The sequence below is a fragment of the Pinus tabuliformis genome, chromosome 9, assembly GCF_031772625.1.
Source record: "Pinus tabuliformis cultivar Carrire ecotype Pingquan chromosome 9, CPIR1, whole genome shotgun sequence".
Lineage (NCBI taxonomy): Eukaryota > Viridiplantae > Streptophyta > Pinopsida > Pinales > Pinaceae > Pinus > Pinus tabuliformis.
Window position 1 is genome coordinate 1,132,145,827 of NC_142307.1, and position 72,089 is coordinate 1,132,217,915.

Sequence of the window (72,089 nt, forward strand, 5' to 3'; positions counted from 1 at the left end):
TTTTTACACCTACATCATCCATCTTGCTTACATAAATTAGATTTCTAGCCAATGAAAAATATGCAGAACATTCGGAAGTGTTATAATCCTTCCACCTTGCAACTTAAGCTTGACTTTTCTGCATCCAACAATTCTAGCCTTCCTATCATCCCTTAAGAAGACATCACCACCATCATATTTCTCATACTTGTAAACCCACTCCCTATGGGGAGTGAAGTGAAAAGATGCACTTGAGTCAATCAACCATGCCTCGTGATCTACATGTGTACTTGAAGAAGAAGCCAAGTACACATCCCCACCTTCATCTGAGGTGGTTTTTGCCTCTGCGGAAGGAGCACCATCAGATCCATTTCCTTTCTCAAGAGCTTTAGATATACAGTCATTTTTGTAGTGCCCTTCCTTTCCCAATTTCCAACATACCTTTACAAGTTTTCTTGGAGATTTAAATCTCCCTCTAGATTTAGATCTCCCACTCGAGGACTTATTTTCATTTCTTTTCTGGGACTGTACTCGTATAGACAAAGCATCTCCATTCTGGCTCGCCATATTTTTTTGTCTCATCTCCTTCGACAACAAGGATGAGACTATTTCATCAAACTTAAGGGTTGTTGTATTGCTACCTATTGTAACAACCAGATTATCCCACGAATCTGGTAGAGAACACAACAAACTAATGCACCCATATTCATCTGAAATTTTTATATCAACAGATAACAATTGACTTACCACAATATTAAAGGCTTTTAAATGCTCTATCACCGAGTCTCCATCCTTCATCCTCAGTGTATACAACTTTTTCCGCGGAAAAAAATTATTCACGAGAGACTTAGATTAGAACAAAGTCCCTAACTTGACACACAATCCTTTTTTGTAGTTTCCCTTGATACATTCAACAATACTGAATTTGAGATACACAACCATATTATGTTCTTTGCCTTGCAATCCAATTTTGCCCAGTTTTCTGCTGACAATGTCGTTTGTTTAGTACCTGGATCTACTGTGATCCACTAATGTTTATCCACCAACAAATCCTCCATCTTGAGTTTCCACAACTCAAAACACTAACCATTAAATTTCTTGATCTCTATCTTTTCACGACTCGTCATCTTCTTTCACCACAAGAATCGAACCCGTAGATCTCCCACTGAACAGGGTCTACCACAGGCCCGAGCAAAATCCCTCAACAGCAAAGGTGTTTCCTTAAAGCCGAAACAAATCTAAAACCAAATGTAGCTTTTAACCTTGTACATAAATTACTTGCAAATGAATTCTTAAAAAACAAAAAATATACAATGGTAAGAAACACAAAACAAATACATAGATATTTCCCGTGGATCCCAAAACCGGGACTACCGGATTGATTTTTCATTATGTTCCTTTCAATGTTACATATATATATATATATATATATATATATATATATATATATATGTCAAAACATTCATAAACTGCAATCCATTAACCCTTGATTAAAACATATCCATAGTTCCCTTGACCGAATCTACAAAATACCATTGGCAGAAAGCCATCATGCTCAAAACCATGTGTGAAACTCATTCACAAAAACATAGGTAGCTCTGCGCACCTAAAATAGGGTCCAAAAAAAACTTCCCTAAGCCTTGCCCTAGACCCCATATAGGGGGGCTACCACCCCGCTTATACCCCCCTCTGATCCCACTTTTGCACCTGGCGCAACGAACAAGGGAGGTTATCACCCCCTGTGCGTGTGCGACTAGTTGTGGAAGGAATATAACACATACTCAACAATTTATTTAGTTTATAATTGGCTCGCACTTGTTGAAACTTGTAAGTGACTCTTGGTTATGCCTAATATAAATAATCTACCATGGATTTTGGTTTCACTTTTATTTTTAATTTCCATCAAAGGTTGAATATCCACAATGACTTTGCCCGAAGCATACCAGGACCAAACTCTTCTAGGTAATGTCTAAAGTTAATGAGTATTGAACTCATGACCTTTCAGTGTTCTATAAAGGGGAGACGAGATGGACCTGGATGATTCACTGCACTATAAATGGGTTAGTGGCTCAAGATATAAGATCATAATCTAGTAAGGATTTTCTACTTTAATTAGACTACAGTGAGATGCAAAATCAGCTTTCTAAACACATGGGTAAAAATGAAAGCCATACTTCCGTAATAATTCTATTAAATTACATAAAGTGATTTGCAAAATAAATGAAAAGCAGTTCACAGTACAAAAATACTCGTGATCTCCTTTTCCTCTTTTTCTTCACACAACTTCATATATAAAGAACTTGAATTTATTTCCACTATGGCAAGAGACACCCATTAAAACTCTGTAATGGTGATTTAAGGATACTAACGGGGAGACTAACTAAATTATAATACAGTGAGGTTGCATTAGTCGAAAAACATGAAGAGTGGCAAACAAAATACATACCTATTGCACGCAAAAAGAATCTTCGATGCAGAAACTCGATGCTAACCGTGTCCACCACGCTTACAGTTTGGATGCAAAAATGAGATCACCACGCTTACTGTCTGGGTGCAGAAATGAGATCTCTCGATGCAAGAGTCCATCTTAACATTGGTTGAGTGCGCTAACTGTTTCGTATCATTCCAAAAGCCCAAAATTCAACAGACCCTACTTTACATGTCTTATTAAATAACAATCGCCTACAACTAACAACAAATCGTTAAAGTAAAACCGCCCCGCCCCGTAATTGGTTTATTTATACATTCGTGCTGGTGGTGAAAGCCTCTAATTGTTTATATTTTCATAAAGGGAAAAAAACCATTTTTCTGCCACTTTATCGCTTAAAAAAACACGCCAAAGGTGCATTATGTAATTTGTAACTAATTCACCTTAGAACACTTTCATTGTAAAAGAAAATTTATAAAAAAAACAAATTATTTATTAAAATGTTGCATTGTATGTCTCTGGAATTTGCACTTATGATTATAATTTGCAATAAGAAATAATTAGACATTGCAGATGAAACACGGTGCGTTGCATCTTCATCTTTATATTTGTATTATGTGGTTTCATGTTTCATTATAGATGTTACCTTTAACCAAATTTAGGATTTTTTTTATTCACGAGTATGTGTAGAATCTGAACATTTTCCATGCAATTTTTTTTTAAAAAGATATGCTTATCATTACGGGGTAAAATGATGCCATTTTATTGTTTAAATATGTTTTGTTGAAATATGTGTTAGGTTGAAAAATATTAACTATAAGATGATTTTAAAATTAACATGTTAAAATATGGTCTTCAAAAAACTATTATGCTAAAATGAAAGAATATAGTATTTATATAAATATGTTTAAAATTAAATAAAAAATATCTTTTAATTAACCTTTAGTGAAAGAAGATAGGCACTTCTTCCAAAGACATTCAAGTTAACAGAAACCCAGAAGATAACCATGTTTATGGACGTTATGAATTCAAAACTGTATTTTTATGTTTTTTTTTTAAACCAATAAATCAATTACGTACAACCGCATCCATAGACACATGTTAGAGTAATTGTGCACTCACAGATGCACGAGACAATGAATATAAATATAACTAGCATTTGCACCAAATGTTGCAAAGGAAACGCCGTAAGGCATAAATTGACAAAAGCAAATAGAGCAAAAAATACTTTGATAAAGAATAAAAATATATTAAACATTGAAATCAATGCCCCATTAACTGGAATCACTTGAGTATATTGCTGGTTTTACCCATAAATTGTAGGCTTCACAAGCTGAAGATCAGATTAAACTTTGGGGAGGTTCAGTAGATTCAATTAAAGACAGTTTAAGGAAGGTAGATAAAGCAAACCCTTTATAATTTACTATGTGATATATTGTATTATACAGAGATGTTTATTGTTCAGAAGATTAATCCTCTCATGTTATATAGAGATGTTTATTCACAAGATTAATCTTGTGGCAGGACACTGAAAGAGATGATAGAGAGCAGTTATCTTCTGAAGTATGAAATGAGGATTGCTACACTGTTACTCTGAAGTGATGCATGTACTCTAATCCATCCACATCACCAGTTTCGGCAGATAATAGGCATTTTTAAGTGTTTTGAAGAGGACAATGACTTCATGGTGAATTTGATTATGGTGTCTTCTTCCACAATCAAGGACAACAAAAGTCATTTTTTGAAGCTGCAATCAATTGTCTAGACAAATTTTTAATTCCCTCATTCGTTGTTTTCGTGGAATCACCCTGTTCTTTTATTGCAAGCTTTGACTTTTATAAATGCTGATTAATGGTACTCTATTTTCCATAACATCATGTGATTATCAGGTGATGTTGAAAAATATACAATCTTCTGCCACATTCAAGGGCATGGAGAGTCATTTTGTCAAGCTACACTGACTTGTCTAGGCAATTGTTTAGTTCCCTCATTCATTATCTTCATGGAACCACCATGTTCTTTTATTGGAGATTGACTTTTACAAATGCTGATTAATGGTTTTCTATTTTCCCTAGCATTACGGGACTATCAAGTGATGTTGAAAAATATACAAATAGAAGGAAAACTTCACCATGTTTATGTAAATTTAAAGCAGAGGACATATTTAACTGTGAAAATTATTTTTGTTTGTTTGTAGGGTTTAATCTTTATCAGGCTCTAGGTTTAAATTTCTTGGTGAAGGGTTGAGGATTGAAACTCTCCTATGGAACATCCAAACTCGATCAAACATTAAATACTTTTAATGACAACATCACACAATTGGATAGATTATTCTTCCATCCAACATAAAGCTAAACCGGACATGAAACTAGCCCAACCTAAACTCAACCTTCAACTTAATAAAAATATAAATAACAAAATTCAGATAGCTAAGAAGAAAAGGACTACTAAAGAGTGTATAAATAAAAAGGTATTAAAACTCTATAAACTCTATTCAAATAGTGTCTATATTCTAACTTCAAATAGCAAAGTAGCATAATTAATCTGTTCACGTACCTTGGTATCGTTTCTTGCCTCTTGGTTGATTCTTCGGCTTTTACGTTGTGTGGGGGCACATTCGTTGATGTTGTTCACCACATCTACTCTCCTTTCTACTTGACTCGAACCTATGTCTGATGAAATCTTCCTCTATTGGCGTTTTATCTTCTTGAAAGATCTTAGTTATCTTGTTTTTCCCCTAGGGCTTGAATTGTTGGACAGATCTTTTCCAAACGAATCCAATCTCATGTTTCTTCCCACATTGTTGGACAGATCTTCTCTAGATATAATCAATGTCATGTTTTTTTTGCTAAATTGTATTCTAATAGCGTCTTCGAGCCTTCCAATATCATGTTCTTGATTAATGGAAACATCTTTGGCAAATGATTTCATGGGTTTGCTTTTCATAAATCTCGGAATTTTATCTCTCTAAATCTTGTGAATAGTCATATGCTTGTCTAGAAGATTAATCCATGCACATCTACATATTAACCAATTCAGACTTTCAAACTCTAAAACTGTGGATGGCTAATAAGATCCAGTCTGATCACAATGCTTTGAATCTAATCAGATTTCCCTACAGACAAGCCACCTCTTCAGTCTTAAATAAGTGCCGAACATATCTTCTTTAGACAAATCCGATGTCATGTTTCTTTCTAGATTGCCTTACAGATCTTTTCTAGACAATCCAACGTCATGTTTCTTCATATTTCTTACCACACACAAGGCACCTCTATATATTTAAATAGATTCAGTGGGTAGTTATAAGTCAAGGAAAAGTGTGTTGAGCTCAGGATAAATAGTATTCAAACTGCCCTATTTTCCTGAGTAAATTTGACCTTAAATCTAGTTTGAATTATGACGGAAGTCAGAGTTCTGTTTATTGAAGGTGAACTTTCCCTGTGGAATTTATTTTTGGAGTTCTGGCTGATTATCTCTTTTCAAATAAACAATAATAAAGAGTGGAACTTTTGACTCGTGGAAAAACAAAACTCACCAAAAATGAGGCGATATGAGTGCTGGATATCAAACATGGATCTCAATATAATTTCATTGGATCGACCTAGTTGTTAAGTTACCAATGCTGTGATTCTATACACGTTTCTCGTTTATTGGTAAATAATACATTTCTCCACCAACCTCTTTTTGTTGTCAATGAAACCATAATGTTTCTTGGAGAAATAATCTCTGTTACCTACCTGAGATAAAAAAAAAAATTAAACCCAGATTTGGCCACTGCAACAAAGTAAGTCATTTTCCCTTAATGTTATTGTATTCTCTAATTATCATTTGTTTTTGGTTAATTTCTTTTCAGGTTGTTGCATTTGTCAACTAGGTTCATTTGTTGAGAGGATTAGAAATATATCATTTTTTTATCAGAGTATTGATTTAGGCTTGTTTCTTCATTAAATTTTATTTATTTCTAAGCTAATTGGATCACTCACTAGTTTTTTTTTTAATGAAGTTTAGATTTGCTTCCTTTGGAGTATACCTTCCCACCTAGATCTAGATTGGCACTCTCTCCTCAGTCTACCTATTTCAATTTTGAATTGATTTGGAACCCTTGTTTCAATAAAAAGACTTCATCGGATCTAATCCATGGATCTCGGCGTTCCCACTAAAAGGTTTCACTGAATTTCTTTCAGGTCAGTTGGTTTTGTATTAGTTCTATTTTTTAACATTCATTTGTCTCTTACCTCACAACTTTTTAGCTTTGTTATTCTCTTCCATTACTAGCTTGCTTGAACCCAACATACACTTTTCTCTACGATTTAGCCTATCACTGGCCACATTACCCCTCTATCGATGCTCTTGCAGATCAAGATCTTATGCTGTTCACGGTATCTAAAAGTACAGGTCATGCAGGAAGTCAGATTGGGTAAGTAATGTTGATTCTTTTACAATTATATGCAATTTGTTGTGCTACCTTTTCTTTCTCACTTTAACTTGAATGTTGGCAGACCTTGTACTCTGTTTCTTTGGGTCTGTATGTGTATGCTTGTTTTTGTGTGCATGTGTGTACTCAATGGCTTGGAGTTTGACTGGTACTTATGCATGTCATGTAAGGTATGTATATTTCAAATGGGTCTATCTGTCTGTTGAAGTAGAGACATCAATGAATGGTGGAACTGAGTTGATGTCTCTACTTTAAATGGTTGAAATGAAAATACTTGGCAAAATGGACTAATTACTCTTACTCTGGCCGTCTGTATCAATGCAACATTTGCAGGGCTAAAATGTGAAGGAAAGGAGGATGAAGATTGTGAGAAGTTATTGAAGAGAAATGGAATCATCACACACAATGGGATGCATTTTGGTGCACCTCAAACTTATGTGAGGTTGGGTATTATTGACAGAAACCAGACCTTCAATCTTCCGCTTGACAGGCTCTCAACTATTCATGGATGATTAGTTGAATCGCTCAATCATTGATGCGAGATCAACTATATTCCTTTTCAATGTTTACAACTACAAATACAGTAGTATCTTTAACTAGAAGGCCGAGCGACCATGGCAGGATGATACAAGGCTTTACAAAAGTTTATCCACCAATTCTATAAGCAAATTCCCAAATCAGCGTTATTTTCTCGGTTCTGTTCCAAATAATCTTTATAAGTATGTGCACCACCTGCTCATAAAAAATCATTCTCAAGATCATGGAGGGCCTTCCTCCTCTTTGTTGAACAAAGAATTAATGTCACTCACTATAGCAATTGAACTTGAAACCACTGCCAGAAAAATCATGAACAATGCAATAAATATGTCCTTCCTGGTTGAGATTCCATGGGTGTCTCTGCAATTAAAAAATAATTGAGGTTAGAAGTTACATACAAGCAAGGTGAAAGACGAAACTAGAAATGAAAAACAACTTTTTTCTACCTGAGAACAACGGGAGCTGGGAAGATGAACCCAATACAAACTGCTGCTGTGGCCCCTGTGAATTGAAATGCATCCCAGATACTTGGTATGAATGATGCCCCAAGGAAAACGATTCCAATTAACCCAGCAGTGATCAAAATGAACCTCTTATTATCCAAAACAAGATGCTTTTTCGCTGGAAAGACAAGCCCATCAAGATTAAGTCCCAGGGAAAAAAAAATGAGAGGAAAGACCAGCATCAGATGTACAACATAGGTCACACGAACAATGTCATTCAGCACAACACTGTACGGAACTCCCAAGTTGGTGTCAAAATTGGCCAGGACATCATCCATGGTCTGGTCTCCAAACAGAAGAAAGCCAAAAAAGCTTGTACTTATGTATACAATTGAGCACGATGCCAATGTTGTGTGAACAATGGGCTGCATTTCTGAAGGGTCCTCAAGTTCATTGTATATGGAATGAACTGCATGGCGCAAAGACATCACAATTCATTATAACATAATTTTAAATGCAAATTCAACTAATGAACTCTAAGATACTACACTGCAGGACCAGAGATGGAGGAAAATAATCCATACCATTGTAATGACAGATGTAAGCAGTCACAATAACTGGCACCACAGTGAAAAGCTTCAAGAACGAAGTAAAATCCACAATATCTCGTAACAATCTTGGTGCTTTGACGGTGCCACTGAACAACTTTACAATCACAATACCAGCCATAATCACAACAAATACAACAGCAAGTGCAACTGATAATGAAGAAGTGAATTTCAAAGAATCTGCAAATTCATGGAAATGAACACATCAATATAGGCATGAAGCAGAAACATCAAAACTTTCCACTTCAAAACCCCATAGCTTGCAGACTGCCTTCAAAGCCTTAATCTATACTGAACGAAGCCATTAGTGGGAAATGCTTTATGCTAAATAAGATGTAACTAATCTCTGACCAGAATATGAAGAGAAAAATTGACAGATTCAGTAGCTGTCGAATACAAGTGCCTATCTATCTGGTGAAACAACAATAGTAGCATCCATAATGCCCATCTTTTCTCTTGTCATACAAAATAAAATATCAAAACCCTAATTACTCTTATTATTGTGAGGCAGAAATATCAAAACTTCCCACTTCAAAAACCCAAAGCTTGCAATCTGTTTTCAAAGCCTTAATTTATATTGGAGGAGGGAGTGACCAATGTCTTTTTATTTGAATTTTTGTTATACACTAAAAGAACTACTAGTACCCTTTTATCCACAATTTCTCTATACAAGGAGCATAGATTTAAATTTCCCCAAAAAATAACATGTTACAATTTTACAAAATGTTAAAAGACACAACAACATGAATACAGGATATGCCAGCTTCCTTTTAAAAGCTTTGCACATGAAATGGAGCTCGAAATCCGATCTGCATAATCTTATGTAACGTGACCATGATCTTGCCACTGATGCATGAACTCCCTCTCCTGGGTAACAAATCTGGCTAGAGCAAACTTCCCAACACTTTTATAGGCATCTATAACTGCCTTGAACGTGAATTCGTTTGGCTGAAAACCCTTCTGTTTCATTTTGTAAAACATTCTCCTAACACCGTCTACCAATCCTAGCTTCCCATAGCTAATTATCATACTTGCATAAGTAATTGTATCTGGTTCAAGACCTTTGGCGTGCATGATCATGAACATCTTGTAAGCTTCATTAATCCTCCCAGCACTACCAAGTGCATATATAACAGCATTGTAAGAAGACACATCAAAATCCAACCCAGAAGCTCTCAGTTCATCACAAGCTTCCAAAGCTTCAGCATGCATCCCCACTGCAGAAAAGATTGTCATTCTCAAGGCCTGAATACCATGTGGAAGCCCACTTTTACGTGCAACATCGAGTTGCTCTACTGCCTCTCTTGGAATGCCTCCTCTCTTCAGAAGAATGCCCAGTGTTTTGTATGTATTCTCATTGGGTGAAGCCTTTAGTTTTAACATTTGATGAAAAACTTCAGCAGCCTCTCTCAATCTTCCATCTGCAATGAATAGGCTAATGACACTATTAAAAGAAAGAATGTTAGTAAGAAATCCTGATTCTAACATTTCCTTTGTAATTTCAGTGGCTTCATTAAGCCTTCCATTCTTTTTGTATAAGGACAACATCATGGAAAAAGAAAATTCATTTGCCTGCTGCTTTCCCTTCAAGACTTTGAACACTTCTTGTGCTTCAGTCACCATATCAGTGCGAGCATAAAGGTCAAGCATACAGCCTGATAAAAAGGCATCTGGCTCAACACCCAATTCCTGTATGCGTTTGTACGTTTCTTGTCCTTCCTTCAAAAGACCACGTTTACTATAAACCTTAATCAAAGAACTATACACCACAGAGTTCCCTGCAAAACCAACATTTTGCATTATTTGAAAGTAACGTACAGCTTCTTCCACACATCCAGCTTCAGCAAATGAATTTATCAAGGCACCATAAACAAAAACATCTGGCTCCACACCTGCTTTAACCATCTTTTCAAACGTCTTCTCTGCCTCTGCAGTGCGACCCAATCTTCCATAGGCGGCAATAACAGCACAAAATGATGAACAGTTAGGCACAAACCCTGCTTCCTGCATTTTGGTAATAAAGTGTTTTGATTCATCTAGAAGTCCTGAACTTGCAAGTGTCTGAATGACAGAAGCATATGTACATCTGTCAGGCAAAACCCCTTGAACTTCCATTCTTTCAAACAACTTCAGAACCTTGTCATGGACTTTTGCAATCCCATAGGCCTTAATCATGACATTAAATTCTAATACAGTTTGACCCTCGCCTCTTTCTTGACTGCGCTTAAACACCTTTTCAGCTTCTAACCAACAACCCTGTTCCCCATATGCATCAATATTGGCAGCATAGCATTCACAGCTCATTCCTCCAGCAAGATGGAACCTTTCAAACCATGCCCATGCTTTCTCAAGCATCCCCGGATCTATATACATCCTAATAACAGCTGATTCGGAGTACTCATCCACATGAATGCCCAATCCATCCATCTCCCTGACAACAGCTTCTACTTCACTGACCATGAACAGCTTCTACTTCACTGACCATGTGTTTAATACAAAATGCATATAAAATAGTTCGACAACCCACAGTATCAGGAACGAGTCCTGCTTCCTTCATCTTTGTGAAGTAACAAAATGCTTTATCAATATTGTCATTTTGAGCATGTAATGCTATAAGAGTGTTATACGTCCTTGTGTCAAGCAAGCAATGAAGCTATTCCATTTTCACCATAAGGGCATCTGCTTCGTCAAGATATCCATAAGATCCATAGATGTGAATCATGGTATTGAATGTTACAACATTTGGGCCTATTCCTTCTTTTAACATCTCAGAAAATAACTTGGAAGCTTCTTTTAGGCGGCCTGCCTTCCCATAAGTATCAATTAATGTATTATACATGTAAGAACTGCGTGGCCTCTGAACTTGATCATTCTCTCTGCAAGGATCCATGCACTTATCATCTAATAACCCTTTAATGAGCACTCCTTCAGGAAAATTATTTGGAGAGCAGTCCCTTTTACCCAGTGGGTCCTCAAAATGATTTTTTACTTCACACCGACGACTAATATAGAAGAAATCCTTCGGTTGCTGTCGATCAGGCTCTGATTTAGATGAACAAACATTTGTAGTATTTCCTAGAAAGATTTTCCCAGAAGACCAGTCCCTGAAGAACTGTTCAGCTTTCTCAAATTCCCTTGTCTTCAGTCCTGCCCTCGAACCATTTCCCAACCCTACCCACCACACCGGAACAGCACTTAAACCCCTGCAAAGCCCTTCCCTCCACCCCAAACTGTGCTGTGTCACTCTTCGAATCATCTGTGGTTCCTAATCCATCCTTATGTCGAACACCATCTGTTTGGGTTTCTGAAAGATTACTAAATTCCTCATATAACAAATCCTGGTTTTCGTCTAATTGGCCTGACACTAAGCACTCATTACTTCTATTCTCCATGACTTCTTCGTTTGAGGGTTTGCCACCATGATTCTGAAATGGATATGCGTCATTTTCGATGGAAGAGGAATGTAATCTCATGGGTTTGTACTCAGAATGAAATGTTGACGCCCCTTTACAACTGTCACAAGAAATAAAAAATGATCTGGGAGTTACAGTACCTGGAGAAACATGTACATATTGAAAATGTTGCTTGTATTTCTGTTTCGACATCCCTTCCATGCATTCAATGCCTCTGCAGACATGCGCATCAAAAAACTCTGCCACGCCAACAGGCTTCAAGAGGCGGTGGACACCTTCAAGCATTTGCCTTCAGTTGAATCTAAATACATCCCCTCTCTCATGACCTGCAACCTTTTGTTAAGTACCCTAGTCCGACAAAGTCGACATGAATCAGCGTTGTCCGTTTACAGACTTATGGGTGAAAAAGAGATTGTTCCAGATCTGATAACTTTGAACATTATCATCAATTCTCACTGTCAAACAGGTAGACTGGATCATGCATTCAAAGTGTTGAAGGAATAGAAACACATGGCTATATTCCAGATGTTATAACCTTCAGTACCCTCATCAAAGGGCTTTGCAGGAAGGGCAAGATGGAGGACGCTGTCAAACTTTTCAAAGAAATGGTGGGCAAACAACAGGTTCCCGATCTTTTTACATATAGTAGCCTAATAGACGGGCTCTGCAAGATCGGGAAAACCTACGAGGCGTTCGGGTTGTTAGCTGTGATGCTGCAGAAGGGTTATGAGCCGGACACAATCACATTTACTGCCCTCATGGATCGACTGTGTAAAGAAGGTAAGCTCCGAGAGGCCAAGAAACTGTTGTATTAGATGCTAAACGAAGGGTATAACCCTGATGTTATTGCATTTACTGCTCTGATGGACGGTCTTTGTAAAGAAGGGAAGTTGGACGAGGGTATGGAGCTCTTCTATAAAATGTCCAACAGAAACATATGCCCTGATGTGCATAACGAAAGTGTTCAGGTAGGGAATGACAGGGTTAGTGGGACGCATGTAGCACTAGAGCCCGGTTCAGCTGCCTGGATGAAACTATTCGATCCGATGCCAAATGAAACGCCCAAACCGTTTGGGCAACCCTTTTGAATCAACGATCAACGAATGAAATTGTTGCAATCGTCTAACATATAATCGTGTGGATTACAAGATGACAGGTAAGCAGAGAGGGGAGTTGCTTTCAGAGGGAAACGCCTTACGGTGTAATTACCTGGTAAGACTTTTGATATGCTCTAGGCAATGATCATGTCCATTGATATAGAGATCTACGTTATATTTCTGAGACAGAACAAATAGAGAGTATTTATTTTGAAAATTTAATAGATATATGAATGGTCATTTTAAAAAAATCAAAATTTTAACAAATACTTTTTAAAATTATACATTCTTAAAAAGAAAAATGGTAAAACATATAACTTGCTTCCAGGATCGGTAACAATTGTTGAACGAGTTCTTCTGTGTCACCATGATCACCAACACTTCTTAGTGTATGATGCCCAATTACTAATTTCCATGTTGCATTTGAACTCCTCAGACCTGTTTCCAAGTCCTGTTCAATTTCATAGGTTATATTTATCTATCTGGCTGCACATCTAATTATGACTTTCTATATTTATAACTTTACCTGCAACTGTTGTCGAAGATATGTATCTCGAGGAATAACACCCCGCCAATCATAGGTATCTTCATTGGTTATCTTCCAGTATTTATCGACAATGTATCCACAAAATACAGCTCCGCAGTTGAAGGACATTCTAGGTCTGCAACCCAAAAAGGGATATTTAGAAAAGACAAAAACAGAAAAAACAATTTTTCATTCTCATGAGAAACCTCTTCCTGTGCCAAACAACTATGGCTTGTTCTTGGTTGGATTAATTTTGGTAAAAATGCAAATACTACATAAATTAAGGATTTCGACACATTTAGATAATAATTATAGTTAATAATTACAATTTATAAATGGTAAACATAATTTCTAGATTGATATATGTGGATCATAATTACTGGAAACATAATTTCTAGATTGATTTTTCATAATTCTTAATAACAATTATACATGATATGGAAGCATTACTTCCAACATAGATAAAGTAGTGCAAACAAAAATATGAAATTTGGAATGGCAAGTTATGAATTTATAACATACCATTTGCAGAAGAAAAAGGTAATGTACTGAGGTTGTATTTGAGGGTGAATGATCTCTGACAAAGCCACCTGCTATCAATTTCTTTCAAAACTGGATCCAGCTGGGCCAAAACGTCCCCTCTGTAGTCATGGTTGCCTAAAACTGCAGAGGTATATGATTTCATGATTAATATAGAAAACACAGAAATATTAATATCAAACTGTGGTTTGAGTAGTTTATATCATTTGTTAAGTATTTTTTTGGTGTAGAAAATATTTTATTCTTTATATAAGGAATATACATGTTCTAGTCTTCAGAGAATATTTTATATGAGGAATATACATGTTCTAGTCCTCCAGAGTATTCATGTTCCTTGCCCTAATTGAATGCCGCAAAAAAGATTGACATCATTCCCCATCAGACAAGATAAACCTACTTAACAATATTAAGTCAAAAAAATTCTCCCATCATGTAGAAAAAGATTGACATCATTCCCCAATCAGACAAGATAAACGTAATTGACAACATTAAATCAAAAAAATTATTACATGTTGTAAGAAAAACAGAGTGATATCATTCCCCAATCACCCCAATCACAAGATAAACCCAATTAACCATATTAAATCAAAAAACATCTTAACTAAAAATATATATATAATACATATTGAACAAACATGTGAATGTAAATAAAATTATGCTGCATAGAGGTAATCAAACATACCAGCATACCAAGGTTTTTGTAGACTCTTTGCAGTGTACATTTGAGAAAATGATTGTAAAAAGGCTGGGTCTGATACACCTGTTAGCCCGTTCTCATAGAAGTTGTCACCAGTGGAGATGATGAAATCTACATCCAGATCCTCTGCTATTCTTCCCATCTATAATCCATTTACAAAACAATGAACTCATGCATATATACAGGGAAAAAAAATATGCCAGATATTATATATAAATGAAGGTCTGAAAATCATGCCTGATATGCCACTTGGGACTGGTTGTAGAGCCCTTTTCTTCCCCAATCTCCAACTACTAAGATATTGAGAGACCCATCAGCTTGTTTTGATACAAGCTGCCCACATGACAAGAAGAAGCACAGTAACAGGGCAATTACAGCGATCTGAGACTGAAACTTCATTGTTAATGTCGATGGCATCTACCCAAAAAAACATATTGAAATCTGAAACTTCAAAATATCTGATAAAACATTGATTTTCCTTGACACAAAAATTTCAGAAAGAATTTATCAATAACTACAAACAGAGATTCAAGAGGTGAGCAGACAAAGTACTTACCTTCATTCATGCCCTGTTTTTTTTGGTTGGATTCTCCCAGTTCCTGTACAACAAATACTCTAATTATTTAACTATGGGTTTGTACTCAGAATGAAATGTTGACGCCCCTTTACAACTGTCACAAGAAATAAAAAATGATCTGGGAGTTACAGTACCTGGAGAAACATGTACAGATTGAAAATGTTGCTTGTATTTCTGTTTCGACATCCCTTCCATGCATTCAATGCCTTTGCAGACATGCGCATCAAAAAACTCTGCCACGCCAACAGGCTTCAAGAGGCGGTGGACACCTTCAAGCATCTGCCTTCAGCTGAATCTAAATACATCCCCTCTCTCATGACCTGCAACCTTTTGTTAAGTACCCTAGTCCGACAAAGTCGACATGAATCAGCGCTGTCCGTTTACAGACTTATGGGCGAAAAAGAGATTGTTCCAGATCTAATAACATTGAACATTATCATCAATTCTCACTGTCAAACAGGTAGACTGGATCATGCATTCAAAGTGTTTGAAGGAATAGAAACACATGGCTATATTCCAGATGTTATAACCTTCAGTACCCTCATCAAAGGGCTTTGCAGGAAGGGCAAGATGGAGGACGCTGTCAAACTTTTCAAAGAAATGGTGGGCAAACAACAGGTTCCCGATCTTTTTACATATAGTAGCCTAATAGACGGGCTCTGCAAGATCGGGAAAACCTACGAGGCGTTCGGGTTGTTAGCTGTGATGCTGCAGAAGGGTTATGACCCGGACACAATCACATTTACTGCCCTCATGGATCGACTGTGTAAAGAAGGTAAGCTCCGAGAGGCCAAGAAACTGCTGTATCAGATGCTAAACGAAGGGCATAACCCTGATGTTATTGCATTTACTGCTCTGATGGATGGTCTTTGCAAAGAAGGGAAGTTGGACGAGGGTATGGAGCTCTTCTATAAAATGTCCAACAGAACATATGCCCTGATGTGCATAACGAAAGTGTTCAGGTAGGGAATGACAGGGTTAGTGGGACGCATGTAGCACTAGAGCCCGGTTCAGCTGCCTGGATGAAATTATTTGATCCGATGCCAAATGAAACGCCTAAACTGTTTGGGAAACCCTTTTGAATCAACGATCAACAGCTGAAATTGTTGCAATCGTCTAACATATAATCGTGTGGATTACAAGATGACAGGGAAGCAGAGAGGGGAGTTGCTTTCAGAGGGAAACGCCTTACAGCGTAAATATAAATATTTATATTTATTGGCGGGTGGTATGATAGCGAGAGCTTCCTTATTTGCTCAAACACTATTAGTTTTGGACATTGTCATATGATTTGGTTTCACTCATTCTCACTTGATAGGGTGGCATCAGCTTTAATTTTTATATTTTTATAAATATATATTTTATAATTGATTTTTTATTTCTAACAATTCAAATTTAAAGATTATAAAAAGTCATTTAAGAAATGAAAAAATATTTTAATTTTCAGAAAAATAACTTTAATATATTTTTTTTTGTAGATTTAAAAAAAAAAAAAAAAAAAAATCAATTTTTTTAATAAAATTAAAAATCAAAATTTTTTTTTATGAAAAATAAAAAACAATATAACTTGCCATTAACAGATATAATGATTTAATTAAGTGTCTAAATAAATTTTTACACGTATGTAGGACAAAATGAATGAATGAGCTATAAACGTTATGCAAAAGATATTGGTTTGATTTCTTATTCTAATTTTCATATATATATAATTTTGATATTTTTTAATATTTAATAAATTTGCTTTAATTAATTTATATTAATATTATATATAATTTTTTTTTTCTTTTTTTTTTTCCTTCTGATTTATTAAGTATTAAATCAAGTTAATTTTTTTTTAATGTAAACTATTTTCAGAATGTAAAATTTGAAAGATATAAACATTTCAAGGGATTTGATCTTTTTTGGTCCTTAATAAATCTCGGGTTAAGATGGATCTAGATGGCTTTAGTTATGGGTGGTCAAATAAAATTTGTAAATGATCAACTGTATGTATAGCATATGTTTGATCCAAATCGAATCATTTTAAATTTACTCAGTTTTTTTAGTTTGTTGAGAACATATAAAGTATTATTCAAAATTATAATTCAAGAGTTACATCAGAAATAATGTTGAATGATTGAAACAAACACTGAAATCAAAGATTTCATTTTAATGCACATAGCCAATTTTTTATTTTTGTTTTTATTTTTATAAGTCAAATTATATTCTATTTCTATGTCTATTTAATTTCTAACACATTGATCTCAATGTATAGGTTAATTTCTAAATGCATTGATTTCTTTTTTTTTTGCTTAAGCAAGTGTCGATCCTTCTATTTCATTAAGCCAAATTTAGTTTACAATATATATAAACGTCCACCCAACGCCGAGGAAATAGGAAAGATAAAAAACTAGCCACCTAAGGCAAAATCTCTGGCCTTACAATGAAAACCTCATAACCCAAGGAATACTAACCATGTTTGTATCCTGAGTTTGGAAGAAAAAGGAAAACCCTTGGAATCTTTCTCTCCCAAGCCCCACGATAAGCCCCTAAAATCTGAGCAGTCCATCACCGCACCCAAATTGACGACTGAGGAGTAGATCGTCCAGCAAGGATGAACAGTGTATAACATTCCCGCCCCACAAAACAGCACAAACAGTCTTGACCATTGATCCGCACTGTGAAATCCAACGGATGAGATTGATTTCGCATCGAACAAGATGACCAGATGATAGTGTCGATGGAGGGCGGTATACGAATCCACCTCCCTACCATGTGTTGGAAGCCGAATGGAATCGCTACAAAATCGCAAAAACCATTTTCCGCTTGAGAGCGGTGCGATCAGCCGAAAACCGCCAAGGAAGCAGTATTACTTCCTGGAACCCAAAATTCTATGTAATCCGACTGCCAGAAAGTTTGGAGTCATGTTTCGCATTCGGTTTGTCTTTGCCTAAACCTGGAACCAAGTAAATATGAGAGGCTCCCCACTGATTGACAATCCGATAAACAGTGATATCCGTTTTACTAACCCCGGGATTTTCAGCGTCCAACAGTGGTTTGCCCCCCACCCAAAAATAGATTTCCAGAAAATTTAGATGCATACGGAGGATAATCATTTCAAGCTCGCCTCCATGGCTTTGTTTCTAAACACGACCCTATCTTCTTCTGCTTGCTCGAAACAAAGAGCTCTCATTCTTCTTTGGCTCAGCTCCTACCCCTCAATCGAAACCCTGTCTTCTGTGCAGCTGACACCTTGGTTGGCAAGAGGATCTGCCAATTTATTGGCCTTTCTACGAACATGGTTGACACTGATAGTGCGAAGACCTTGGAGATGACCCTGAATTCTTTGGAAAACTCGGATTAGTTTCCAGTGTTTGGAGACTTTCTCCGGTGTTGTTCCACTACTAATTCTTTTCACTGAGTTGATGATTAACTCAAAGTCCGCTTCTATTATAACATTCGAACCGTTGTTTTGACTCAGCTATTCTAAGCAATGCTCCAAAGCCATTAGTTCGGCCATATTATTGGTGGCTATTCCTAAGTGACAGTGGAAGATGCAGATAATGCATCCCTCTTCATCCCTTAATACCCCTCCATACCCAACAATTCCCGAGTTACCTTTTGAAGCCCCATCAATGTTGTATTTCAAATATCCTTCCGGGGGAGGATGCCATAAATCCTTCTCCGTGTCCTTTGAGATAACCTTCCTGTCTAAGCCTTGAAGAGTGAGTCCTTGCATACCTAATTGCCTGAGAATTTTTAAATCTGCTTCTAAGGGAGGCTTTTTAGGGTAGTTACAAACAGTGGTTCCCACTGTCTCCTTCAGCTGTTTCAGGATCAACTCCAACAGTCGTTGTGGAGGATTCTTTTCATCCTTAAATATTCATCTATTCCTCTCTTTCCAAATGTTCCATATGATGAAGCTTGGTGTTAGGGCCCAAGATGAGTTGAGAAAATCATGATCTGAAAAAATTTTTCTCCAATTATTGAGGGTATTAGTGATACTTCCTTTATCCCTGTTGGTTTGTTGAAAGATAGTGTCAAATATGTCCCATAACCAGGAGATGAAAATGCAACTATTGAGTATATGCTCCATTGTTTCCTCTTGAGCTTCACAGAGCTGGCATCTTGAAGGCCCTAGAACACCCCTCTTCCTGATATTATCCCAAGTCAAGATTTTCTTGTGATGTACTAACCACAGGAAGAGTTTGATTTTCATCCACCCTTGATGCCTCCATAGATTCTGCCATTTTTTGTCCGGAACTTGGGGGTCCATCGCTTGGAGAATACCTTTTGCTTCCTTAAGATTGAAGGTTCCCTCTTTATTATTGCCCCATCTTAGTTGGTCTTGCACCCCTGATACTAAGATCTTCCTTTGTTCCACCATTTTCATGAGTTCCTCTACTTTTGTTTTCAGAGGATTGTTATTTCTGCAATCAATGTTTCTCCAGATTCTCCATTTTCAGTATGATGAGTATGATCCCAGAAGTCCTTTACCTTAATTAATTCTTGGGTATCTATCTCCTGCTTAAGGTCAAAGAAGCCCTCTTTTAACAGAATTGGTTCTTTTTGACACTTGTCTTCCTAGAAAAGAGCTAGATCTCCTTCTCTAATTTCCCAAAAACTATTTTCTTGAACTAGACTTCTATTCTCCGAGGCTTTGTTCCAGATGTGTGAACCCTTTATGTTTCTTGACATTCTTATGAGATCACTAGTTTGCTAGGAGCTAGCATATTTTTCTTTCCATATATTTGCCCATTGGGCCTTTGGATTCTGTACCCAACGCTACCAAAGTTTGGCTCCTAAAACATTACTGAGAATTTCCTGATCATCCAATCCTAACCATCTGTGGTTCTTATGTTTACAAATTTTATCCCAAGACACTAAGGCCCATTTTTCCCTTGTCTCTTCCCTACCCCAAAGAAATTTTCTTTGAATATTTCTGAATTGTTGTAAGACTCCTTTTTGGAGTTGGGAAGGCTGATAGCATAAATATAGGGATTACTTGCAAAACTACTTTTGTAAGCACCAACCTGCCAGCAAGATTTAAAGATTTGCTGGTCCATTTTTTGACCTTGTCCTGCAACTTATTGGTCAATGGTTCCCAAATGCTCTTGAGCATTGGTTTAGTAGTAAGAGGGACCCCCAAATATTCTGAGGGAAGAAAATCCCTTTGAAAGCATAGAATTCTGGAGATACTTTTCTGAATAGCAATATTGGTATTGAAGAAAAAGATTTTTGATTTGGAGAGATTAACTTCCATACCTGAAGCCAAGGCAAAGAGATTCAGGTTTTTTTTGTAGGTTGAAGCTTCTTTGACAGTAGGTATTCCTTGTAACATGGTTGCATCAACAAATTGTTGGTGAGTCAGGGCCTGACCATTATCAGTTAGTTGCAGGCCTTTGATCTTTCCTGTAACTTTAGCATGCTTGATAGACCGTCCCAGTCCTTCCATCATGAGGATGAAAAGAAAGGGAGAGAGTAGATATCCCTGTCTGAGGCCTCTTGAAGGATTAAAAATCTTAGAGGGGGAGCCATTTACTAAAATTAAAAAGCTAGGAGAAGTCACTAGTGCCATTACCCATCTGACCCAGTTATGATCAAATCCAAAAGCAATACGAATTCTTTTGATATAGAGCCAGTTCACCTTATCATAAGCTTTGGCTATATCCAATTGCATAATCATGCCCGCCTGCTTCTTGCTTGATAAAGAATGAACCACCTCTTGGGCTTGGATGATGTTGTCAAGAATTTGTCTGCCTTCCACATAACCGGTTTGTTCCCCTGAAACTAGAACAGGGAGTAGAGGTTTGAGTCTGTTGGCCACTACCTTGGATATTATCTTGTAAACCACATTGCATAAAGCTATGGGTCTATACTTCTCTGGTGTTTGAGCGTTATCTTGTTTAGGTATCAGGGCTATGAAGGAGGTATTTAGCACTCTCATGATGGTTTTGTTCAACTGGAATCCTCCACAACCTGCAAAATATCTTATTTAACAATATTCCAGCAAGATTTAAGAAAATCCACATTGAAACCATTCGGGCCTGGTGCTTTGCCATTCTGCATGTCTTTGAGGACTTCACTAATCTCCTCTTTCGTTACTGGCCTATTAAGGTTGAAATTATCCTCTCTAGATACCAGCTTCGGTATATGACTAGTTACCTCCCTGATGAAATGCTCTCTATCTGAATTGTTCTCCTGAGTTATACCTTGGAAGTGCTGAACTAACACCACTTCTATGGTTTCATGGGAGTTCTGAAGCTCCCCCTCCTCATTCTTTATTGAAGTGATTCTGTTGTGAGCTCTATTGCCAATGGTGGATCTGTGAAAAAAATTTGTATTACACTCTCCTTCTTTTAGCCATTGAACTCTAGACTTTTGTCTCCAAAAAATGTCCTCTTGTTTATAGATTTTCCCATTCTTGCTTATTCTTATCAACTTGATCACTTTTGACTTTATCAAAGCCTTACGTGATCAGAGCTTGGTTGAGAACCTGCATTTCGTTTTCAAGGGATTTTTTATCCTCAAAAATATTGCCAAAATCCTTATTTTTCCAATCTTTGAGCCAGAGCTTGATGTGCTTTAGTCTTTTATGAAGAAGGAACATGCTTGTCCCCTGAATCTGTGAATATTCTGACCACCATTTTTCAATATTACTTATGAAATCTGGGTGGGACAACCAGATGTTTTCAAATCTGAAAGGTCTATTCCTGGGAAGACCAATGCCCTTGATCTCCAATTGAAGCAGCCAGTGATCAGAGCCTCCAAATGGAAAAACTCTCGCTAATACTTCCTGATCTATTAGTATAAGATCGTTTGAGATAATAAATTTGTCTAACTTGGAGGCTACATGAGCCTCTCCTCCTCTTTTATTGTTCTAGGTGAAGAGGCCCTGATTCATGTTTGTATCCACTAGTTTCATATTATCTATAAAGGTTTGAAACTCTAAAGAGTCTTTACTAAGAGTTCTTGTTCCCCCTTTTTTCTCTGAAAGTGATTTGATCATGTTGAAGTCCCCTCCCATGATCCATGGAATTCCTGTGTGTCTGTCCCTGAGGTCCACAAGAGAATCTAGGAACCTGAGTTTATCATCCATTCTTTAAGGGCCATACACATTCATGACTAGATAGGTATCCCTTTCTCCTACAGGTTGAATAACTACTGATAAATAATTCCTTGATGCTTCCGCATCTATTATGGAAATTTTCAGGGGATTCCAAAGGGTGAGGATGCCTCCCGCTATGTTCTCTGCTTTGACTTCTAAAAACTCAAATCTACTGAGCCATTTGCTATGAATTTGTCTTAATTTCTAAATGGAACACTTCGTTTCTTGGATGAATATAATATCCGGCATTGCTTGTCTCATTCTATTACTAAGCAATCTTTGCTTTCTTTTACTTCCTAGACCCCCAATATTCCAAGATGTGAACTTCGTAATTAAAGATTTGTAAAGGAGTAGCTGGTTAGGTCTTTCATCTTACCTGAATCTATCATTAGCTTTCCACACTCCATCAAGAGTTCATTCTGCTTTTTTCTACCTCTTTCTTTCCTGAGTTTCTGGTAGCTAATCGAGGAGTTGTTTTCATCATTTTCACACCTCTGTTGTCCTGCTTGTCAATGTTTTTCCCTTTCTCCACACCTTTGGCCTGAGTTTTCCATAAGAACAGTTGTTGTATTCTGTTGAGCTCTTCTTGAGGCAACGATTCTACCACTATCGTGGTTCCATGAATCAAGAACGCTTCTAGATCTAGGTGTTATTTATCAAGAATCTCTTGTAGCTCATGATCCTCCTGTTCCATTTCACTCTGGTTCATTTCCTGATCTATCTCTAGTTCTATATCACATATCGTGGTCGCTTTTTGGAAATCAATATCCTCCATTTGTTCATTTAAAAGCATGTTAATGTGTATCACTTTTTCCCTTTTTGTGGCAAAGAAGTTTTATAAAAATAAATGGAGTTGGAATGTTTACTCTTAAATTTACAAAATCATCAAAAACTAGGTGGTGGTAAAAGAAGACAAAACATGTCAATTTAAATTCAATTTCATGTCATATTTTTTCTAAAATTTAATATATAATTTTTATCTAATTTATTCATTTTCTTTAAAAGGTATTATTAATACTTTACATAAATTTTCAAGTAGTGACAAAACCGTGACCCCCCATTTCTCTATTGATTTATGTTTTTTTATTCCAATTTATTTAAGAGATGTGTTGTAAACATTTTAAAGATTGCTAAACAAATTTAAAAATAAAAAGTAAGCATATTTTTTAATTATTATTAAAATACTAGTAAAAATGATCATATTTTCGTATATATAAAACCGCGACCCAAGAAACTACCCTTTCAAGTTTATAAAATCAATTTTCTTAATAGAAATTTGAAAATAACATATAACAAAATGTTAAAATTATTTTTTGAAAAATTTTAAAATATATTTTATATTTTTTACAATAAAATTTTTAATTATGATTATAATAACGTATTTTATATTATTCAAAATATAATATATAAAATTATTTGTTTAGAAATTCTACTTCTATTTTTATATATATTTTTAAAGAGTTTTAGCATTTCATTTAACTTTACATAAAGTTATTTATATTTTGTGAGTGATTAACCATAGTTTTTACCAATATTTACTATCAATTGACTTATTTGCAAATTTAGTATTTACTTTTTATAACATTATTTATATTTTCTAAACCCATTAAATAGGTTCACTATAGCTTTTACCAAAATTTATTGTGAGTTAGCTTTGTTACAAATTTAGCATTTATTTTTTATAATTAACAAATATGAAACTCAACTCATTTAATTGATATTTTTATATTATTTTTTTATCTTTTTTCATTTGAGTATTTTTTTGCTTTTTTCATATAATGAGACTCTTCTTCTTCTTCAAGAAGGTGGAATTTGTTCTGACTGACCTATTGCCCTTCATTTTGATGTAACTTTGTCCCTCTCTTGCCACCTTTTCCTCTGTTAACCACTTTGTGAAAGCTGTCAGTGTCCTTCATTGTGCTAGCTTTGCTTTTATTCACTGCTTTACTAAGAGGGCAGTCTCTGAAAAGGTGCCCATGTTCATGACATCTGTGGTATCTGAATGGAATATGCTCATAGTCTATTGTTTGTACCCATTCTTCATCAAAAACTTCCAGGACCACCTCATCCGAAAGAGCTCTTGATAGGTCCATTTCCACACAAATCCTAGCAAAGGACGTATATTTTCCTCTTCTGGTAGCTTCAGAAGCTTTGACAAAACGCCCTAATTTATTGCCTATGGCAGCTAGCGATTCAGTTTGCCAGTAATCAAGAGGTACAGAGTAGAGCCTTACCCATACCGGTACCGAGGTGAAAGTCTCCTGTTCTGGGACAAAATTCATCATCCATGGCCACATATAGAGGCCTGTTGTTGCATAAAAGTAAGGCCTTCCATCAAACACTCTGTCTTTGTCTTCAATATTAGTAAACACCATCGTGAAGAAACCCTTTGACCCAAGATGTAGGTCAATGCTCTCTTTAGGTTTCCAATGGTACTTGATCCATGACTGTAAAGCTTTTTTAGTGGGCCATACTCCCATGAATTTACATATGATAGCATAAGTCCACATGTGATCTCTGTGCGCCTGTAGAGCTGGATCATTTAAGACTACTCTGGGTGTGATCTCAGCTTTGGGTTTGCAGGGTCCCTTTTATTTTTTATCTTCAGATCCCTGTTTTTTGTCTTCTTCCTCCTTGTCCTCAGTGTTGATATTTTCCTTATTTTTGGTTCCTTCTTTCTCTTCTTCCACATTTCTTTTCCCTTCCGCAACAGTGCCTCTAGCATTCTTTAGAGGTTTCTTGCCTCTTCTTGCTACGGCCTCCTTATAGGAGGGAGTGGGGCTCCCTCCTCTATGGCTCGCCATGAAGATCAACCCCTGAAACTTATCTGAAACCCTAGTTGATCGCCTTGCGTTTCACTCCAACCTCCCCTTTTTTTTCCCCATAAAACCTTTTCACCACAAAGTCCTAAATGCATTGATTTCAATGTACATGTCAATTTCTAATACATTGATTTCAATGTAAATATTAATTTCTATTTCTATTTAATTTCTACTTCTATTTCTATTTATATTCAATTTATGACACATTAATTTTAATGTACATACTAATTTATATTTCTATTCAATTTACATATACACAGTTATTGGTTTTAGTGTATTTCTAATACATTGGTTTTATTATATATGTAAATTTATATTTCTATTACCTGTTAATCTCCATTTCATATTCATGTTTACATATGAAAATGAATTTCCATATAAATTTTAATTTAAGTTAAAGCAGAACAATGTCTTTCTTCTCTTCCCTTTTTTTAATAAATCTAATATTATTTTCAAATTTAACGATAAAAAAAAAAAATAGCATTTGTAAATAAAGCAATTTGTACTAAGGAAATTAAATTATGGTAAATTTTTGTTATATTCTTCTATAAAGTTCAAAATAGAGGGTTCAAAATATGTAAATTTGAATGGTGTAAAACTCATATTCACATTATAACGATGTAGAGCAATCTTTTCACCATTGTCTCATTGTTATCGTCTCATTGTTATCTTGTGGTGTATAATCTTTGGTTATTTTGCTAAATTGACCAAAATGGACTGGTTGTACGAATGTGAATTCAAAATGAATTGATTTATTCATTATTTTCATTTAATTGTGTTGTAAATTTTACCAATTATGTAAAACCAATTTGTAATTTTCCATTTTAAAGTAAACTTGTATTTTTTTTAATTTTAATGCAAGTTTTTTTTTTTAAATGTAATATTATGTATGTGACAACATCTCTCCTATACTAGATTGTAGAGAACCTCTCAACGTAATAAATAATAAACACGTAAATTTATAAATACTAATCTTTTGTAAACTACGGATTTATAGTAATCAAAATCAGCATTACATGGAGCTACAAATATTTTCAGAGTAACCATGGAGGATGCATCTCTCCTCAACAAACTCCATCATTCGATCAGACCAATAGAGTCCTGAATGCTGAATCCCACTAAAACCACATAATCCATAATCCATACTACATTAAAGCCAAGGCCAAAAATGGCCTATAACATTACCCAATAGACTCACACAAAGATAACAAACATATTTTCCAAAAACCATCAACGTCGACTGCCTATAAACCGCAAAGGATCTACCCAAAATACATATAACCAGATAGAATTTTTGTGAACCATTTACAAAATAACCAAACCAAGAAAACCAATCACGGCCAACCACCACAATTAACCATATAGCATACAACAAACAAACCAGAAGAGTTGACACTTGCCCAACAAATTGGGCTAGGAACCACTATGCAGACTGACTTGGAACAAGGAGGCCACAAGAAATGAGAGCGCACATCCTAACGAACTAGGAGCCTTCAAAAAAAACCATCAAACTGTACCTTAACCCACTAAGCTCTCTAGTGATTATTAGAAGAAGAAATATTTGTTGGAGCCCTTGTGCTAGAACCAGGAGGATCCATTAGTGGCCCCCCATCCAATTGACATGCTATGTGGCTTTCTACATGAGTCGGATGATAGTCAATTCTATCCAAACAAAAGTGTTGATTCCTGAGAATTCTCTTAATGTCCTCCAAGGATGCAAAAATATTATATGTCTCCACTTGTTTGTCCCTCGGTACTAGACCTAACAGGGTCTTCAATTTCCAATGGAGAGCCACATAATTTAGGTGTTGTTTCTTCCAATCCCTATTGTGCCCGGAGTCAAGAACCAAGCCTACATATCCTCCATGAGCTTTGAATCATAGAGGGATTGTGTTTTGACTCCCGCCTGTGTCTCAAGCTTGTGAATTTATCTCTAAGTTTCCTGCAGAACAATGTTGAAAATGGTGGTAGCCGAGTCATGAGAAAAAGGTTTGGCACCATGTTTCCCTTGCTAGACTCGACCACCACCTTGCCTGCTCCTCCTACTCTATGTTAATGGCATAACTAAATCAAAAGAAAACTTCCAACAACTTAAATACTATTTAAAATATAAAATAGCAATACTTGTATTTTAAATTTTTAGGTTAATATGCAAAATATTAAATAAAATTTAAATAATTAAAACAATATTCATAACATAAAAGTTAGTGGTCAGATAAATCACAAATGAGGGTTCACATTGTGACCCATGTACCAATACCATGGTGAAAGTTTCCAACCACTCATAAAAGTTTTTAAGCAAATAAGCCAAATACATGATGACAAGTTGTGTCAACTACTCTATCCCTAAGCAAACAAGGCATGCTGCTAAGCAATAAGTTTAAAGAAATTCAACATTAGCGCTCAACATGATCTGAGTATTAGCTGATAGGGACTTGGAGAAATATTGTATTGTGCATTTATGTGATCTTTCCCTTTATGATATCTTGACCTCAAAGTTCACCCAACAAATAAGATAATCAAAGCGTTTTTTTTTTACGAAAAAAACAAGATTTTGTATTAATATCGGATAAGTTACATACCACAGATGGTCTGTCTAAAAAAATGAACTTAAAACATAGACTCATAAATCTATAAGCAATCCTCATCATACAAAAACAAGATTTTGTATTAATATCGGATAAGTTACATACCACAGATAGTCTGTCTAAAAAAATGAACTTAAAACATAGACTCATAAGTCTATAAGCAATCCTCATCATAAACTTTATCTCCTGAAAGCATGCACGGAGGGAAGAGAAACAGAGATATGTGACTAAACATTGCACAATGTATGAAATGAAAAAAGATAATCAAGGCGTTACTTTCCCCATATATATATATGATAGCCTGAAATTCTAAGGAAATAAATCCATATGTTGTGTAACAACAAACGCGTGCATATACCAACATGATGAAGAACATAAAACACGGATACAAACATGATAGAAATAATATGAGTCCCAATTAATTAAAGGAGCACAAAAATGCTAACATAAAAGATTTAATGTGACTCCCGGTTAATGAAAATTTTGAAAAATTGAAACCTCTTTCTCAAAGAAGTAGAGCTGGAGCTATAATTCCCTTATAAAAGGTTTCAACTTTGAAGAATCTGAACTTATCACATATCGATAATTGAGTGCTCATTTAGTTTTACCTTGAAACTCTGTAATTTGAAAACAAACGAATCAGTTCTAAAATGCATCCTAACATATGTTATAATAGAATCAACATAATTCCTTAAAAGTGAAGGTTTAATGATAATTTATAGGAAGGTTTAATGATAATTTATAGAATTTGATAAAACCAAATGTTTATTTTTTATAATAGTAACAAAAACATTTATTATAAATATTTTCTTATAATAGTAACAAATTATTACATTTATGTTACAATTTCTTATTCCTCTTTTAAAGACTTCTCCTTCAAATGAGAGAGTGATTATTTGAGTACATTGGCCTGCATTATAAATATTTTATTTACATTTTCAATATTATAATATTATAAATGTGAATATTTTGAATTTTATAATGTAATAATAATGGTCATTTTGGTTGGTAAAATGTAATAATAATTTAAAAATAAATAAATAAATATATTATCTAAAATTATTTAATGTTCATATTATTTTAAAAAATAATACTATTGTTGATATGCTTTTATCTATTTGATTGTAGAAGTTATTAACTGGTATGTTTTAATCTATTTGATTGTAGCAGTTATTAACAAAGAGATTTAAAGGGAAAGTTGGGGCATAAGCCAATACTCAAGAGAGTTGTTACCCAATTTATCTCAACATCCATGCATGTGTGAGGTGCAACTTGTTTTAGCGACAACAGAGATGTATAGTATATAAGATTTCAACCATTGAAATTATCCTCGCTCCTAAACTTGCTAGACATCCCTTCCTTCAACTCATCACAACTAGTAGAACAATTTACTACCGATTTTAATATAGACACTTTTGTGTTGGTAGAGGCCCATCAAGAAGGAAGCTCATGAATAAATTTGCAACCTCATATAATCTCTCCATCAAGAATTGATCGATATTTCAATGGCTACTTGTCTCAATGTGTTGGAACTCTGTTAAGATTCAAACATCAAGGTTTAGAGGAATCCAATATGACGTTAAATGTTGTTGAAATCATCCTCTATCATCTAGTTTATCATGTATGGGTTGATGCTCTATCAAGGCTCAAACATTAAGTTTTGGAGGAATCAAATCCAATGTTAAATGTTAAATGTGATATTTGATGACATTTTCATTAAGGCGTGAATATTTTAATTAATAATATGGATGGTGGTGAAATTTTGGCAATAGCATTTCATTTATCAAAGAATCCATTAATGAATGATGTGGGAGAAAACTAGAAATCTATGTGTTATTATTTCTAGCTTGTGAAGTTAACAATAGAAGCAAATGCATAACCAATAGTTGAGAGAAGAGGGTTAACGAAGAAGAAGATAAGACAACAGACAAAACAAATGAGGAAAGACGTGGAATGGGAGATGTAGGAAAAATAGTGTGAAGGAGAAGAGTAGAGAAAAAGATGGATGAGATGCACAAGGCGTAGAAAAAAATAGAGGAAAGGAGAAGGAAAATAATGGAATAATAGGAAAAATGAAACATAGGAAGTGTCAACGAACAAAATAAAAATAAATATAAGCAGTAATTTTTAAAATTCATGCATAATGTTTGTATGCCTGGTTAATATAAGACCAACTTCCCTTTTATTATTAGATTTGGAGGGACTTTAAACCCTTCTGTAAATCCAAAGAATATGAAAACCATCTAAGGTCATAAATGCAAATTTCACAATTTTCTATGCTTTAAATAAGTTGAGATAACATAAATAAGGGCATATTTTGTTGATGTACAAGAGAAGCGAAGATCTCGAGGATTGTGGGGCTCCCTCCAATCCCACCAACCATGCTCTAGTGAGAGCCACTAGCTCTTAGAGATGAACAACATGCATAACACAAGGAGGGTACTTGCTACACTTTCCTACAATTACTTAGAGCATGTAGACCATTCTTGAGAATGACTAATAATGATGATACCTATCAAAGTTGTAATGATAAATGAAAATAATTCCCATATGTTTCAAATACTTCAATAATAAAAAGAAACTAGGCCTCACTTTGCAATTTCCTTGCTTAAAACCAAAGCAAATTTCAACACTTGTTTTAGAATAAATTGATCAAGATGAGCAACCACTTCAAAGGTTGATTCTTCCATATAGGTACTATTGACTAATTTCTTCTTTCATTGGAAAATAAATTATTGTATCACTCCATTGCAATAAAATATGAGAATACTAGTGAATCACATTGTTAAGGTAATATTATAATTTCCACTAGTCTAGTTGTGCTTGCTCCATGGTGTCTATTTTGAAAGGAATTTATGGAGGAATATGTTGTGAACTTTCATTGATTAGCAGGGGGTGTTAGCTTAAAGGAATTAATGAATCTTTATTAATAAATAGAGTGAACCAACCCTATTAATATGTTGTTACATAGGTTCAAGAAGCTAATCCCTCCATTGACCTGCTCTTCTAGGAAGACATGTTTTCTCTACATGAGCCCTATTGCTTTGTATATTCCATTCACCTTCCTTGTTTTTTTAATAGTTGGGTAAATTTTTTGAATATCTCTCTAGATAAAAAAAAATGAGGGAAAACGCCAACCCACCAAGAGTATGACATGAGAGATTTTTCCCTTGTTGGCTAGGAAGCCTAGTGGGAAGGTAGGAAGCATTGTCTGCACAACCATGTTAAAACTCCTATTTAGTTGGGTGGGATAATTATTATTGTTGAAACATCATTATTTTCCCTCCAAGCCTTTTGATAATTGGCAAGGAGTGTTTTAGTAATAAATATAGTCCATACAAGGTATGCATATATAGTCACTACTAACATTTAGTCATTAACCACTATTCAAATGAAAAGGTTGAAGAAGGTCTTGGTACCTTATTGAAGAATTTAGTGTAATTTCCCCTACCCACTTTCCATAAAGGTGTTGCGCACAATAAGAGGTCGGCATTAGTAAAGCTTTAAAAGTCACAAAGTGGCCTTATATAATCTTATAGATGAAATCCCTTTAGCATTAAAAACACATTAAAGCACGCTAATATTTTTCTATGTGTGTATGCCAAAATAATGAAGGTAAATTATTTATTTAAGGAATCTACAAATCTGGAATCTAATGTTTTTTTACATGTAATTCATACCATTCAAAGGAGTTTTTCTAAACACAAACAAGGGATTCAAATTGGAATCCATTGTTTGTAAATTTAACGTTGCACGCATCATATTGATCTATATCAATAGGAATTGGCACTATGAATGGTGTTTAACCAATGATGGTAGGATTACCTAAGGTGTTTCTTTCTCTCCTCTAGCTATCGTTACTTATGTGATCTCTGATGCTAGGAAAGAATTTGAAATGGGTCATGCCATTTCAATTTGAAGCACGTAAGTTTTTAAGTAGTATTCATAAAATTGATTACTAAGCCTATATAAAATACATAAGATTTATTACAAAGCCTTACTTGATATTTGATATCTTGTCCTTTCTATAAGGCTCTAGTTCCTTAATCCAAGATAAGGCTTCATGAAGTGAAACATTGAAGGGCTTGAAGGGGCAATACTTGCTCTCTAGTTTGCTTTCCTAAGGGAGGGGATGGAGAAACCAACCACCAGAGGGGAAAGCATTAGATAAAGGCCAATTCTTGATAAGGGAGTTTGGTCAAGCCATGATGCAACCCTAGGTATGGAATCACTAGAATTGTGTTTGGCATGCTATGTAAATAAGGTATTAATGACTAAGTTTTTATTATGATTCATAAAATTGAAAATATTTGAAATACATAAGATTGATTATATATCCTTACTTGTTGTTGGCTCTAGTTACATAATTTATTATAGTACTTCCTGAACTAAAGAATTGAAGGGGTCAAAATTGCTCTTTAATTTTCTTACCTGAGGAATAGGATATAGAATCCAACTACTAGAGGGGGAAGGTTACATAAAGGCTACTTCTAAATGAGGGAGGTCGTTTTACTATGATGCAACCCTAGTTACATAATTAGATGGAACCAATGATTATGTATGCTTGGCCTATAGTTCTGAGCTAATAATGTTGTTTTCACAATGGTGAGAACCATGGAAGATGGAAAACATGTCAATATCCATAGATATGCCATCATTGTAGGTTACAGTAACACAATACTATGAAAAATAAACCCAAAGTACATATTTCCATGAAATGACAAGAACATAAAATTGTATGTATTAATGCTAACCTCAAATCTAGAATTAATACATAATCTAGTACAAATATATCATTTCTTTACTAAGTTTATTTTGAAAAAGTGATTGCGTTTCTACATATGAGGCCAAATAGGACCTTAAAATTTATAATGAGTGAAAAGAAAATGTTATAAGAATTTGAGAGGGATAGAAATATTATTAACAATAATATGGGATTAAAATTCATTTAAATACTTTGAATGGAAAATCGTTTACAATAGTCTCTTCTACCTTTAGGAAAGGACTAAAAAATAAGAAGGAACACAAATGAGAAAGGGCAACATGATGGTTGTGAAATACAAATATAAACTAAGTAGTAAAAAGTTGTCTACTTTGCAAATCAAACTAGATTAATATGGAGTGGTTGGTATGAGAAAATGTAGGTTTTATAAATATTTATTAAGTTGATAAGGATTTTTTGACTCTATTTTAAAATTTGAATTTTTATTAATCATATTTTTGGGTTAAAATTATAATTATTTTATAAGTGTGTTCTTCAAATTTTATAATGTTGTGACTAAATGATTTAAAATCAATTTCCAATTGTAAAAGCAGTGCTACTTACTAGTAACTCATTTTTTTGGGTTAAAATTGTAACTTCTTTGAAATATAACCTTAACAATTAGTACCATTCCGACCAAAATATTAAAATCAACACCCAAATAAAAAAATAGTACTACCTATAGAACCCTTTTTTGGGGAATTGTTAAAATTATAACTTGTTTACTAATTTGTCTTAATGAGTAATTGCATTGCAACTAAAATCTTAAACTCAACCATTGAATCAAAAAGTAGCATTATCAATAGCTACATTTTTTTCATCCCTTTTTTCTAGTAAATATTAAAATTACAACCTTTTTAAAATTGTGACATTAACAATCAATAAGATTGCAACTGAAATCATAAAATCAAATTTCTCAGATCAAACGTGGTGTGAATAATAGCTTTACTTTTTTCAAGGTTAAATGTGCAACTTGATTGAAAGCATGTCCTTAACAACCAATATTGTTACAACGAAAATCCTGAAATAAATCCCCAACTTAAAAAAATATGTTATCAATAAAAAAAAATTAGGCTTAAAATTGTAACATTTTTGAAATTATTTCTTAAAAATATAGTGTTGTTACAAAGTAACTCATAAAAAAAGAAAAAATGAGGGAAAATTAGAGGAAGAAAAACAAAAGTACAAAGAAAACGCAAAACTAAGGGAAAACATATTTTATAAATTAAAAGAAAAATGATATTAAGAACCTAATTTGAATAATATTTTTTAAAAAGAATAAATATTAAAAATATCCTAGCTCATGTTTCCTTCATAATTAATTTTTTGACATAACCCATGTGTGTTTACATGGATAATGCATCTTGCTTATAGTGAAAATATTTTTTTGGGGAATCGTTTAAGGACACTTTCCCACATTTGCAAATGATGTTTACACTATTTTGATAGCGTGAACTAGCATAAATCACTCTTTGGGACTCCATAATAGAAATTTATCATCATTGTTGTGTGTTATTGAACTCATTGACTTGTATCAAAGGAATCAACCTTGGATTCACAATAAGATATCACATTACTTAAATTGGTTTAGCTACCCCTCAAGGCTTATGTTTACTTGAATATGTGTATGTATGTGTGTGTGGGTGGGTGTGTATTCAAGCACAACAAATCTAAATTAGATCCTCAAAGTCTTGGTATGTATTTTTGTCTCTAAGAAAAACTTATTTGAATTAGATCTTCAAAGACTTGGTATTGTAGAGGTTATTTCTTTGGTTGTTTTGTGCTAGACAACACTTGTTTTTCCCGCGCTTGGATCCTATTCTTCATTCCTTGAGAAAATATTACAAACACCTTGAAATTTGTTAAGTCAATGGAGGCCATGAAAAGTTTTATTCATGCAGAGGTATTGAAAGAAGGCACGTAAAGCTTGTTACTCCACACTTTACATTTAAATGGGAAAAAGGTTAGAAAAAGATTAAGTTAAAGGTCATGCAGTGGGTAGCACATGGTGCTAGGAAGTGCATGGAGTTATCAACATTTTTGAAAGCACACAAATCTAGGAAAGACATGGGACTGAGAGTAACCCTCATGCTCCATTCTCTACACACTGCAAAATAAATAATGCTAAACATTAAGTAATGATGTGATTGAGGGGAAATTCAAATCCATATGCATGCAAAGAAAATAAACTAATTGGAGGGGGATATTGCCACACTTTGCACTCCATGATGGCAAATGGTTATGCAGAGCAAAGCCTAAGATTTAAGCCATGTGGAGAAAAACATTTGTTTGCAATCTAGATAGAAGAAAGAATGAGTCCCCAAGCCAAAGATAGTTAACACCTAGCTACCATGCAACATGGACACGCAATATGCCCAACATGGTTAGGGAAATCAATATGAGGCCACCATGTGGCAAAAATTAAAATGCCAAAATGTTGTTTCATACATAGTTGGAAACAAAATCCTTGGGTAGTTGTAATAGTTTCTTATGTTGTTTTTCCTCCAAAGAGTTGGAAGATAGGTGCACAAAGCACTAAGTACATGGTTAGTTTGTGGTAACCATTTCTTAATTTTATCGGCCTCTATTTAATAGTGAAGGAGATAAAACCAAATGCGTTAGAAAATGAAAGGATCCAAAAAATGTATTTGAATAGGCTCCATGATGAGATTAAGAGATATCTATAAAGAAAGAATTGTCCAAAGCAAGAAGTTGTTGTTGGTATTCTCTTATTTTTTCAATAAACAAAGAAGAATCCAACACTAAAAAGGGTGGGATAGAGAGAGTAAATGAATTCAAGCTCTCATATCTATTAGAGAGATTTAAATATAGAATCACACATAATGGGTTCATTTAGGTATTAGAGGTTGAAATTGGAAGTAACCCACACTCTAGTACAGAAAAAGAAGACAATGTTCCAATTAATAGTGAAGGAAATTCAATATTCATGTAGAGAGGGAGAGTTCATCCCACTCTTTGTAGTTTTTTCCAAAGCCAAGATTCCAAAACAAAAGGATATAAGAACATACTTGTCATTGTGTTTACAAGAAGAGAGCACTTACAATTTGGATGGTGACTTCATCTTTTAAATAAAGAGTAATTGTTGATTTCTTAAACATAATCTAGAAAAAAAATAAAAATCTCTATTGTACGCTAGTGTCTACAATGTAACCAAGTGAATGAAGAATATATCATGAATTGCACTTTTTCCTTTAGTCTTGGTTCATTAGCATAGAAATAATAAAACTCTATTTGAGCTTGAATTGTAATCCACTCCCTTCTAAGATTCTCTAAAAATAAACAAAACTTATCTTCAAAATTGATTTTCCCTTTTAAATTTCCAATCTAAAACATTTCTTTTCTATCTAAAATATTTGCATTTTATAATATGTGATTGCACAACTTTATTATTTAAATGAACGAAAACAAATTGGAAAAAAAATAACAATATTATAAATTAATCACACCAGAACTAAGAATCAAGCAAACCAAATTAAAAAAAAAAAAGAGATGAATAGCAAAGTCAAAGTGAGAGAAGCACCCTCCCATTTGTATTCGAAAAAATATTGGCAATAAAATATAATAGTGAGAGAACTAAGAATCAACCAAACCAAATCAAAAAAATGAATAGCAAAATCAAAGTAAGAGAAGGCACCCTCCCATTTGTATTCCAAAAAATATTGGCAACAAAATATGATAGTGACAATAAAGAAATTTTTGGTAAAGCATGTGTTATGAATTTTCAAGAATATTCAAAATTATTTCAATATTTTTATTATTAAATAAATATTGCTTTTAAAAAAGGACACATTTCATGACATCGGTATGTTCAAATCAATAAACAATTTAAATAAAATGAAATTACGAAAAGTTAAGTAAACAACTTTACTTTCAGTATCAAATGTAATTTACTTTTAATGCAAACATATAGGACCCTTGTTGAAGTAATAATTTTGGTAAAGGTGAAAGCACTATTTTCATAGTGATAGAGTGAAATTCCAATGAGATGACACCTAAAATCCAAAGAGATGATCAAGATTAAGATCATATCATTTCTCAAATATAATCTTTAGTTTTATCAAAGGCTACTAAATTCATGATCTCACATTGATATCTATGAGTTCCCTGCTGTAGCGCCACCATAGTTGTTAGGCCCTCAAGATTTGGTAAGAGTAGTACACAAGAGTGTTTTACATGGGTGTCCTGAAATGATTGAAAATGAGGGTGGGCCCAGATGTGATCACGTAATCCAATTCAAAAATCCAACAAAAAATTTGTTAGCCACTTCACCCAACTTGCAAATTTGGCTTTTGGGATGTTATGGTGCAATCATCAATTATTGGGATGGTAATATACATGCTCTCAGTTGGCGGTTGCAAAAATTGGAGTACGTCGAAGAGTGGGGCATGCATTCATGATTAAAATTATGAGGTTGATGGGTGTTTGGTGGGAGTAAGAGAAACACCAGTTCCATTCCAATCATGGGGTGGCTGGGGTTGAACATTAGTGTTAGTTGTTCATGAGCATTTAGAGCAACCCGAAACACTCATGGGAAACATTTTCCACCATACAAAGAGTCATTGCTTGGAATGATGAAACTTTCACTATTTTCCGTGGGCCTACTTTACCAATGATTGTTTCAAGTTGAAAGTTAGGAGACTAACAAGTGGATAGCATTTGCTTTCTGTTCGCAGTTTCAACTAAAAAGATAGTAGGCAAGTGTTACAGGGAAAAGTGTCTATATAGAATTGCTCTATCCCACTAAGGTGTGACAGCTGCCTTAGAAACAAACAGAGAAAAGCTACTTTCGTTTTTCCTTTATGAATTATAGATAGAGAGGAACAGAAAGACCAACCTCTGTCTTGCGCTAATCTCCTGATTTGGTCCCTCTCTTCTTTGATAGTCTTCAGCTACCTGCTCCCTTGCATGCCCAGCTTCAAAAAGTACCTGTAAGATCACAGAAGCATAGCACTATACAAAGACATGGATTTATAATCATAAACAATCTAGGATCAGATGTAAATTGACCATACAAATGTAGCAAGCATCAATGACACAAAAGCATGGAGGAAAACTTGAATAGCTTTTATTGATAAACAAGAAAAGAGCCAAGAGGAGTTACAACCAGTTGTTCTGACCCAGCATCAGCCTCCCAGCAAAGAAGCCCCTCTTCACCTCAAACAAAGCTTAGATCACCCAACAATCTGATGTTTATCTCAAGAAACCAACAACAATTCCTTACAATATGCAAAATTCCAGCCTCTGGATCTCTGGGATGAGGGATCCATATATAGATGTTTGTAATGGAGATGAGTCAGCTCAAGATTTGATTAGTGTCTTCCCTCTGATAGTTCTTGCTTCCACTTGGAGATTGATGGTCTCTTACTCATCCTTGGTCGAATTCAGTGAGGCAAGTGTCACAGGAGAAGATTCTGGAAGCTTCCATTGCCTCTCCACCTCGCGGAATGACATTGCCATTTGTCATTTCTCGCCCATCGCACCCCACAGAAGGGATTTTTGAAAAGCAACGCACCCACATAGTGTATTTAGGTGAGATGCAACGCACTTAGCCAATGGAGCAGCTGAAATGATCCTGTTTTGACTAATTTTGAGCAGTTTTTCATGGAGAACTTCTGGGAGAAGCTGTAATCTGTTGACCTTGTTCTTTTAGGGGTTAGAACAACACTTTTAGGGACTTAGGAGCCCTTGGTTTATGGACATTTCATGCTTGGGGTTGTAGGGACCAAAAATGTCTATAACAGTTGCCCCCTAAAGCATGAGGTCGTTAATCTTCTGATGTCGAGTGAAATGCTTTATTATGAGGGTCCGAAGTTCTTTCAATGTTGGGAGGAGACCTATAATAAGATACAATACAATACATTATCTTCATAATATTTTCATGATCTAGCTGAGGCAGGCATTCCCATGCTCAGCTTTATAAATTCATTTTCATGTACATAGGACATACAATCGTCTGAGTGTAGACTGATGATTCTGATAGAGCCATCATCCTTTTGATTGGATGATTATCTGTGCAGCAATGATGTACATTTGATGTCTTTATTTTCCCTGAATATATATCGCAGCCCGGATGGATGAGACTAGATCCGGGGTCTTCAATCTCATTCGACCTTCACTCGGAGTACAAGTCGATCCATGTGAGAAATGTTTTGAAGTCGAACATGGAAAGAGATCGCTTGATTACCAGCCAATGATGTAAACTGTTAACAAGCGTGAGAGGAATCACCGATAATGATAATGACCCTCAAGGTACTACAGTACAATTTACGTGGTGTGAATAAAGGACTTGGCGTCGAACACCACGCAAAATCTTTCAGTCGAAGGCCATTGATGTAAACCTGTCGTCGAAAGTGAGAAACTTGCCATTGAGGCATGCAAGCTTCAAAGTACTAAATGGGGTGTTCCTAGATCAACTTCTTGGATAATGAGCTGATGTCGACAAGAAGTGATCCGTCACAGGAGGGCCTTAATGAATCCCACATCAGTGACATGGAACAGAGCAAATGATTTTAATGGAGGTGAAAACGAACTGGTGATATAAGGTTCAGGGTGGCGGTCATGAAAGAATGGAGTATAATGTATGGTAGTGGGTGAGACACAGGTGAATTCTCTGAATGACTTCTCTTGAACATATCGGCGACACTGTTGAGATTGATTGGTAGCATTAACCCCAAATGTGGATGGTATGATGGGACCATGGTGATGTGACCGGTGAATGAAACAACCCAACCCGACTCAGACACGGAGTGGAAGTGTCATGTTCAAGAGCGACTTGCTACCAACAAAGTTTCTTCAAGTTTTCTTCCCAATTTTCCCCAGTCATTGCTGACCAGTACCTATTTATTTTTGTCAAGCTTGAAGAGGATAACATATGCTTGTTCTATAATTTTCCCTTCGAGCAAACCCATCGCTATGTTTTAACGAGCCTAGCGATAGTGAAACTCGTTCTCGTCTATAGACAAGTTTTTCGCTATTACACTTTTAACGAGTTTAACGACAAAGATAACTCAGTCCTTTTCAATTTTAGAGAGTCTGAAAAGGAACGTAAAGGTAACTCCAAAATTCCTTTTTCGTCATCTAATCCCTTAAGTCCGAAAAAGTATAAAATAATACAGAAGGGATGAATTTTCGATACTTTTAACGAGCCGAACAAAACAAGCGCTCGATCTTTTTGTGTAATAATCCCTTAGGTCCAAAAAGATTAAAATCTAGAGGAGGGATAGCACTTCCTGTCCCTTTAACGAGCTGGAGAGGCCAATGGCTCGGAAATCTTTTCATATTTTACGAGTCAGTTGAAAAGAGCTTAAAGGAGACTCGTCTTTTGAGGAACGAGTGATAAAATGGGTAGCAGCTGATTCCAGGTAAGGTTTGGAATTTTCCAATCACGACAGTATTACAAGGATGGCTAGTGAGATCACTCTTCGCAGTTGTTCCTCAAAATGGGTAAACAATCAAATGGGGGTGAATGATCGGCCAATGAAAAAGTGGAGGTGACAGTGCAAACACGACCAAGGCTTTAATGGCTGAAGTACTACATTCACGATGGTTATTTACCGGTGAATAGTTCATTTTTTAACGAGCTTAAACGCGGGGGGAAACATTTGCTCATGGCTTATGTTTATTTTTTAACGAGCTTGAACTATGTGCTAAAACTGCTCGATTAATCCAGTTGTGTGATAAGAATGTCTCATATAAAACGACAATTTTTAGAGTTTTTCCCCACATCCTTTCTTTATGCAAGTTAGGAAACGACCAATCCTACGAGTTTAAAGGGTTAGAGGACCTACAAATTTAAAAAATAAATAGTCGCTCTTTGCTTGCACGCCAAAAGGCTTGCATGCCCCCAGGTATAAAACAGAGTTTCAAGGTTACCCCTTCTTTATTCCATTAAAACATTTGTTTTACCGAGAGAGGCCTACCTCTTACAGGTTACCCAAAGATTGTTTTATTCACAGCGCAAACAAAACACTTCTTTGGCGGTGTTTACCGAAATAGACAAAGGTGAGTGAAGGAGGCTACTCCACTCACGTAACTTTGACAAGAGAATCTTGTTCTAGAATAACCCCCTCTTCCAATCACGGACGGGAGTACAGACTAGTCATATTCTCTCGCGGAAATATACCCTATACCCGAAGTTTTCCTGCCGAAGCAGACCAGGGTGCATGCCCCCTGGGTTTCAGTCATGTCCCCCCAAATCACTCGCGCTCATCGGGTGGACGGACTGGGGATTGAGACATTTCTTGCGTGAAAAGACCATTCAGGGATGGTATATGACTATTTGCTCTGTATGATCTGGGAAATGAAAGCTGGTCTATGAGCTTGACCACTCTTCCTTCGTGCGGAAAACACATTACTCTAAAGAGTGAGGAGACAATTGCTCCCATGCAATAAATATAGTCTCGTCCAAGGAGTATATTGTAATGCAGGGGTCCTTGAACTACCATTACGTTCATGTGAACGGTTTTCCCTCTCAATGTTATGGGCACATTGGGAAGGATCCCTAACGGTTGACTGGTTCCTTTATCAAAGCCCATTAGATTTCTCATCTCAGGCAAAAGTGATGGCGAACCAAGCACTTTCCAAGTAGTTGAGGAAAGGATACTCACAGAAGCCCCCTCATCTATGATGGTACCAGCCATAACCATTCTATATATTTGAACAATGATTCGGAATGGTACACTAGCTGGTAAACGGGGTCTGCCTAGTTGATTCCAGTCGAAGGAGACAACTAGGTTGCTTGGAGGTGGGACCGAATAGACGGCCGGGTATGACTTTGACGAACTTCCTTCCTGCGGTAAAGGAACGGGTAAATTGCCCCCATGTTCGTTGGAGTCTGTGCTTATGAAAAGAATTTGGACGGTGTCATCCTTGTTCTCTTCGGTGACTGTATCATCTGAAGATGGAACCTCTGAAGGCAAGACCGGGTCAACTGCCGCCTCAACCTTTTGACTTTCGTCTGGTATGGGTTCAGATGGTTTATCTTCAATGATAGATGCTTCGGCCGACCACCTGAGCGGGCCAGCCGGATTTTCAACTAGTGACGGACTCGGCAAGAGTTTTTTATATCCAGGAGGAAGTCATAACGGTGAAACCGGATGATCGTCCAAAACTCTTTTAGCTGCGTCTAAGAAGGGACAACGGTGGATGGCATGATCGCCTTCGCACAGTTTACAAGGAAATCTATATTTTCCTTTTTGCCCTGGGGCTTCACTTTCACTAGTTGACGGTGTGTTTTCAACATGACCCTCAGAGGTTGACGACACCAGGTTGTGCAAACGAGGAGACTAGTCCCTTAAGATCTGAGGGATGCAAGGACAATCTTTGTGATAGTGGTCTCCTTTGCAAATGACATGTGGCAATTTAGGCCTGGTCGGTGCAGTGTGTGGATTTTCGCTAGACGACACTCGTTTGCCCCCATTCGCTTTTGGCTCCTTCTTCTTCTTTTCCTTCTCCTTAGGTACTTGACTTTTGGCTTTACCAGCTCCATCAAGCGAAGAGGAAGGAGGAGAGGAAGAATTAGAGGAAGTAGAATGTTGGTGGGTAACTCTGGACTCGTCTAGTTGCTGATTCAATTGTTCAGGAATTGTGGTGTTTTGAACGATAGAGGTTAAGAAGAGCCATACAGGCAAACCAATTGTCAGTCTTGGAAGCGACAATGTGGCCATATGGGGTGCACCAACATCTCCCCAAGACGAGAAGGGACTAGGATTTCCTCCAAGGGGATTTCCTTGGTTGGTGGATTCCATTTTCTCAACCCAAGATCAACGTAGGAAAGGGTAATGAATATTCCATTTAAAATAAATTTTAGACGCTTTGACACAACTTGTTTTTTCAATTTTTAAGAGTCGAGAAAAAACAAAAAATGACTCTAGTCTCCTTCGATTTTTAATGAGCCTGAAGTGACAAGTGCTCAGATGGACCTTTTCTGTTAAGGAGTCTGAAAAGGAATGAAAGGGACTGCTCTGGAAATCTAGGTAGAGGGATTACCAAACCAATCGCAAAACTGCAGAATACTTTTTATGGTACGGCAGTCAATCTTCCCGAATGATGTGTTCAATGCATTGCGATCGATAGGGCGGCAGACACAGCTTGCTATGGATAAAGGATTAAGCCTATTGGGGTCTCCCAAAATATTTTCGACGGTACGTGGGAGCACAAGTCCGTACAGGCACTTATCGTCTCAAAGTGGAGGATCACCCAACCATCAGTGAGAACAACAGTTACCAGGTTTTACGACGCTAGAATACGTCTCTAGCCTAGACTTCTAAATGTTTTGCGTTAAGTTCCAAAGCGTTGTTAGATTCATTGAATTTATTTTAAGTTGGTCTTGTTTATGAAGTTTTCCTTTCAGGTTCACCACGAGATGTAGATGTAATTCCTAAAATGAAATCTAATATGATAAACAAACTTTTTATCTCCTTTGTGCAATGAAAATCCTAGCTACTAGGGAAAAGAAAGACAAAATCTTTTCACAAAGAGCAAAGAGCACACTCTAAATGCACTTTCCTAAATCAAGCCAATCAGACTGTCTATAAGCAAATGCACACGCATGTATTTTTTTTCGACTTTCTTAGTATATGAATGCTAAAAAGAAAGTTGATGCACAAATCTGAATTTCTTTTCAAGCGATAAATATCAACAAGTTTCTTTTCGAAATCAAAAAAATGGATACGATCACAACACTTTACGATTTTGAACTGAATACTTGTTCTCGACACTAGAAAATTACAAATTCAGACCAAAAGCAATAGTAACAGGATAATCGACCATCAACAGCAATCAAACTCTTTCCTACGATTGAAATCGACACTTGCGACAGTTTCAAATCAAAGGACGACAGTACGATTACGCTACTTTTGCAAAGGAGAACTGTAAATGACTCAACAAACACATAAAAACATCTAGAGTTCTTTTGTACAAAGGAGACGGAATAACAACAAGGAAAAGGGGTTCCAAACAGACATATACTGATCACAGGCAGCAAAATTTAGGAATAGAACTGGAAAGAATGAATCACAGAAGCCACAACTGCATAGAGCTAGTCTGATCAGCGCACCTGTAACACAGAGAATCTGAAATGCAGCGCAACTTGTCCATTCGGGAAGTGCGTTGAAGTTCAAAATCTCTGAACAGTACCTGCGTTGGGCCAGAAACAAGACTCTGTTCGGGTTCCGGGTCACCGTTTGCAGTTCAATTCTTTGGGTTTTGGCCGAGCAAAAAGCAATCAGTAATGCAACAATCAGGGGTAGATCTAAGGAGGATCTAAGAGCTATCACAAGGGCAATCAGATAGTTTGTGAATCAGTTGTTTAAATCATAAACAGATCCAGTAGATGGATTGAAGTAGCAGTTATCTACTTTGCATTTGTTATGGCAAATGCAGTTCGAATGCTACTTGTAAGTTTATGAAACAGACAACAAAGAATGATAAACAAACAAACTAATTAGATCCCCAGCAGAGTCGCCATTTTGTTACAGGGAAAAGTGTCTATATAGAACTTCTCTATCCCACTAAGGTGTGACAGCTGCCTTAGAAACAAACAGAGAAAAGCTACTTTCGTTTTTCCTTTATGAATTATAGATAGAGAGGAACAGAAAGACCAACCTCTGTCTTGCGCTAATCTCCTGATTTGGTCCCTCTCTTCTTTGATAGTCTTCAGCTACCTGCTCCCTTGCACGCCCAGCTTCACAAAGTACCTGTAAGATCACAGAAGCATAACACTATACAAAGACATGGATCTATAATCATAAACAATCTAGGATCAGATGTAAATTGACCATACAAATGTAGCAAGCATCAATGACACAAAAGCATGGAGGAAAACTTGAATAGCTTTTATTGATAAACAAGAAAAGAGCCAAGAGGAGTTACAACCAGTTGTTCTGACCCAGCATCAACCTCCCAGCAAAGAAGCCCCTCTTCACCTCAAACAAAGCTTAGATCACCCAACAATCTGATGTTTGTCTCAAGAAACCAACAACAATTCCTTACAATATGCAAAATTCCAGCCTTTGGATCTCTGGGACGAGGGATCCATATATAGATGTTTGTAATGGAGATGAGTCAGCTCAAGATTTGATTAGTGTCTTCCCTCTGATAGTTCTTGCTTCCACTTGGAGATTGATGGTCTCTTACTCATCCTTGGTCGAATTCAATGAGGCAAGTGTCACAGGAGAAGATTCTGGAAGCTTCCATTGCCTCTCCACCTCGCGGAATGACACTGCCATTTGTCATTTCTCGCCCATCGCACCCCACAGAAGGTATTTTTGAAATGCAACAAACCCACACAGTGTATTTAGGTGAGATACAATGCACTTAGCCAGTGGAGCAGCTGAAATGATCTTGTTTTGACTAATTCTGAGCATTTTTTCATGGAGAACTTCTGGGAGAAGCTGTAATCTGTTGACCTTGTTCTTTTAGGGGCTAGAACAACACTTTTAGGGACTTAGGAGCCCTTGGTTTATGGACATTTCATGCTTGGAGTTGTAGGGCCCAAAAATATCTATAACAGCAAGCAAGGTGAATAATATTTCCTTCCTAATCATGGAAGTGAGTAATAGCATTGCATTGGAAAGTTTAATCATTTTCCCCTTACAACTTGATATCGATGTTTACATGAACCATGCACATCGCAATATTTAAGTAATTTAAATATTTATAATCAACGAGGGTTTTGTTTTATAATATTTTATTATGAAAGTGGTTATAGAATATTTAAGTGGGTAGATAATAATTATTTCTCCCAAATACTTAAAGTAAATTCAAATCATAACAAAATTTAATAAATTAATCTGAATGATTAAATATTTCAAACTTTGTTGTTTTTAGGGATGTTCTACAATCTAAAATGAGGGACATGTTGCCACATACAGGTTGCATACATAACATTATTAAAAAAAAATACATAAGTCGTCTCAATTACACTTAAAATTTGAACAATTACACACAAACACATATGAATTATCCATCCCAAAACTTGAAATTGGGAGTAAACAAATTCAAGCAAAGGTTTCTCTATGTCTCTTATTAGACATAATCATTATTACACTATAACGCACTTAAGGGAGGTTTGATCCACAACTTCATCTTTTGTTGTTGCATATTTGTCACTACATCCAATGTCATCTTAGACATCAACATGCCCCACATGGCCCTCCACCTACTCCAGACACCCCAAACCCTATCCATGGATGACGGATCCAAAGGTCCTTGCAATGGTTGCATCGGGTATCCATTTCCTATCCCTCCTTATTTTCTAAATTAGAGCATAGAATTCAATTTCTAATGTGAGTTTTGTTTAGGTCAATAAAGTTATTAGGGTATATTACGTTTTCAGTTGTAGAGGCATGACCATGGCTAATAGTATGTTGGAAGAATACCCACAACCTACTATATCATGAGAAATCCTTATGCCCATTTACTCTCAGTAACTAAATATTCATCTAGGCTATGGAGATGACAATTATGATAAATGTGAGCACTTGAGTTCAACTCATATTCATAAGTCCTCTGATAAATCTACGCTACTATGAATTTGTGGCCATGAGATGAAGCAATCTTAAAACCAAACCATAAGTGTTTATGGCATGATCACAAAGTATTTATGAGTTTTCACTGTAATAAAAACTCATTGCCATATGATAAGAAAATTAGCAAAAATAATAGAAACCATCAGACACATGACCATTCCCAATGCAATTATAATTATAATAATACAAATGTTGTACCACTTAGAAATACTAACCAAATGGAGCTCAATTTGGACATGTAAAATGACTAATTACATTAGATCTTTAATTTGCAAAGGAAAACAATGGCAATTGGAGATCATAGACATGAATTACCTAAATTCAGTTCAAATTAAGTAAAACTCACAAACATTGGGATCTCATGAAATATGTTAGATGAATTTTCAAAAAATTATTTAACGCTTTAACAAAGTATTCTACACAATTCCATATTACAAGCTCACCACTTAACTTCTTATTTGAACTGCATCTACCTAAATTCACAAAACCTCTAAGTAAAATAACATAAAAGGAATATGTATACATTTAAGTTAGAAATAACAAGTACTAGTATAGTGGTCAAAGGGGTTGTTGAGAGCCCATAAAAAATAGCACCCACAATAACATATGTGCAACAATTCAATAATGTAGAAAACCTACGACAAACTTCACCACTCCCTTTTATCTTCACAAATTATAAGTATTAACCAGAACCAACTTAGAGATGGAAAATCACCAATTAAACTATATCCTTAGTTTGCAGAGAAAAGATCAAGCTGGCAACAATGACAGCTAGAGACCATTGAGAGGAATTATTTGAATAATATGACACATGAATTCAATTAAAATTAAGTATAACTCATCAAATCTAGGGAGAATTGATTTTAGTGTATGCCAATATAGTTGCAAGTAAATAGATTGCATTGATTTTAGCATATGCCAATTTTAGTTTAATTAGATTAAGGGATGCATTGATTTCAATGTACTTGCTACAAGATGAAAATGAAACTATTTTAAATAAACATAGGAAGAAGACTTTGAACTTGAGTTACTTATTGCAATTGGAACAAGGGTGCAACTTATATCGAACATATAGATTAATGTAGGACTTGTCAATTTTGCATCTTGCTAATTCAATATAAAATATCATCTCAGTTCAATTTGCAAGACAATCTTACAAATTGAATTGCTAGGATGCAAGGAAAAAAAACTTCTGAAGAAAGGATGCATTAATTTCAATGTATACCAATTTGAATAAATATTGATTTGAATCGACATACATTGAAATCAATGCATTTAGTTAATCTAATTACCTTGAACAAAGAGCATGGAAAGAAATACAATTAATTAAATTAACGAGATTCATATATTTCATAGTATGCTAAATTCAATGTAATTAGATTAATGAGATGGATCGACAATGTATGCAAACGTAGTTCCTACAGGAGGAAAAAACAACTATTAATATTTTGAAGCAATAGAGACCAAGTATGACATCTATTGCAGTATGTCAAGTTAAAGATTTGAATGTTCTATGATTTCAACCTCCATTTTCATATGATTGATATTAAAAGATGGAAAACTAGTAAGTGTGACTATAAGAAAAATAGAAGAAGATAGATTGATATTGATCACAATGTAAACTATTTATAATTGACTACAATCTTATTATTCATATTCTTATCATTCAACATTAATAATTTAATTTTATTAAAGTAATTCCTCATGCAATTCTTGATGTATATTTCTAAAAAATATTCTCTTTATTCTCAACAAACTAAAGCAACTAGATAAATTTAAAATGATCATATTCATCTCAAACATATACATAAAAACAATTTTGATCATCTACAAATTATGTCACTATACTAAAAAATGAATAAGAGAGATTGATTCTTCTCGATGATACTCTATATACTATCAACCAAAGAACATTAATAAATTCCAAAGAACGTTAATAAATTTCAAATAATCAGATTAATCTTAGACATATAAATATACATATACATAATGTTTATCATCTACAAATTTTGTGTGATCACCCAAAACTAAAACCATCCTAAATCCATCGTAAACCCATATCTATCAAGTGCTAAGAGGGATCAAATATTTTGATGTGCAAACCTTTCTTCAAGTTTTGAAGTTTAAAAGAGTTTTTCACCTTGGGAGATTTTGCAAAACCTCTTATCAAATGAATAAAATAACCACATGATCGTTGTGAAGTGCTAACACAAACAAGGTAGAAAATATTTGAACCATGCACACCAATGTGGAGCTGGTGGTAAAGCACAATGATAAGTTATATATATATATATATATATATATATATATATATATATATATGTATATGTGTTTATTCTTCTAAGTTCATGCCTTTTTCATGATTGTTATATTGAGATAACCCGTAGTCATTGACATGGACATTGTCATAGTGGTAAATTTTTATTCTCTACTACTTTTTATTTAACTCATTCATTCTTATTAGAGGATTGAAACTTAGGTCAATAATACAAAGGCATAGTACATAAATTTCTTGATCTACCCCTCACTACTTCTATTTCTCTCGCCTCTTCCCTTCCTGCCTCCCCAATGAAAACATTAGAATTAAACATTCAAAGACTTAATATGATAAAGGTAATTTCTTTTGTTATCTTGTGTTGGAGGGAGCTTGGTATTATCAATTCTTAAGCCTCATTTTTCATGCCTTAGTGAAACCTAAATCATTCCTTGGGAGAAGCCTAGAAGTACCTTTAAAAAATGTAAAGGAATTGAACATTATGCAGAGTTTTAGTCATGTAGGGGTATGGGTTGAGAGCATGCAAAGGTTTTTTTTTTTATTCACACTAGGAATGGGAAAAAGGTTAGAAAAATACTATGTTAAAAGGATGTGGTAGGAAGTTGGTAGAGCTAGGAGACATACGAATCTCACAAAGCTAGGAAAGGAATGAGATGGAGAGTAACCATCATCCTCCATATTGTGTTCTCCACACTTTAAAAGTAAAAATAAAATACAAGCTTAAGACTAAGTCATGTAGCTAAGAGGAAATGAAGAATTATATACCTGCAAAAAAAATAAAAGGTTTATATGGGATAATTCCAAAATATCGCATTCTATGAAGACAAAGGGTTATGTAGAGAAAACCCTAGCAAAAGTATTGTGGGGATAAGACATGGTCTCCCTTTGCATAGGATAAAGAAGGAGTCCCCAAGCTAAAGAAAGTTAATCCATAGTTGGCATGAGGCATGTCCACAATCTATGGTGCCACATGGTTAGGGTGATAAACCAGAGGCCACCACATGACAAAAATGAAAGGCTCAAAAGGTTGTTTCATGCACAGTTGGAGTTAGCTAACATGGAGAGGTGTTGTAATGGTTAGGTTGGTTTACCTTCAAATAGTTTGTAGACAAGTTTATAAAGTGCCAAAGAGAATATTAGTTTGTGATGTCCATTTTTTATTCCTCTAGCTTTCTAATTAACTATGGATGAGATAAAGAATATATAATTAGATAGAGAAATTTCAAGCATTATGGTTTATTAGTTTCCACAGGGAGATTGAGGGAGAACTTTATAAAATGAATAGTCCAAACTAGGAAGTCAATTTGGCTAGCATCTTAGTTTTGCAGTAAGTAGAGGATCTCCAAAACTCAAAAGGGTAGTAGAGGTAAATTTAGCCAATTCAAGCTATAAAGAGATTAAATTATAGAACTACACACAGTCGTTCCATTCGAATATTACATGTTGAACTAGGAATTTGCACATACTACAACATAGAAAAAATGAGACAAACTTATAATTGACAATGAAGGAAATATTATATTCATGAAAATAGTGTGAATTCATCCTATACTTGGTAGCATTTGCTAGAGTCAATATTCAAGGGTAGAAGGAAATAATTTTTACTGTGTATACAACAAGACAACACTAATAAATTGGATGGCAAAATTTTCTTTTAACACTACAACAAAACTTTGTGATTAGCATCCCCTTTTTCTTCCTTTTTTGCATCTAGAGACCATTTTTGGTGCTATTTGCATCCATTTATCAAATATGGTGCAAACGCCAAAGAAACATTTGCACTAGTTTTTGCACCAAGCCTTGCACCAAGTTTAGCACCAAGTGTTGCACCAAGTCTTGCATGAAGTTTTGCACCAAATTTTGCACTAAGTTTGGCACCTATCTTTTTTCACTTATTTTGCATGCTCTATTGCATCCAATTTTTATTCCTACACATGCATCAACTTTTGGATCATGCATTTTTTGCATCCTATTTTGCACCAAGTTTCATGTCAAGGTTTGTGTCTAGTTTTGAATCTACTTTTGTTGCATCCAATTTTTCATCTTGTTTTGCATCCATATTTGCATCCTCATTTGCATCCATTATTGTGTCCACTATTGCATCCACTTTTGTTGTGCCACAATTTGCACCTAGTTTGGCACCTACCTTTGCACCCACTTTTTCTTCTAATTTTGCATCCACGTTTGCATCCTCATTTGCATCTATGTTTGCATCAAATTTTGCATCCCTTTTTTTATCCACTTTTGCGTCAAGTTTTGCATCGGGTTTTAAGTCTCATTTTCCATCTACTTTTGCATAAAACTCTATTGTACCCACTTTTTCATCCAATTTTGCACCCATGTTTACATCTACTTTTGTATCCCTTTTTGCATTTTTTTTGCACCAAAATTTGCTTCCTTTTTTACATCTATCATTGCATCCACTTTTGTTCTGCCATAATGTGTGCCATCTTTTGCACCTATTGTTGAAGTTTTGTTTTCTTCTACTTTTGTATTGACATTTGCATCCAAATTTGCATCAAATATTGCCTCTTTTTACATCCACTTTTGTGTCGGTTTTATGCATGGGGTTTTGTATCTTATTTTGTATCCACTTTCACATCTACTTTTGTTGTATTCATTTTTGCATCCAAATTTTTGTCCATTGTTGCACCCACGTTTGTGTCCACTTTTTCATCCCATTTTTCTTCTTGTTTTTCATCCAAGTTTTCATCTTCATTTGTTTCTTTTGTTGTATCCAATTTTGCATTCATATTTGTTGAGCCACAATTTCTTCCATGTTTTGCATATATCATTTCACCCACATTTTCTTCCAATTTTGCATCCACATTTGAATCCTCTTTTCTGCCCAAGTTTTCATCGAATATTGTGTTTGTTTTTGTGTCCCCTTTTGCATTTACTCTTACGTCATGTTTTGCATCTCATTTTGCACGTACTTTTGTTACATCCACTTTACATCTAATTTTGTGTCCACTATTTCACCCATGCTTGTGTCCATGTTTACATTCCTTTTTACATCTTATTATGCATCCAAGTTTTCATCCTTTTCGCATCCAAGTTTGTGTCCATTGTTGCATCCACTTTTGTTTCACCACAATTTGCGCCTATTATTGCACCCATATTTACTTCCACTTTTGAATCCGCATTTGCATCCAAGTTTGCATGACTATTTCATCTATTTTTCTTCTCATGGTCAAGTTTACCATTTCTTCACATAACATAATGGTCACAGGTGCATCCCCACTAGGAGAATGCCCTACATTTCCCCCTTGTGGAGGTGCAATATTTGCAACAATCATGATTTGGCATTGTTGTTGAGGTGGGAAAGGATTATTCAACACAATATGTTGTGTGGAAGGATTTCATTAAGTATTTTTCTCATTGACCTCATCCAAATGTGGATAATGATGTTTCATATGGTCCCTAACACAAATATTACATGGGAACTTTAGCTTTCGCTCTTTCTTGCCCCCGACATTAGCATTTGGAGCTTATGGTTCTTTCTGCTCATTCAAAATAGTTTTCTTATTCTTCTTCTTTTTACCACCTAGTTATTGTGGTCTACCTAGTCTTGTGGACTGAACCAAGTTAATGGTGGTTGTTTGGGCATAAGTTTTAGTTGTCTTGTTTGTAGGTGTAGTCAACGCAGGAATATGAGAAATAACTAACTAGTTTAACCTCCCAACCAACTGAATATAACCCATTATTCAAAATTAGAAGAGTTTGGTTCTTCCACTATGATTAGCTCTTTGCTATTGCCTTGTACATAGCCTAGATATGGAGGAAGGCCCAAACAATATTAAATTTGATTGAAGTGTTTCTTTAGGTTCTTTATGGAAAGTTGTAACTCATCGAACACGAGGAAAAATTCCTCCTTGGCCTTATTGTGATCTAACAATAAAGTAACAATAGAATTTTCAAATGTTAGTAGATATCAATAATATACATGTGTTAGTTGTATCTTCCTATGGTGTGTGTTGAGTTAAGCACCCAATATGCTACCTCTATAGCCACTTCGATATCTATCGAACATTTGTGCTTTCCTACAATGTCATGTTTCACTACCATTATTTTTTCATGAATATTCAGTGAGTGTGGATGAAATACAAAGGTGTTGAAGTTTAAACTTTCTATTGGGCTCAAGAGCATCGTTTTATGTAGTGGGCCACTCCACGTAGGCTTTGAGTGCATCGACAATGCATTGTAAGCTTGAATCAATGATAACACAAACTTACTAAAATATGAATGTTTGCTTAAGAGATGGAAGTGAAGGGTAGTGGAAGCCAAGGAGGAGAGGAACTTGGGAGATGAGGGATTTTCTCAACTATGGATTCAGAGAAGAACTTAAAGGAGAAGGATTGTTCCTTACATGGAAAATATATCCAAAGCGAAGGAGAAACCTAGCGAAACCAAACTATAATAGTCTAAGTCAGGGGTTTAGAATTGACACGACAAAAAAGAAAAGGGAAAACAATGTAACTGATGCCTGGGGGATGGGCTGGGAGAGAACAATATAAATAAAGGAAAAAACAAAGGGTAGCAAATTATCCACTATACAGAGTTAAAGTAGTATCCCTAGAGAAAACCTCCTATGGAATTATTGTAGTTGACAAACAATATCCCTTGAATGCTAATAATTGAATACATTACAAGGCCTTGTAGCTTGAATTAACATCTGCCTTGTGAAAATTATGACTAGTTCTTGGAGAAAATGGCCACACCTACAAATTATGAGTGTTCTATAGAGGCTTGTAGGTTGATAATGAAACCAATGATGGCTCTAGAAATACATACCCCAATAACATAACTAATATTAATTTCAACTCAGTTGTAATCATTAAACCAATACTAGTTCTAGAGGGATCTGACACCAAATTGGAGTGATGTCAAATGATCCTCTAAGAAACTTCATGATGGCTTGTTAATGGCATTAGGGAGAGTGCATGGATACATCCTCATATGTTAGTACTTGGTGGGATGATGGCCATGCACAGTCTGACTTGGCATGTCTTAGTCATTCCATCAAGGGGATATTCATATTTGTAAGTATGGCATTTCAATACTTTAAACTTAAATTTAGTTAATAAATATATAATAGCCTAATACTCACAATAAACTATTTTTCTAAGCATGTGCACACTCCCTCTTTATATATACTTTATTCTATGCATATTACATTAAAAAAATAAATAAAAATAGTAATAAAACATGTCTAAAAAATTTCCTTTACATCTATGTAGTTCTATGTATTATAAGGATTATAATAAAGTTAATAATAAGAATTTTTATAGATAGAGATGTAAAATTTATATAGAATACAAATAGTATTATAAAGAGAAAGCATGTGTCCACCTTAATTACGAATCTATTAAGTATCGAGAGGGATCACATCTTTCAACATTTTCTCAAATTTTTCACTCAAAATGAGTTTGCATCTCAAGAGATTTGATCCCTCTCGGCATTTGATAAAACCAACAAATATATATCTTAATTCCAAATCTATCAAGTGTCGAGAAGGATAAAATCTCTTAAGGTACAAATATTTTCTTAAGTTTGGCACTCAAAAACAGGTTTACATCACTAGAAGTTCAATCCTTCTCTATGCTTGGTAGAATCAAAGTAAAGATAAATATTTTAATCAATACAATCTCCTTTTGTTTTTTACAAATATAGAATAACCTAAATTAATATTAATTTTACCCTACTCTACATCTATAATTTAGAAAAATAGAATATATCTTCAACCTAAATTAATATAGATTTTTGTATTTTAGAGAATAAGAATGTACCTTCAACCTAAATTAATCTAAGAATGCAAAATCATGTTGATATCGAACTTAAATATTAATATAATCCATAATATCTTTTAAGCGAATGAATTCTTCAAAACAATATTTTTGGGGTCAATGTTCCAAACTCATCATCATTACATAGATGGAGGAAATAAATAATGCAAAAATGCTTGAATTCAATGGAAAAATCAAATAAAAAAGAAAGTCAACATTAATTAGTCAAAAACCAATAAAATAAAATAAAATAATTTAAACATATAAAAACATAAAAAAATAAAAAAAATATAAGTATTAAAAATATAAATATTTATAAATATGAATAGATCAAAATTATATTATTAGAAGTTATTATTAAAAGCAAGAACATTCTTTTTTAATTTAAATGAAAATAAGTTATGAAAAGTCCTATAAATAAGGATAAATCCTCGCGTTAATGGTATTAAATTAGATATTATGTATACAAAAAGTAAAAAGAAAAGTTAACTTTAATTAGTCAAAAAACTAATAAAACAATAAATTATTTAAACAAATAAAAAGAATAAATATATATTTTTTATAAATATAAATATAATAAATTATTAGAAACCATCATTAAAAACATAAGCATTTTTTTAATTGAATGAAAACAATATTATTAATAGTTCAATAAATAAGGCTAAATCGTGGGGCTAATATATAACTAAATTGGAAATAAAATGTTTTTAAGTTAGATATTATGTATTAAAAATAGAAAAAACTATTTTTTTTTTAATTAAATAATTAATAATTAAATTTTCTCTAGATTCTCTTTTTTCTCTCATTTTTTTTAATTTCCTTAGATTATGGTTTTTTCCTCATTTGTTAAATTTCCTTCCTACTCTCTTTTCTTCCTCCTTATATATCTATAGACTCTATCAATATAGCTCGTTTTTATTTTTATGGAATGCATATATCCATTTGCTACATCTAGTTCGCTCATATAGATATTTGCTACATTTAGTTTGCTCATACAGGGCTTGATAGATCTAGTTTTCTAATACATATATTTGATAGAAGGGTTTGTTGGATCGATTCACATATACATGTGTTTTGTAGATCTAGTTTTGTCCATACATGGGTTTGCTAGATCCAATTCAATTATACAGGGGTTTGCTAGATCTAATTCGACAATACAAGTGATTTATATAGCTAACTCATTGGCATATGGGCTTTAGATAGATGATTTTTATTGTTCTGGAATGCATATATCCATAGCTAACACAAGGGTTTTAGATAGAGGATTTTTATTGTTCTGGAATGCATATATCCATAGCTAGATCTATTTCCCTAATACACAAGTTTTGATAATGCAGGTATACCAGAAATACTACATGGGTTTTGATAAAAATATTTTATTGTTGTGAGATTCATATATCCATAGCTAGATCTACAACTCTGATGCATGGGTTTTGATAATGCAGGTCTAACAACGATAAGAGCTCCATAACTCAGAAGCAAAAGAAGCATTAAGGTTTGAGCACCAAGTTTTATCCACTTACTCCAGTTAATTCCAAGAATAAAGGGTTTTTATTTTTGTGAAATGTATATGTCCATAATAGTTATAGTTCAATGAATCCGCTTAACCCATTCACTAGATAATATAGAATCATCGCAGCTATATTGAATGGTTAGATATTTGTTATTATAACTATCACCATGGTATATAGTAATCCATATCATTTTTACCTAACAGCTAATACAAGTGCTTTAATGATGCAAGTCCATCCAATGGATTGATACATGAGAAAAATAGATTCATAGTGGAGGGGAAAGGCATGCATAATTTTAATGTTATGCTTTTACATTTGCATTGTTTGAAGTTGCATCATTATAATTTGTGAGTGGATTCTCCTATTGCACAAGGATATGTGCATGTTGAGGCCTTTCCATATCCCACCCCCTCCATATATCTAGTATACGCCACGTTCATACCCCCAGTATATTCCATGTGTCACTTCTACTACGTTGGTTTCTGCTCCTCCATTGGTTACCTCACATGTTTCCTCTCCTCCGACTCCTGTATTTGAGGCTTCAATACCAATGGCAGTAGTAGAAACAACCTCGGATCCTACGCTTGAGGCATCACCACCACTGGCAATAGTAGAAACATCCATAGTAGCTGCAGCCACTCTCTGCTGCCAAGTTGTACTTTTGAAAGGTCAAACATCAGGCATGGACCATCTAAAGCATATGAAAACCTTTGAAATCTTCTCCATATCTTAGCTATTTTAAAAGACCTCTAACCTTATGTATATGATACCGTCTAAAGAATATGGAAACCTTTGGACTTTTCTCCATATCTCAGCTATTTTACAAGGTCGCTAACCTTATGTATATGATATCAACAATGTTTGGTTGAAAAATTGATGTATATGATACCAGCAACGTTTGGTTACAAAATTTATGAATATGACACTCCCATTTGTACGTTCAATTTTTTTTTATCGAATAATGGTGCGATCAAGGCTCACAGCCTCACTACTATCCTCACCACACATCACTACATTATAAGATTAAATTTTATATGCCTTATGTCCATTTTAAAAATTATCAACATAAATTTGATGGAGAACTATTATGTATGATAATACTATTTTCTTTGGATGGATGTTTTCAATTTTAGCGATGTTTGGCTACAAAATGTATGAATATGATACTCCCACTTGTATGTTCAAGCTTTCATTTGTTGAATAATGGTGTGATCAAGGCTCACAGCCTCACTACTTTTCTCACCACATATCACTACATTATAAGATTAAATTTTATATGCCTTATGTGCATTTTGAAAATTATCAACATTATTTTGATGGAGAACTATTATGTATGATTATACTATTATCTTTGGATGGATGTTTTGAATTTACCTTAGAATAATGATATTCATGAAAGATTTTGATCTGGTAATCATACATTTGAATTTTAGTTGATTTAATTAAAGATGGCGGTGATATTATTAGTATTATCTTGTTACTTTATATATGTGTTGAAAATTGTCAATGGTTTTTTATGGAGAATTATTATGTATGATGACGTTACTATTTCTAGATGGGTGTTGTAAATTTACCTTATAATAATGATTTCGATGATAGGTGTTCATTTGGTAGTCATATATGTTTATTGAAAATTGTCAATGATTTTTTGATGGAGAATTATTATATATGATGATATTGTTATTTCTTGGATGGATGTTTTCAATTTCCTTAAAATTTACTTACAAAATTATGTTATCAATTTTAATTATGATGTCTTATTTAATGGTATTTAGAAATTGCAATATATCTCACTATGTCATTGAAATTAGTAAAATGAACCCATAAATGGGGTCAAAAATGAAAAGAAAAGTACACTCTAAACAAGAAGCTAAATGCGAATGTAATCATGGATGTAAAAATATAAGTAGAATTGGATTCTAAACTATGCTTCAAGACAAGAAGTAAACAAGGAAAAAAAGAGGGTTTTAAACTAGAAGTAAAAAAAAGGTGCAAAACTAGACACAGAAGGCAACAAAACAGGGCACAAAAAAGGATACCAAGGTGCAAACAAGGACGCAAAAATGGACACTAGACTAGATGCAAAAAAGGAAACACAACTAGACATAAAATTGAATGCAAAAGGGGATTCCAAGTTGGGTGCTAAAAAGAAACAAAAAATGATGCAAATTTAGATGTCAAATGAGGATGCAAAGGATCGTATAAAATTGGGATGCAAAATTGAGCTAAGAAAATAGTGAAACCAAGGACATTGTATTGGATGCCAAAAATGATTCATAACTAGATGAAAATTTAGACTCAAACCTAGGTGCAAAATGAGATGCAAATGTGGACACAAAATGAGGAAGAAAAAATGATGAAAATTTGGATGTTGAAAGGGATGCAGAATTAGATACCAAAAATGATGAAAATTTGGATGCAAAAATAATGCAAAAATAGGCACAAAAAATTGTACAAAACCAAATGAAAAAATGCATATAAAATTAGAAGAAAAAACTGGCGTAAGACTAGATGTAAAATATGGTGTAAAACTTGATGCAAATGATGGAATAAAACTGGAAGCAAAAAATGGCACAAAACATGAAGCAAAAAATGATGAAAAAAAAATGCAAAAAATGGCACAAAACTAGAAGCAAACCTATCATAAAACCAAATGCAAATCCTGATGCAAAATTTTATGTAAAAGTGGATGCAAAATATGGTGTAAAAAAGGATGCAAAATCTAATGTAAAAGAGTATGAAAAATATGGTGTAAAAAAGGATGAAAAATCTAGCCCAAAAAAGGATGATTTAAAAATTATACAATAGAGCCAATTTTAGTGCCAGGCTGCTCATCCTAACTGGAAAAAAAATGAACTAAAATCCGGTGCTAAATATGGCCAAATTCCCTGTTTTGTTGTAGTGTAAATAAAAGGAAGCAATTATTTATTGCTTGTTCATAATATATTAATAAGAATCTATATTGCACACTAATGTTTTCCTAGATTAGTCTAACAATAATATATTAAGGTTGGTACCTCTTCTCTTAACATTGATTCATTAGCAAAGGAATAATAGAGATCTAGCTAAATTTGATGATGAATACACTATCTCATGAGATTCTTTGGAACAAAGCAAGCCTCATCTTTGATGATAAATTTCTTATTTGGGTTTCTAGGGTTAATCATTTGTATTCTTTGTTGTGTGATTGCATGGGATTATTATTTCTAATTTTTTATTCAATGCACACTAAAATTTGAAGAAAGTAATAGAAATATTGATGTAGGAGCATCTAACCTAGGTTAAGTGTCTACTTAAGGAGTTAGTTTAGAAAGCTAGGATTTGATTAATTAATGTATTTTTCATATAGTTTTTAGGAGAGAATGATAATTCTTGTAAATAGGAGAAAATTTATTGGGGAAGGTTTGAGAAGATTATGTATTAGTTAGCTTTTATCTAGGGATAAGGGATTGGATGAGAGATGTTAGGGATCATGACAGATATTTTGGGAGTTTATTGAGGCTCTAGAACCTACTTTGGTTCAGATTCATTTGTATAAATTGAGGTGAGCCTATGAAGCATGTAAGATGTAGAGGTGTGTGAGTGAGTGAGAGGATTAGAAGGCCAAACGTGAAGCCAATACTCCTCCTGTAATTATTTTTATTTATTAATGAATCATTTCTGAGTTTTTGTGTCCATGCCTATTGCATTTTCTTTTCAGTTTTGGTTTGTGTTAATTTTATTAATGTACATACCTATGGTTAAAGACCTGCATCAAACTTTTGGTATGAGAGCGAGTCAAACTAGATTAATCGCTGTGAAGTTGCATAACTTAATGCTTTCAATGAGGTGTTATCTGCACCCTACGAGGAGGAGAACGAGATGTTGATTTAGAACGAAGAGGTCTTCATGGATATGACCTTTCTAGAACACCGAAACACATACTTGCATATTACTGTGGTCGAGATCAATGAATACAATGTTAATTGAGTTCGTGTTCGGCAAATCCATCTTGTAAATGCCATATGCAAGGGAAATGACAGTGAAATCATGCAGTTGATGGAGAAGATTTAGATTGGCTTTGAAGGCCATGTCCAAGTGAGCTCGCCTTTGTAATTCTGTGAAGTAAGTCGGTATTCCAATCACACAGTCGGAAACCATCGAAAATTCCAAATTCTTTGTGATTATTACTTTTAAATGTGATCGAAGCATACCTAATATTTCCTAAGGGTTCTTCTCATGATTACTACGGAAACTACAGTAATCAAATGAGCACAAGTGCATTATCAGAAGATCTGACAAAAAGGAATAAATGATTCAATGGAAGTGCTACAGATTTTGCCTTTTATTGCTACAGAAAATGTTGTGCCACCATTGATTAGATTGTTGGAATCTGGAACTTCTATGTGCAAGGAGAAAGCAACCGAGGCTCTGTAAGGATTGACAGTTGACTTCGAGAAGGAGATTTAGATTTTTGTCAGGCAAAAGAGCTTCAGGTGGAAGCTTCAAGATTTCTCACTTATTCACATAGAGTAGTTGTGTAGTCTGTTTTACAAGTGGAGCTGCAACTCCCACGAGTTAAGACTGCACCCCACTATTGATAAGGGCATCATCGAATTGAGACCAAGTTGGAGCAGTTAATTGAGACTACGTGGAAGTTGAAATGGTTTGGAGCAAGATTAGTCAACATGTGAGGAGTAACCTGCATTGGGCATGAAACAGTTGTGTAAATGCAACAAATGCTATAAAGTTGTTGAAGTCTGAGTTTAAAATACATTGAAGGACATCATCTTGGCCTGAAACATGTTATTTTCATGCTTTATGGATTCATCGAATTTTTGAACTTCGCCTGATTGGGTGTCTTCATAGTGGGTTCTACATGGCTGCTTATTCTTTTCTCGATTCTTCATGAGTATGTAGAATATGTGATTGTTCCAGGCTGTATGGAGAAAATACAAAAGTATTTTGTGAAATTTCAAAATGGAGCTTACACAATCTAATTCGTATTTCAAACCTATACTAGGTAAGAGGGTTTTTAGAGTTGTTGCACAATACGTATCACATAACTTTATATTTTGTATGCTGGAATTCTCAAAATGAATCTATTTATTCTAGGAGAGAGAATGAGTGGAGTGTTTCCATGAGAGACTTGGTGGGAATATTTATAAGATAGTTTTTAAAGAATTATGAGGAGGATTTATAAAGTGTGAAAAAGGAGTTTATGCTATTTTTTTTGGGTTTTTTTTGTAAACAGTGATATCATAATAATGTCATAGAGTTTGAGGAAATGATTCATAATATTGAAAAAGTTCAAGTAAGGAAGGATGTCAAAGGTCAAGAAATCAATGTTATTTAGCTTGAGTTAAATCAAGATAGATTCTAAAGTCCACCATTAATTATTGAGTTATTGTTCAAAAGGGTGTATTCTCGGTTGTAACCGACACCCAAGGTCCACTAATATAGAATTGATGTACGAGTTTGGAGCCAAAAAGAAATTTAAGTCAAGTCAAAGGTGATGTAATGGGTGCATGATTGGTGGAGCCCAACACCCAAAAAGTCTAATCAAAGCGTTGTAAGGATAATTTGAAGAGTTACTGTAGTTGTTTTTTGCAGCAAAAAGGAGCAAGGTGTGCCAAGGAGTAAGGATCAAGTGAAAGGAACCATTACCCAAGTTCAAAGGAGATAACTTGGTAAAGTGATTTAGTTGCAGGTTACAGTGAACAAGGTGAATTTCACAACAGAAGACGCAGATTCCAGAAAAAGGCCACGATGATGCCATAGCAATTGGCATTGGTGATAAAGAGAAAGAGATTGATGAATTAAAAGTACGACTTGACGTGTTGCTAGAGATATTACAAAGATAGAGACACGAATGGGTAATAAAGTGAACAGTTAAATGGCCAATCCAACAATTGATGGAAAGAAAATAGAAGCATAAAATAAAAAATTTGGAAGTAGAGAAACTCCAGACAAACATATATATTTGTGAACCAAAGAAAGGATCGTTGTTTGGTGATGAAGATGATGATTTGAGTGTGGGTTTGATTCCCATAGACGGCGCTACAAATTGTTCATAACACCATCATGAAGACCTGAAGATAGATTCATTTATCAAGCCTTATGTTTTTAATCCTAACAATTGGTGTGTGGATGCAGAATATGCTGTTAAAGATGTTGAAGGTGGAAAAAGAATAGAAGTTGTTGATATGGAAAATGATCATCAAATAAATGAATCAAATGTCGAAATGATAGATATTTCAGTAGAACTAAAATTCCTAGAAGAATGGTTGGACAATCCGAAGCCAGAGTATGACGACAAGCCTTCGAATCAACAAATTTGGTGCAACAGAAGCATAGAGATCGACAACAAAGTTCAGCAAACAAATAATAATGTACACCAACCAGAAAACGAGTTAGATATTGAAATTGAAGAAATGAAGAATTTGATGTTGAAAGAATCTCAGAAGATGTCCATTAAACAAAGATAAAGCAAGGATACACAAGTCTACATCAGCAAAAATGGAGGATGACTAGAGCATAAAGTTTGGAAGCCTGGAAGATGAAAGAAGAAAACCACAAAACGTCAACAATATGAAAAATTAATTGCTCAGTGATATACCGAAGTTTGGGATCCAGGTGGAGTTTTATCATCTATTGAATATTAATGGTCAGGAGACCATGATTTTCTTCTACCTAGGGAGTCTGACGCAGGAGCGTCTAACCTAGGTTAAGTGTTTACTTAAGGAGTTAGTTTAGAAATCTAGGATTTAATTAATTAATGTATTTTTCTTATATTTTTTAGGAGAGAATGATAATTCTTGTAAATAGGAGAAGATTCAAGAGTATTGGGGAAGGTTTGAGAAGATTATGGATTGGTTATATTTTATCTAGGCATAAGGGATTGGATGAGAGATGTTAGGGATCATGAGGGATATTTTGGGAGTTTTTTAAGGCTCTAGAACCTTTTTTGGTTCAGATTCATTTGTATAAATTGAGGTGAGCCTATGAGGCATGTAATATGTAGAGGTGTGTGAGTGAGTGAGTGAGAGGATTGAAAGCCCAAGCATGAAGCCAATACTCCTCCTGTAATTATTTTTATTTATTAATGAATCATTTCTGATTTTTTGTGTCCATGCCTATTGCATTTTATTTTTAGTTTTGGTGTGTGTTAATTTTATTAATGTACAGACCTATGGTTAGAGACCTGCATCAAATATCTAAATTCAACACTAGAATAATTGTCAAAAACACTACACAACAAATTTATATGAAAAATCATAGTAAAGAACACTTAATTACCACATTTAAATATTTGAAAGACATATATTTTGATGAATCACATTCACATTAGTCATACGATGGGTGACTATATATCATATTGGTATCATAGTGGGATATCATCAACTATCCTTGACAACAATAAGTTGAAGAAAAGAAAATGACTAGTAAGGTTTTTAGAAGACAAAGGTTGAAATAATTGAAAGTTTTCAATGTGTAGATTTGGATAGAGAATCAATAGTGGAGGATAAGTGGTAGTAGTAAAAGAAAAGTATCTCCAAACCTTCAAATATTTAATTGCTTCTACGAGGGATTCATAGTTGGTTGGTCATGACCACCAATGTCGTGAAGTCTGGTACTCTTTTCATTATTCAATATATGCATTTGGGAGAGAAGGTAAGTCAATGAGATGGTCACCAAGAAGATAGGGGTACTTAGATGATGGCACAATTGCAACAAGAATTTTCAAACAAGGAGGAAATGCTAACAAGACTTCAAGAAGAAGTGCAAGTGATGAAGATAGAGGTAAAACCTTCCACTTATACAATGGATGCTTGAACCATGACCAAGACAAATATGGTAATCATATCCTCTAAAAACCTTTCTCATTATAATTCAATAACAAATTCTTTTGGGAGTTTTGAATTTCATATCATTGCCATGGGATCTAATTTTATGAAGGAATGGGATACAATGGAGAAGGACTTGGCAAGAAAGGAAATAATAATTTACTCCAAAAAATTTGTGTAATCTTGAACAAGGCTAGTAAGAAGATGACTGCATCATATATGACTATCCCAACACTTTCTAGACCAAGAAAGAAAGCCTACAAGCACAGTAGTAGACCAAATAAGTATGTATAAGGAAAATCATCTCTTCTTTTCTTTCTTTTAAAATAATAAAGCCCACAGGGATTTGGATTGTCGGTATTCTAGTGCATGTCGTTTTGGATTGTGGTTTATCTTTGATAATGTTAATCATGATTAAACTATGTATCACACCAATTTATTAGAGCTTCCACATATCTATCCAAATAAGGGACCTCATCCTTAATCTTTTTTGAATTTCATAACTAATGTCATATTAATATTTCATAATGTATTGGGAATGTTTAATGGTGGTAGATAATCTATTATTTCTTGGATTTTCATAATGGGCAAGTGATAGCATATTTTTTTATGGTATTACATATTAAGATTGAGTATTGAATATCATCTCAATGGTACTGAGGTGTTAATACTTTATTATTTTCTTCAATCGATAGGAATTGGTAATTGGTTGGGATTACTTTGGTGAAACTCAAGTTCAAATCCAACTAGTGGCTACCATAAGTCCTAAGCTAGTGCCAAGAGCCTCCCAAGCAATGTCTAATAGGATATTTATGACTTAGCAAGGGAAGAGACTTTCAAAGACACATGATTACAAGGAGTTCCCACTCATCAAGGGCACCTACCCTCCCGGCGTCATCATAAAAATATAAAGCCTAATCAAAGATTTGAATCTAAGTGGGAAGAGTGCAAAATCTACCATTCAACCATCTTGTGGAACTACCTTCACTTCCCTTCACAAAAAAAACTTTAAAAAAATCTCAAATTTGTGCAACATTTATTCTAAATTGATTGAATAATGTATGTCTATTGGTTGTTAATTTAATTATTTTTATTTTACTCTTGTTATAATATTATGTAGATCGAGAAGCCTGATTGAAGATGTCGTATTAAAAGTAAAACAAATTTAACTAAACATCTTAATTTAGTATCAACGTATAATTTTTTCTTCAATATAATATCACGTCTACAACATCTTTTTTATTTTCCCAATTTATTTAATTATTGTTGAGTATTATCCTCTAAATAAAACATCTTAAAACATTTTCTCTGAATAGTAATAATAGGAAGCATTTTTCTCTTGATTTATTACACAATTCAAAGTGAAAATTTTATACTCTAAATAATATATTATATATACATGAGTGAAAGAAACCATGTAAAAAGAGAGTATATGTTTTGTCATTCTTCTTGTTAGACACAATTTCTAGAGACATATAGCAAAACTTTATGAGAAAACTTGAGATCTTACAACCATTTCCATTAAATGGGTTTGCCTATGATTATTATGAAAATAATTTTGTTTGTCAAAACTAAATAGATTTGAGGACAATTTGTATCTCTCTTCTTATAATTATTTTAAAATTTTAATATTATATTTATACATGCAAGTTAGAGTCGCTAAAATATCTATATATATATGTATACATTTAACGGATTTTCAATATGTCCCAATAATAGTTGGCATGTTTATCTCTAATGTTCAATATTATTTATTAATATTGAATTTATTAGTCCTTGCCTCACCAGGGACTATAACATTTTCCTCATGGTCAAAGTGCATTAAATCTATATTATTTTACTGATTTTTTGCAATTTTAACCAAAGTTTTCATAAAATGCTGAATATTTATATTTTCATGTAAATTCAAAAATAATTTCCTATTTTTTTGAAATCTTATTTCTAATTTTCCATTATCTAAGAGATATTTGATGCAACATAATTCCCTTGGTGGAATGCAATTTATTTTTGGTTTTTTTCAATGCTTGACGAATCATTTTACAATAAAAAAGGACTAATTTTTGAGTGGTCATTCTATCGGTGAGTGCTCTGAAACTGACATTGACAAAATGCTCTAATAAGGTCCTTTATGTCACTCGGGGGGGATAGGGGGTGTTTCTTCAATTATTGCTCTGACATTGACAACAAGACATGTATTGCTAGTGTGTTTATCTTTTATTATTTTATAGATTTAGGTATGGGAGAGAACAATTGAATAGAGGTGAATATATGTGGAATGAAGGATGTGCTGAGGACGAGGTATGTGCAGGAGAACGGGGGTGTAGAGGGGTATTAATTTTTAACTTTTTTCCATTTAAAACTTTTACAAATATGGTTGTGTGGGAGAGTAATTGCGTAGAGATATGAATGTGGAATGAAGGTATGCATATGACATAGTATGTACAAGAGAACGAGGGTTACATACAGTTGTGAATCTATGTGGATGGAGAATGTGTGGAAAACGGGGTATGTGTGGGAGAATGAGGGTGCATAGGAGGATTTTTTCTGCAAACATGAAATTAATTTTAAACTCTTTTCCATTTAAAACATTTATAGATTTAGTTATGCAGGAGAGTAGTTGCATAGAGCTATGAATCTATGCAGAATGAAGGATGTGTGATTATGGGGTATGTGCAGGAGAATGGTGGTGTAGATGGAATTTTAATCCGTAGAAATGAATTTAATTTAACTAGGAACAAAAACTTTAATTCAGAACGTAATAGGCACATCTAGAAAAAAGTCATTTGTAAGCTAGGAATAACGAATTTGGCTATTCAAGATTTCATTTTGTCATTGAAAGAATTCTCTAAGCAAGTCCTTTACAGGGGAGGTGGCATTCTTTTTGTTAGTGCTCTAACACATATTTCTAGTTAATTTATATTTTATTATTTTGTTTTAGGCTCTTTTCCATTTATAACTTTTACAAATTTATCTATACGGGAGAACAGTTGCATAGAGTTGTGAAATTGTGTAGAATGAAGGATGTGTGGAGGATGGGGTATGTGCGGGAAAGCAAGGGTGTAGCAGGAACTTTATTCTACAGACATGGAATTAAATTAAAAAAATAATTTCCTAATTTCTGGAAATTTTATTTCGAATTTTCCATTGGTTGAGCCAGCCTTATGCAACGCAATTCCCCTAGTGGAGGGTCATTTATTTATAGTATTTTTTAGTGTATGACAAATCATTAAAAATATATATGTATAATTTTATGAGTGGTCATTATGTCGGTGAGTGCTCTAACACTAACATTAAAAAAATGCTCTGAGAAGGTCCTTTATGTGACTAAGGGGAGGGGGGTTTCTTTGATTAGTTCTCTGACACTAGTGCTAGTGTGTTTACCTTTTATTATATTACATATTTAGTTGTGTGGGAGAATAGTTGCATAGAGCTTTGAATCTGTGCAAAATGAAGGATGAGCAAGGGATAGGGTATGTCTAAGGGAATGGGGGTGTAGAGGGGTATTAATTTTAAACTTTTTACATTTAAAACTTTTACAAATATAATTGTGTGGGAGACCAATTGCATAGAGCTATGAATATATGCAGAATGAAGGATGTGCAAAGGACAATGTGTGTGTTCAAGAACGAGGTTTGCATATAACTTTGAATCTGTGTGGAATGAAGAATGTGTGGAGGACGAGGTATGTACAGGAGAAAGACGGTGAAAAGGGGACTTTTTTCTACAAACCCGAAATTAATTTTAAACTCTTTTCCATTTAAAACTTTTACATATTTAGCTATGTAGGAATGAATTTGCATAAAGCTATGAATCTCTGTGGAATGAAGGATGTGTAGTGTATGGGGTATGTGTGGGAGAAAAAGGGAGCAAGGAGAGATAAAAAATTTCCATAGGCACAAATTTAATTTAACTAGGAACAAAAACTTTAATTCAAAATGTAATAAGCACAACTAGAAAAGAAGTTTGTAAGCTAGAAATAACAAATCTGGGTAATCAAGGTTTCATTTTTTCATTGACAGAATGCTCTTAGTACTGGTTCTTTATGGGGGAGGGGGAATTTTTTGGTTAGTACTCTAACACGTATTTCTAGTGCATTTATATTTTATTATTTTATTTTAGACTCTTTTCCATTTAAAAAATTTACAAATTTATCTGTACATAGCATAGCATAGACATGTGAATTTTTGTGGAATGAAGGATGTACAGAGGATGGAGTATGTGCGGGAGAATGGGGGCGCATAGGAAACTTTATTCCATAGATGTGGAATTAATTTTAAACTCTTTTCCATTTAAAAATTTTACAGATTCAACTGTTCAGGAGAGAATTTTAATAGAGTTATGAATTTGTGTGGGATGAAAGATGTGCGAAGGGCAGGGTATTTCCGAGAGGACGGGGATGTAGAGGTAACTTTACTCCATGGACGCGAAATTAATTTAACTAGGAACATAAAATTTAATTTTTAATGTAATAAGCACAGCTAGAAAGAGTGATTTGTAAACTAGAAATAATGAATCTAGGTATTGACGACCTCATTTTGTGAGCCGTCATTATGTTAGTTAGCACTCTAACATTGATGTTGACATAATACTCTAATAAGTTGCTTTAAAGGGGAAGGGGGTGTTTCTTTAGTTAGTGTGATGACAGATATTGCCTGTGTGTTTATCTTTTATTATTTCATTTTAAGCTCTTTTTCATTTACATCTTTTACAAATTACATGTGTAGGAGAAAAATTGCATAGAGATGTGAATATGTGTAGAATGAAGGATTTATGAAGGGTGGCGTATTTGCAGGAATTAATTTTAAACTTTGTTTCCTTTAAAACTTTTACGGATTAGTTATGCAGGAGAGTAGTTACAAATAGCTATGAATCTGTGCAGAATGAATGAGTTGCAGACGGCGGGGTATGTGCAAGAGTACGGGGGTGTAGAGGGATGTTTATTATGTAGACATGAAATTAATTTAATAAGGAATAAAAACTTTAATTCCTAATGTAATAGGCACAACTAGAAAGAGCAGTTTGTAAACTAGGAATAATGAATCTAGGTATTAAAGATTTCAAATAATGTTTGTGTTTGTGATTTCACATTTATGGATTGAGTACTTATTATTTTTATGAAATATTCGATTAAGTGTCCTTTTAATGCATCTAAATAATTAGTTTTGTGTAGGGAAATAGAAGTGTGGAACAAGGACAATAAACGTTGATACATTGTGTACTTTTCTCATTTCATTTACGCGTCAGTGCATTGAATGTAGACATATGCACATGTGTAGTCGGTGAATTAAATGCTAAATTTTTCTATTAATTGGATGACAAACATTGGGATGATAAAAAATTTAGATGGTAGCTTTATCTCTGATACAAATATTTTGTACCATGTTTTAGATACAAAATAGTACTAGGTGGTGATTTCTAGGGAAATGGGTTAGCAAGCATTTGAAATGGCTAGTATAGTGAGGAAAAATGTTATTTGTAGTGATACAAATAACTCATTTTCTCATATTTATAGGAACTTTGATTTATTTATTATGTATTTCATATAACAAACGTGTAACATTTTCTTTTTGCGGATAATTTTTGAATCCTATGAGCATTTGTGATTCACATTTTTGGATTAAGTACTTATTATTATGCGATATTAAGTATAGTATCTTTTTAATGCATGTGAAAAGTTATTGTTATGTAAGAGAATGGGTGTGCAGAGTGATGAACATGAACATTAATTCGTAGTGTAATGGAAACTTTCATCCGCAATATTACAAATTTCTTCTTCACACCCGTTGTCACTTCTTACATTTGTGAATTAAATACTAGTTATCGAATATTCAATTAAATTTCTTTGTAATGTGTTCCATAATTTTTGGTATCATTAGATAGAGAAATAGCATAATATTGATACATGCTAAGGAGGATTGACATTCACAAGTAGCGGTGTTTTCTATTAATAAGATGATAGACATTGGGACAATAAAAAAATCTGATATGGAGATTTCGTAACATGTATCAGACCAAAATAGTAACAAGTGGTAATTTATAGGGAAACGAGTCAGTAAGAATTTGAAATCGCTAGTGAAAAATGGAAGGAAGCTATTTGTAATGGTAAAAATAATTGATTTCTTGATATCGATAGGAGATTTCACCAATGGACTACTTATTTCAAATAACGGAGTGTGGAACATTTGATCTTTGCATATTGCATTTAAAGGGTGGGAGTATTGTGCGAGTTTTTGTTTCCTTACATAAATTGTTATTTCCAAAGATGAGGTCACATGAAATAACATTCTCGACTTAAATAGTGTTTGAATGGTGCTTCTGATTATTGTATGAATAGTATGAAATTATGACCATAAGGTGATTGAGAGGCAATGTTAATTCAGTTTTGAATGGAATAAACAACTCGCTTGAAGGCATTGATTTTTTTATTTTCATTGTGTGTGATGTTAGCATATTTTGCTACCAAAATTAACTAACTTGAATGCATTGAACATACAACTATTGGCATAAACTAGTAATTCGTGGTTGGTGGCAGTAGTACGGAAATACATAAGCTTAACAATACTCCCATCTTTTAAATAGATTCACCTTGCAAAGTTTTCTATTTGTAGTTATTATTGACAATCTCTTAGATTATTTTCATGATCATAGGTAATTCGTATTTATTTTATATGGTAATTTTTTGTCTATTATGACACGTATATAATTGATATTAAAGCAGTAGAAAAGTGTAGAGTAAATGGGTAGGATGGTTTTGGAATTTCGAGATCTATTTCCATTACTTTACATACATGTTAGCTTTTCTATGTTCAATTGCTAATTATTGAGTGTGTGGTGTGTAATAGTTTTGACGCAAGTGATAGTAACAAACATGAGAGAACACGAGTGCGAAGCAATGAACATAAAATTTTTCAATGCAATGTTTCATATTTTCATGTGCATTCAATATTGTTGAATTTCATAACAAGAGGATGTTATTATATGTTAAGATTTGAATACTAGAAACATTAGGTATGTTAAAAAAATTGTAAACATAGCACTAATAAAATCTTTTCCTTGTGTGGATCTTATAATGAAATATTTCATTATATTGAGGAAACTTATCTTCATTTTAGTTTGAAGTTCATTATGAAGGGCCTATATTAAAATCTTCCATTGTGTAGAGGAAACAAATAAGAATTTAAAGAGCTTGTGCTTGATTCTGTATAACCATAATTGTAAGATCTTGTTTATTGCATGGATATGTCTTTGTGCGCAACTCACAATGATACCCTTCATTGTGTGAAGGAATCTTATCTCTGTTTAAATTTGAAGAAGTTTATTCTGCGAAGCTTTAATTGTGCAAATTTTACAATGAAATCTTTCATTGTGTAAAAGACGCTACTTGTGCACGTGCATAGTCAGTGAATTGAATGTTGAAAATACTAATATTTATTTAGAGTGTTGTTTTATATTAATGAAAGAACAAACATTGGGTCGATAACATATCTGGATGCTAGCTTTATGTGCGACAAAAAGATTATGTAACAAGTTTCAGGCACAAAGTAGTACTTTGACTTATGGACCATGTATTTGAAATAACAGAGTGTGAAACATTTGGTTCTTTGCAAAATGTGTTTAAAAGCTATGAGTATTGTTGAAGCTTTTGTTTCTTTACATACGTTGTTATTTTTGCAGCTGACATTGCATAAAATCACATCCTCGACTTTCAATAGTGTCTAAGTGACATTTATAAGGACATTGGGAGACAATATTAATTTATTATTGAGGACAAATTGGCCTTCGAGAAGTGGCTTGTCATTGTAAAGAGATAAGTCTATCTCAAAGAAATATTTTGTGATGTTCCCCTGATATCGATAGCTAGTACATGTTGGAAATAGCATTCATGCTCAATTGGAAATCAAGATGTGATTTTAAGTGATGCCAGCTCTAGCATAAAATATTAATTCATTATCGGTGGAATTAGTTGGAGAATACTTTAGTGTATGGCAATTTGTCCAATATTTCCTATTATTTCATATTATGTTCAATGATTTGTAATTTTGGATACATTGTAAATGATGGATAATTAATTGGCGTAATGTATGTGGAGGTATAGAGTATTCCAAAAGAGAGTTTTTGTTCCTTGACTTGTGCAACTTACTTGAAGTCATTGGTTTTTATTTCAAATGAATTGTAATGTTTATTTCTCTTTGCATTGAAATTTTTTATATTTGATAAGTATGATATTAACATTTATGTTACCAAAATAAACTGGCTTGAACACATTGAACACAAAGCTACTGACATGAACTATTAATTCGTGGAAAGACAGTGAACATAAATCTATTGGCATAAACTATTAATTCATCATTGGTGGCATTAGTTTTAGAATACTTTAGTGTATCGCAATAGTATTTTGTCCAATATTTTGTATTATGATTATGGTGAATCCTTGTTTATGTTCAAATATTTAGGTTTAGTATTATGCGGGAGGTATGTATGTGGAAAAAGTGTGCAGGGAATATAAGCAGCACCATCCAAATGGATTGAACACATTTTTACGATTAGCTTTATGCCACAGAGTTAAAAATTGTGTGTAATCTTATTTGTAAATAAAATT

The 72,089-nt window shown here is 34.3% G+C and overlaps 1 protein-coding gene and 2 pseudogenes across 2 annotated transcripts; all 3 read right to left on the reverse strand.

Annotated features, from left to right (window-relative positions):
- Nucleotides 1-7,600: 7,600 nt before the first annotated feature.
- Nucleotides 7,601-8,735, reverse strand: LOC149152624 (amino acid transporter AVT6A-like). The gene is made up of 4 exons (XM_089443545.1): nt 8,723-8,735; nt 8,407-8,610; nt 7,826-8,291; nt 7,601-7,739 (listed from the first exon to the last, which is right to left on the reverse strand). The coding sequence occupies exons 1-4, from the start codon at nt 8,733-8,735 to the stop codon at nt 7,601-7,603; spliced, it is 822 nt and encodes a 273-aa protein (XP_089299671.1).
- On the reverse strand, nt 8,627-11,119 carry LOC149152625 (pentatricopeptide repeat-containing protein At1g73710 pseudogene; annotated as a pseudogene).
- Nucleotides 11,120-12,535: 1,416 nt separating this feature from the next.
- Nucleotides 12,536-16,208, reverse strand: LOC149152626 (purple acid phosphatase 4-like; annotated as a pseudogene). The gene is made up of 7 exons (XR_016263735.1): nt 15,415-16,208; nt 15,260-15,302; nt 14,941-15,120; nt 14,689-14,845; nt 13,989-14,129; nt 13,467-13,602; nt 12,536-13,391 (listed from the first exon to the last, which is right to left on the reverse strand). The product of XR_016263735.1 is annotated as a purple acid phosphatase 4-like (transcript).
- Nucleotides 16,209-72,089: the final 55,881 nt, after the last annotated feature.

What these genes read in the sequence shown, in the direction of transcription:
- LOC149152624 (XM_089443545.1), bottom strand. An exon ending in TTACATCTGTCATTACAATG is followed by an intron (nt 8,292 to 8,406) that starts GTATGGATTATT and finishes TGCGCCATGCAG; the next exon opens with TTCATTCCATATACAATGAA. An exon ending in CCAGCTCCCGTTGTTCTCAG is followed by an intron (nt 7,740 to 7,825) that starts GTAGAAAAAAGT and finishes TTTTAATTGCAG; the next exon opens with AGACACCCATGGAATCTCAA.